This window comes from Narcine bancroftii, chromosome 3 (genome assembly GCF_036971445.1).
Source record: "Narcine bancroftii isolate sNarBan1 chromosome 3, sNarBan1.hap1, whole genome shotgun sequence".
In the NCBI taxonomy this organism is placed as follows: domain Eukaryota; kingdom Metazoa; phylum Chordata; class Chondrichthyes; order Torpediniformes; family Narcinidae; genus Narcine; species Narcine bancroftii.
Genome location: NC_091471.1, coordinates 372,971,608 through 373,041,638, shown reverse-complemented (window position 1 = coordinate 373,041,638; position 70,031 = coordinate 372,971,608).

Sequence of the window (70,031 nt, the reverse complement as noted above, 5' to 3'; positions counted from 1 at the left end):
GGAATCAGAGGCGGGGATTCAGAGGTGGTGATTCAGAGGCTGGGAATCAGAGGCGGGGAATCATAGGCGGGGATTCAGAGGCTGGGATTCAGAGGCGGGGAATAAGAGGCGGGGAATCAGAGGTGGGGAATCGGAGGCAGGGATCTGAGGCAGGGAATCTGAGGCAGGGAATCTGAGGCAGGGAATCTGAGGCAGGGAATCTGAGGCAGGGAATCAGAGCCGGGGAATCTGAGGCAGGGAATCAGAGGCGAGGAATCAGAGGCGGGAATCAGAGGCAGGGAATCAGAGGCGGGAATCAGAGGCGGGGAATCAGAGGCGGTGAATCAGATGCGGGGAATCAGAGGCAGGGAATCTGAGGCAGGGATCCTGAAGCAGGGAATCTGAGCCAGGGAATCTGAGGCAGGGAATCAGAGGTGGGGAATCAGAGGCAGGGAATCAGAGGCGGGGAATCAGAGGCGGGGAATCAGATGCAGGGAATCAAATGAAGGGAATCAGATGAAGGGAATCTGAGGCAGGGAATCTGAGGCACGGAATCTGAGGCAGGGAATCTGAGGCAGGGAATCTGAGGCGGGGAATCTGAGGCGGGGAATCTGAGTCAGGGAATCGAGGCGGGGAATCTGAGGCAGGGAATCACTGGCATGGAATCAGAGGCGGGTTATCAGAGGGGGGAAATGAGATGTGGGAAACAAGATGCAGAGAAAGATGCACGGAACTAGAGGCAGGGAATGAGAGGCAGGGTATCAGAGGCAGGGAATCAGAGACATGGAAAGAGAGGCGTGGAATCAGAGGCCCGGGATCAGAGGCAGGGAATCAGATACACGGAAAGAGAGGCGTGGAATCAGAGGCCCGGGATCAGAGGCAGGGAATCAGAGGCAGGGAATCAGAGGCAGGGAATCAGAGGCGGGGAATCAGAGGCAGGGAATCAGAGGCAGGGAATCAGAGGCAGGGAATCAGAGGAGGGGAATCAGAGGCATGGAATCAGAGGCGGGTAATCAGAGGGGGCAAATGAGATGTGGGAAACTAGATGCAGAGAAAGTGGCACCGAAATAGAGAAAGGCAAAGAGAGGCAGGGTATCATAGGCAGGGAATCAGAGGCGGGGAATCAGAGATACGGAAAGAGAGGCGTGGAATCAGAGGCTCGGAATCAGAGGCAGGGAATGAGAGGCAGGGAATGAGAGGCAGGGAATCAGAGGCAGGGAATCAGAGGCAGGCAATCAGAGGCAGGGAATCTGAGGCAGGGAATCTGAGGCAGGGAATCTGAGGCGGGGAATCTGAGGCGGGGAATCTGAGGCGGGGAATGTGAGGCGGGGAATCTGAGGCGGGGAATCTGAGGCGGGGAATCTGAGGAGGGGAATCTGAGGCGGGGAATCTGAGGCGGGGAATCTGAGGCTGGGAATCTGAGGCGGGGAATCTGAGGCGGGGAATCTGAGGCGGGGAATCTGAGGCGGGGTATCTGAGGCAGGGAATCTGAGGCAGGGAGTCAGAGCCGGGGAATGTGAGGCGGGGAATCAGAGGCGGGGAATCAGAGGCGGGGAAAGAGAGGCAGGGAATCAGAGGCGCGGAATCAGAGGCAGGGAATCTGAGGCAGGGAATCTGAGGCAGGGAAACTGAGGCAGGGAATCTGAGGCAGGGAATCAGAGGCGGGGAATCAGAGGCAGGCAATCAGAGGCGGGGAATCAGAGGCAGGGAATCTGAGGCAGGGAATCTGATGCAGGGAATCAGAGCCGGGGAATCTGAGGCAGGGAATCAGAGGTGGGGAATCAGAGGCGGGGAATCAGAGGCGGGGAATAAGAGGCGGGGAATCAGAGGCGGGGAATCAGAGGCAGGGAATCTGAGGCAGGGAATCTGAGGCAGGGAATCTGAGGCAGGGAATCAGAGGCGGGGAATCAGAGGCAGGGAATCAGAGGCGGGGAATCAGAGGCGGGAAATCAGGGGGAGGAAAAGAGATGTGGGGAAAGAGAGTCAGAGAAAGAGGTGCGGAAATAGAGGCAGGGAAAGAGAGGGGGGGAATGAAAGGTGGGGAATCAGAGGAGGGGAAACAGGCGGGTAAACAGAGGCAGGTAAACATAGGTGGATAAATTGAGGCGGGGAAAGAGGCGGGCAAAACATAGTGGTTGGAACTTGTGTGTTTAAAATGAGGTACACAAAACAGATCAAACAGTGTTGTTGAAATTGAGGGAGGGAAAGACAGGCACGGAAAGTGTGGAGGGGAAAGAGTGGAGGCGAAAGAGAGGCGTCGAGACAGAGGTGGGAAATCAGAGGCGGGGAATCAGAGGCCGGCAATCAGTGGCAGGGAATCAGAGGTGGGGAATCAGAGGCGGGGAATCAGAGGCATGGAATCAGAGGCAGGGAATCAGAGGCGGGGAATCAGAGGCGGGGAAACAGAGGCGGGGAATCAGAGGCGGGGATTCAGAGGCGGGGATTCAGAGGCTGGGAATCAGAGGCGGGGAATAAGAGGCGGGGAATCAGAGGCGGGGAATCGGAGGCAGGGATCTGAGGCAGGGAATCTGAGGCAGGGAATCTGAGGCAGGGAATCTGAGGCAGGGAATCTGAGGCAGGGATTCAGAGGCGGGGAATCAGAGGCGGGGAAACAGAGGCGGGGAATCAGAGGCGGGGATTCAGAGGTGGTGATTCAGAGGCTGGGAATCAGAGGCGGGGAATCATAGGCGGGGATTCAGAGGCTGGGAATCAGAGGCGGGGAATAAGAGGCGGGGAATCAGAGGTGGGGAATCGGAGGCATGGATCTGAGGCAGGGAATCTGAGGCAGGGAATCTGAGGCAGGGAATCTGAGGCAGGGAATCTGAGGCAGGGAATCTGAGGCAGGGATTCAGAGGCGGGGAATCAGAGGCGGGGAAACAGAGGCGGGGAATCAGAGGCGGGGATTCAGAGGTGGGGATTCAGAGGCTGGGAATCAGAGGCGGGGAATCATAGGTGGGGAATCAGAGGCGGGGAATCGGAGGCAGGGAATCTGAGGCAGGGAATCTGAGGCAGGGAATCAGAGCCGGGGAATCTGAGGCAGGGAATCAGAGGCGAGGAATCAGAGGCGGGGATTCAGAGGCGGGAATCAGAGGCAGGGAATCAGAGGCGGGAATCAGAGGCGGGGAATCAGAGGCGGTGAATCAGATGCGGGGAATCAGAGGCAGGGAATCTGAGGCAGGGAACCTGAAGCAGGGAATCTGAGCCAGGGAATCTGAGGCAGGGATTCAGAGGTGGGGAATCAGAGGCAGGGAATCAGAGGCGGGGAATCAGAGGCGGGGAATCAGATGCAGGGAATCAAATGAAGGGAATCAGATGAAGGGAATCTGAGGCAGGGAATCTGAGGCACGGAATCTGAGGCAGGGAATCTGAGGCAGGGAATCTGAGGCGGTGAATCTGAGGCGGGGAATCTGAGTCAGCGAATCGAGGCGGGGAATCTGAGGCAGGGAATCACTGGCATGGAATCTGAGGCGGGTTATCAGAGGGGGGAAATGAGATGTGGGAAACAAGATGCAGAGAAAGATACACGGAAATAGAGGCAGGGAATGAGAGGCAGGGTATCAGAGGCAGGGAATCAGAGACATGGAAAGAGAGGCGTGGAATCAGAGGCCCGGGATCAGAGGCAGGGAATCAGAGGCAGGGAATCAGAGGCAGGGAATCAGAGGCGTGGAATCAGAGGCAGGGAATCAGAGGCAGGGAATCAGAGGCAGGGAATCAGAGGAGGGGAATCAGAGGCGGGGAATCAGAGGCGGGGAATCAGAGGCGGGGTATCAGAGGCGGGGATTCAGAGGAGGGGAATCAGAGGCGGGGAATCAGTGGGAGGAAAAGAGATGTGGGGAAAGAGAGGCAGAGAAAGAGGCGCGGAAATAGGGGCAGGCAAAGAGAGGCGGGGAATGAAAGGTGGGGAATCAGAGGCGAGGAATCAGAGGCGTGGAATCTGAGGCGGTGAAAGAGAAGTGGGGAAACGGAGGCCGGGAAAGTTGCACGGAAAGGGAGGCGGGTAATCAGAGGCAGGGAATCAGAGGCGGGGAATCAGAGGTGGGGAATCCGAGGCGGGGAAACAGAGGCGGGGAATCAGAGGCGGGGATTCAGAGGCTGGGATTCAGGGGCGGGGAATCAGAGGCGGGGAATCAGAGGCGAGGAATCAGAGGCGGGGATCGGACGCAGGGAATCTGAGGCAGGGAATCTGAGGCAGGGAATCGGAGCTGGGGAATCTGAGGCGGGGAATCAGAGGCGGGGAATCAGAGGCGTGGAATCAGAGGTGGGGAATCAGAGGCGGGGAATCAGATGCGAGGAATCAGAGGCGGGGAATCAGAGGCGGGGAATCAGATGCGGGGAATCAGAGGCAGGGAATTTGAGGCAGGGAATCTGAGGCAGGGAATCAGAGCCGGGGAATCTGAGGCGGGGAATATGAGGTGGGGAATAAAAGGCGGGGAATCAGAGGCAGGGAATCTGAGGCAGGGAATCAGAGGCAGGGAATCAGAGGCGGGGAATCAGAGGCAGGGAATCTGAGGCGGGGAATCTGAGGCAGGGAATCTGAGGCAGGGCATCAGAGGCGGGGAATCAGAGGTGGGGAATCAGAGGCGGGGAATAAGAGGCGGGGAATCAGAGGCGGGGAATCAGAGGCAGGGAATCTGAGGCAGGGAATCTGAGGCAGGGAATCTGAGGCAGGGAATCAGAGGCGGGGAATTAGAGGCAGGGAATCAGAGGCGGGGAATCAGAGGCGGGGAATCAGAGGCGGGTTATCAGTGGGGGGAAATGAGATGTGGTAAACGAGATGCAGAGAAAGAGGCACGGATATAGAGGCAGGCAAAGAGATGCAGGGTATCAGAGGCAGGGAATCAGAGGCGCGGAATCAGAGACACGGAAAGAGAGGCGTGGAATCAGAAGCGCGGAATCAGAGGCAGGGAATCAGGGGCAGGGAATCAGAGGCAGGGAATCAGAGTCAGGGAATCAGAGGCAGGGAATCAGAGGCAGGGAATCATAGGCAAGGAATCTGAGGCGGGGAATCAGAGGCGGGGAATCTGAAGCGGGGAATCAGAGGCGGGGAATCAGAGGCAGGGAATCTGATGCAGGGAGTCAGAGGCAGGGAATCTGAGGCAGGGAATCTGATGCAGGGAATCAGAGCCTGGTAATCTGAGGCGGGGAATCAGAGGCGGGGAATCAGAGGCGGGCTATCAGAGACACGGAAAGAGAAGCGTGGAATCAGAGGCGCGGAATTAGAGGCAGGGAATCAGAGGCAGGGAATCATAGGCAGGGAATCTGAGGCGGGGAATCAGAGGCGGGGAATCAGAAGCGGGGAATCAGAGGCGGGGAATCAGAGGCAGGGAATCTGATGCAAGGAATCAGAGGCATGGAATCTGAGGCAGGGAATCTGATGCAGGGAATCAGAGCAGGGGAATCTGAGGTGGGAATCAGAGGCGGGGAATCAGAGGCGGGCTATCAGAGACACGGAACGAGAAGCGTGGAATCAGAGGCGCGGAATCAGAGCCGGCGAATCTGAGCCGGGAAATAAGAGGCAGTTAAACAGAGGCGGTGAAACATTGGTGTGGAATCGGAGGCGGGATATCAGTGGCAGGGAATCAGAGGCAGAGAATCAGAGGCAGGTAATCAGAGGCAGGGAATCAGAGGCGGGGAATCTGAGGCGGGGAATCTGAGGTGGGGAATGAGAGGCGGTGAAACAGGCGGGTAAACAGAGGTGGGTAAACATAGGCAGATAAATAGAGGCGGGGAAAGAGATGGGTGAAACATAGTGGTTGGAAATTGTGTGTTGAAAATGAGGTACACAGAACAGATCAAACAGAGTTGTTGAAATTGAGGGAGGGAAAGAAAGGCGCGGAAAGAGTGGAGGGGAAAGAGCAGAGGTGAAAGAGAGGCATAGAGACAGAGTTGGGGAATCAGAGGCGGGGAATCAGAGGCGGGGAATCAGAGGCCGGGAATCAGACGCAGGGAATCAAATGAAGGGAATCAGATGAAGGGAATCTGAGGCTGGGAATCTGAGGCAGGGAATCTGAGGCAGGGAATCTGAGGCAGGGAATCTGAGGCGGGAAATCTGAGGCGGGGAATCTGAGTAGGGGAATCTGAAGCGGGGAATCTGAGGCAGGGAATCACAGGCATGGAATCAGAGGCGGGTTATCAGAGGGGGGAAATGAGATGTGGGAAACAAGATGCAGAGAATGATGCACGGAAATAGAGGTAGGGAATGAGAGGCAGGGTATCAGAGGCAGGGAATCAGAGGCGGGGAATCAGAGACACGGAAAGAGAGGCTTGGAATCAGAGGACCGGAATCAGAGGCAGGGAATCAGAGGCAGGGAATCAGAGGCAGGGAATCAGAGGCGGGGAATCAGAGGCAGGGAATAAGAGGCAGGGAATCAGAGGCAGGGAATCAGAGGAGGGGAATCAGAGGTGGGGAATCAGAGGCGGGGAATCAGAGGCAGGCAATCAGAGGCGAGGAATCAGAGGCGGGGAATCGGACGCAGGGAATCTGAGGCAGGGAATCTGAGGCAGGGAATCAGAGCTGGGGAATCTGAGGCGGGGAATCAGAGGCGGGGAATCAGAGGCGTGGAATCAGAGGTGGGGAATCAGAGGCGGGGAATCAGATGCGAGGAATCAGAGGCGGGGAATCAGAGGCGGTGAATCAGATGCGGGGAATCAGAGGCAGGGAATTTGAGGCAGGGAATCTGAGGCAGGGAATCAGAGCCGGGGAATCTGAGGCGGGGAATATGAGGTGGGGAATAAGAGGCGGGGAATCAGAGGCAGGGAATCTGAGGCAGGGAATCAGAGGCAGGGATTCAGAGGCGGGGAATCAGAGGCAGGGAATCAGAGGCGGGGAATCAGAGGCAGGGAATATGAGGCAGGGAAGCTGATGCAGGGAATCAGAGCCGGGGAATCTGAGGCAGGGAATCAGAGGCGGGGAATCAGAGGCGGGGAATCAGAGGCAGGGAATCAGAGGCGGGGAATCAGAGGCAGGGAATATGAGGCAGGGAAGCTGATGCAGGGAATCAGAGCCGGGGAATCTGAGGCAGGGAATCAGAGGCGGGGAATCAGAGGCGGGGAATCAGAGGCGGGGAATAAGAGGCGGGGAATCAGAGGCGGGGAATCAGAGGCAGGGAATCTGAGGCAGGGAATCAGCGGGAGGAAAAGAGATGTGGGGAAAGAGAGGCAGAGAAAGAGGCGCGGAAATAGAGGCAGGGAAAGCGAGGCGGGGAATGAAAGGTGGGGAATCAGAGGCGGGGAAACAGGCGGGTAAACAGAGGCAGGTAAACATAGGTGGATAAATAGAGGCGGGGAAAGAGGCGGGCAAAACATAGTGGTTGGAACTTGTGTGTTTAAAATCCGGTACACAAAACAGATCAAACAGTGTTGTTGAAATTGAGGGAGGGAAAGACAGGCACGGAAAGAGTGGAGGGGAAAGAGTGGAGGCGAAAGAGAGGCGTAGAGACAGAGGTGGGGAATCATAGGCGGGGAATCAGAGGCGGTGAAACAGGTGGGTAAACAGAGGTGGGTAAACATAGGCAGAGAAATAGAGGCGGGGAAAGTGATGGGTGAAACATAGTGGTTGGAAATTGTGTGTTGAAAATGAGGTACACAGAACAGATCAAACAGAGTTGTTGAAATTGAGGGAGGGAAAGAGAGGCGCGGAAAAAGTGTAGGGGAAAAAGCGGAGGCGAAAGAGAGGCATACAGACAGAGGTGGGGAATCAGAGACGGGGAATCAGAGGCGGGGAATCAGAGGTGGGCAATCAGTGGCAGGCAATCAGAGGTGGGGAATCAGAGGCGGGGAATAAGAGGCCTGGAATCAGAGGCGGGGAATCAGAGGCGTGGAATCAGAGGCGGGGAATCAGAGGCGGGGATTCAGAGGTGGGGATTCAGAGGCTGGGCATCAGAGGCGGGGAATCATAGGCGGGGATTCAGAGGCGGGGAATCGGAGGCAGGGAATCTGAGTCAGGGAATCTGAGGCATGGAATCAGAGCCGGGGAATCTGAGGCAGGGAATCAGAGGCGAGGAATCAGAGGCGGGGATTCAGAGGCGGGGAATCAGAGGCAGGGAATCAGAGGCGGGGAATCAGAGGCGGGGAATCAGATGCGGGGAATCAGTGGCAGGGAATCTGAGGCAGGGAATCTGAAGCAGGGAATCTGAGCCAGGGAATCTGAGGCAGGGAATCAGAGGTGGGGAATCAGAGGCGGGGAATCAGAGGCGGGGAATCAGAGGCCGGGAATCAGACGCAGGGAATCAAATGAAGGGAATCAGATGAAGGGAATCTGAGGCTGGGAATATGAGGCAGGGAATCTGAGGCAGGGAATCTGAGGCAGGGAATCTGAGGCGGGAAATCTGAGGCGGGGAATCTGAGTAGGGGAATCTGAAGCGGGGAATCTGAGGCAGGGAATCACAGGCATGGAATCAGAGGCGGGTTATCAGAGGGGGGAAATGAGATGTGGGAAACAAGATGCAGAGAATGATGCACGGAAATAGAGGTAGGGAATGAGAGGCAGGGTATCAGAGGCAGGGAATCAGAGGCGGGGAATCAGAGACACGGAAAGAGAGGCTTGGAATCAGAGGACCGGAATCAGAGGAAGGGAATAAGAGGCAGGGAATCAGAGGCAGCGAATCAGAGGCGGGGAATCAGAGGCAGGGAATAAGAGGCAGGGAATCAGAGGCAGGGAATCAGAGGAGGGGAATCAGAGGTGGGGAATCAGAGGCGGGGAATCAGAGGCAGGCAATCAGAGGCGAGGAATCAGAGGCGGGGAATCGGACGCAGGGAATCTGAGGCAGGGAATCTGAGGCAGGGAATCAGAGCTGGGGAATCTGAGGCGGGGAATCAGAGGCGGGGAATCAGAGGCGTGGAATCAGAGGTGGGGAATCAGAGGCGGGGAATCAGATGCGAGGAATCAGAGGCGGGGAATCAGAGGCGGGGAATCAGATGCGGGGAATCAGAGGCAGGGAATTTGAGGCAGGGAATCTGAGGCAGGGAATCAGTGCCGGGGAATCTGAGGCGGGGAATATGAGGTGGGGAATAAGAGGCGGGGAATCAGAGGCAGGGAATCTGACGCAGGGAATCAGAGGCAGGGAATCAGAGGCGGGGAATCAGAGGCAGGGAATCTGAGGCAGGGAATCTGAGGCAGGGAATCTGAGGCAGGGAATCAGAGGCGGGGAATCAGAGGCAGGGAATCAGAGGCGGGGAATCAGAGGCAGGGAATATGAGGCAGGGAAGCTGATGCAGGGAATCAGAGCCGGGGAATCTGAGGCAGGGCATCAGAGGCGGGGAATCAGAGGCGGGGAATCAGAGGTGGGGAATAAGAGGCGGGGAATCAGAGGCGGGGAATCAGAGGCAGGGAATCTGAGGCAGGGAATCTGAGGCAGGGAATCTGAGGCAGGGAATCAGAGGCGGGGAATCAGAGGCAGGGAATCAGAGGTGGGGAATCAGAGGCGGGGAATCAGCGGGAGGAAAGGAGATGTGGGGAAAGAGAGGCAGTGAAAGAGGCGCGGAAATAGAGGCAGGGAAAGCGAGGCGGGGAATGAAAGGTGGGGAATCAGAGGAGGGGAAACAGGCGGGTAAACAGAGGCAGGTAAACATAGGTGGATAAATAGAGGCGGGGAAAGAGGCGGGCAAAACATAGTGGTTGGAACTTGTGTGTTTAAAATCAGGTACACAAAACAGATCAAACAGTGTTGTTGAAATTGAGGGAGGGAAAGACAGGCACGGAAAGAGTGGAGGGGAAAGAGTGGAGGCGAAAGAGAGGCGTAGAGACAGAGGTGGGGAATCATAGGCGGGGAATCAGAGGCGGTGAAACAGGTGGGTAAACAGAGGTGGGTAAACATATGCGGAGAAATAGAGGCGGGGAAAGTGATGGGTGAAACATAGTGGTTGGAAATTGTGTGTTGAAAATGAGGTACACAGAACAGATCAAACAGAGTTGTTGAAATTGAGGGAGGGAAAGAGAGGCGCAGAAAAAGTGTAGGGGAAAAAGCGGAGGCGAAAGAGAGGCATACAGACAGAGGTGGGGAATCAGAGGCGGGGAATCAGAGGCGGGGAATCAGAGGTGGGCAATCAGTGGCAGGCAATCAGAGGTGGGGAATCAGAGGCGGGGAATAAGAGGCCTGGAATCAGAGGCGGGGAATCAGAGGCGTGGAATCAGAGGCGGGGAATCAGAGGCGGGGATTCAGAGGTGGGGATTCAGAGGCTGGGCATCAGAGGCGGGGAATCATAGGCGGGGATTCAGAGGCGGGGAATCGGAGGCAGGGAATCTGAGTCAGGGAATCTGAGGCATGGAATCAGAGCCGGGGAATCTGAGGCAGGGAATCAGAGGCGAGGAATCAGAGGCGGGGATTCAGAGGCGGGGAATCAGAGGCAGGGAATCAGAGGCGGGGAATCAGAGGCGGGGAATCAGATGCGGGGAATCAGTGGCAGGGAATCTGAGGCAGGGAATCTGAAGCAGGGAATCTGAGCCAGGGAATCTGAGGCAGGGAATCAGCGGTGGGGAATCAGAGGCGGGGAATCAGAGGCGGGGAATCAGAGGCCGGGAATCAGACGCAGGGAATCAAATGAAGGGAATCAGATGAAGGGAATCTGAAGCTGGGAATATGAGGCAGGGAATCTGAGGCAGGGAATCTGAGGCAGGGAATCTGAGGCGGGAAATCTGAGGCGGGGAATCTGAGTAGGGGAATCTGAAGCGGGGAATCTGAGGCAGAGAATCACAGGCATGGAATCAGAGGCGGGTTATCAGAGGGGGGAAATGAGATGTGGGAAACAAGATGCAGAGAATGATGCAGGGAAATAGAGGTAGGGAATGAGAGGCAGGGTATCAGAGGCAGGGAATCAGAGGCGGGGAATCAGAGACACGGAAAGAGAGGCTTGGAATCAGAGGACCGGAATCAGAGGCAGGGAATCAGAGGCAAGGAATCAGAGGCAGGGAATCAGAGGCGGGGAATCAGAGGCAGGGAATAAGAGGCAGGGAATCAGAGGCAGGGAATCAGAGGAGGGGAATCAGAGGCGGGGAATCAGAGGCGGGGAATCAGAGGCAGGGAATCAGAGGCAGGTAATCAGAGGAGGGGAATCAGAGGCGGGGAATCAGAGGGAAGAAAAGAGATGTGGGGAAAGAGAGGCAGAGAAAGAGGCACGGAAATAGAGGCAGGGAAAGAGAGGCGGGGAATGAAATGTGGGGAATCAGAGGCGGGGAATCAGAGGCGTGGAATCTGAGGCGGGGAAAGAGATGTGGGGAAACGGAGGCAGGGAAAGTTGCGCGGAAAGGGAGGCGGGTAATCAGAGGCGGGGAATCCGAGGCGGGGAAACAGAGGCGGGGAATCAGAGGCGGGGATTCAGAGGCTGGGATTCAGATGCGGGGAATCAGAGGTGGGGTATCAGAGGCGGAGAATCAGAGGGGGGGAATCGGAGGCAGGGAATCTGAGGCAGGGAATCTGAGGCAGGGAATCAGAGCTGGGGAATCTGAGGCGGGGAATCAGAGGCGGGGAATCAGAGGCGTGGAATCAGAGGCGGGGAATCAGAGGCTGGGAATCAGATGCGAGGACTCAGAGGCGAGGAATCACAGGCGGGGAATCAGATGCGGGGAATCAGAGGCAGGGAATTTGAGGCAGGGAATCTGAGGCAGGGAATCAGAGCCGGGGAATCAGAGGCGGGGAATAAGAGGTGGGGAATAAGAGGCGGGGAATCAGAGGCAGGGAATCTGAGGCAGGGAATCTGTCGCAGGGAATCTGAGGCAGGGAATCAGAGCCGGGAAATCTGAGGTGGGGAATCAGAGGCGGGGAATCAGAGGCGGGGAATCAGAGGTGGGGAATCAGAGGTGGGGAATCAGAGGCGGGGAATTAGAGGCAGGGAATCAGAGGCGGGGAATCAGAGGCGGGGAATCAGAGGCGGGTTATCAGTGGGGGGAAATGAGATGTGGTAAACGAGATGCAGAGAAAGAGGCACGGATATAGAGGCAGGCAAAGAGAGGCAGGGTATCAGAGGCAGGGAATCAGAGGCGCGGAATTAGAGACACGGAAAGAGAGGCGTGGAATCAGAAGCGCGGAATCAGAGGCAGGGAATCAGGGGCAGGGAATCAGAGGCAGGGAATCAGAGTCAGGGAATCAGAGGCAGGGAATCAGAGGCAGGGAATCATAGGCATGGAATCTGAGGCGGGGAATCAGAGGCGGGGAATCAGAAGCGGGGAATCAGAGGCGGGGAATCAGAGGCAGGGAATCTGATGCAGGGAGTCAGAGGCAGGGAATCTGCGGCAGGGAATCTGATGCAGGGAATCAGAGCCGGGGAATCTGAGGCGGGGAATCAGAGGCGGGGAATCAGAGGCGGGCTATCAGAGACACGGAAAGAGAAGCGTGGAATCAGAGGCGCGGAATCAGAGGCAGGGAATCAGAGGCAGGGAATCATAGGCAGGGAATCTGAGGCGGGGAATCAGAGGCGGGGAATCAGAAGCGGGGAATCAGAGGCGGGGAATCAGAGGCAGGGAATCTGACGCAGGGAATCAGAGGCAGGGAATCTGAGGCAGGGAATCTGATGCAGGGAATCAGAGCAGGGGAATCTGAGGTGGGGAGTCAGAGGCGGGGAATCAGAGGCGGGCTATCAGAGACACGGAACGAGAAGCGTGGAATCAGAGGCGCGGAATCAGAGGCAGGGAATCAGAGGCAGGGAATCAGAGGCGGGGAATCTGAGGCGGGGAATCTGAGGTGGGGAATGAGAGGCGGTGAAACAGGCGGGTAAACAGAGGTGGGTAAACATAGGCAGATAAATAGAGGCGGGGAAAGAGATGGGTGAAACATAGTGGTTGGAAATTGTGTGTTGAAAATGAGGTACACAGAACAGATCAAACAGAGTTGTTGAAATTGAGGGAGGGAAAGAAAGGCGCGGAAAGAGTGGAGGGGAAAGAGCAGAGGTGAAAGAGAGGCATAGAGACAGAGTTGGGGAATCAGAGGCGGGGAATCAGAGACGGGGAATCAGAGGCGGGCAATCAGAGGTGGGAAATCAGAGACGGGGAATCTGAGGCAGGGAATCTGAGGCAGGGAATCAGAGGCAGGGAATCAGAGCCGGGGAATCTGAGGCGGGGAATTAGAGGCGGGGAAAGAGATGTTTGGAAACGGAGGCCGGGAAAGTTGTGCGAAAAGGGAGGCGGGGAATCAGAGGCGGGGAATCAGAGGCAGGGAATCAGAGGCCGGGAATCAGAGGCGGGGAATTAGAGGCAGGGAATCAGATGCGGGGAATCAGAGCCGGGGAATCTGAGGCGGGGAATCAGAGGTGGGGAATCAGAGGCGGGGAATCAGAGGAGGGGAATCAGAGGCGGGTAATCAGAAGTGGGAAATCAGAGGTAGGGAATCAGAGGCATGGAATCTGATGCAGGGAATCAGAGGCAGGGAATCTGATGCAGGGAATCTGATGCAGGGAATCAGAGCAGGGGAATCTGAGGTGGGGAATCGGAGGCGGGGAATCAGAGGCGGGCTATCAGAGACACGGAACTAGAAGCGTGGAATCAGAGGCGCGGAATCAGAGCCGGTGAATCTGAGCCGGGAAATAAGAGGCAGTTAAACAGAGGCGGTGAAACATTGGTGTGGAATCGGAGGCGGGATATCAGTGGCAGGGAATCAGAGGCAGAGAATCAGAGGCAGGGAATCAGAGGCAGGGAATCAGAGGCGGGGAATCTGAGGTGTGGAATCTGAGGTGGGGAATGAGAGGCGGTGAAACAGGCGGGTAAACAGAGGTGGGTAAACATAGGCAGATAAATAGAGGCGGGGAAAGAGATGGGTGAAACATAGTGGTTGGAAATTGTGTGTTGAAAATGAGGTACACAGAACAGATCAAACAGAGTTGTTGAAATTGAGGGAGGGAAAGAAAGGCGCGGAAAGAGTGGAGGGGAAAGAGCAGAGGTGAAAGAGAGGCATAGAGACAGAGTTGGGGAATCAGAGGCGGGGAATCAGAGACGGGGAATCAGAGGCGGGCAATCAGAGGTGGGAAATCAGAGACGGGGAATCAGAGACGGGGAATCTGAGGCAGGGAATCAGAGGCAGGGAATCAGAGCCGGGGAATCTGAGGCGGGGAATTAGAGGCGGGGAAAGGGATGTTTGGAAACGGAGGCCGGGAAAGTTGTGCGGAAAGGGAGGCGGGGAATCAGAGGCGGGGAATCAGAGGCAGGGAATCAGAGGCCGGGAATCAGAGGCGGGGAATTAGAGGCAGGGAATCAGATGCGGGGAATCAGAGCCGGGGAATCTGTGGCGGGGAATCAGAGGTGGGGAATCAGAGGCGGGGAATCAGAGGAGGGGAATCAGAGACACGGAAAGAGAAGCGTGGAATCAGAGGCGCGGAATCAGAGGCAGGGAATCAGAGGCAGGGAATCATAGGCAGGGAATCTGAGGCGGGGAATCAGAGGCGGGGAATCAGAAGCGGGGAATCAGAGGCGGGGAATCAGAGGCAGGGAATCTGATGCAGGGAATCAGAGGCAGGGAATCTGAGGCAGGGAATCTGATGCAGGGAATCAGAGCAGGGGAATCTGAGGTGGGGAATCAGAGGCGGGGAATCAGAGGCGGGCTATCAGAGACACGGAACGAGAAGCGTGGAATAAGAGGCAGGGAATCAGAGGCAGGGAATCAGACGAGGGGAATCAGAGGCGGGGAATCAGAGGCGGGGAATCAGAGGCAGGGAATCAGAGGCAGGGAATCAGAGGAGGGGAATCAGAGGCGGGGAATCAGAGGGAAGAAAAGAGATGTGGGGAAAGAGAGGCAGAGAAAGAGGCACGGAAATAGAGGCAGGGAAAGAGAGGCGGGGAATGAAAGGTGGGGAATCAGAGGCGGGGAATCAGAGGCGTGGAATCTGAGGCGGGGAAAGAGATGTGGGGAAACGGAGGCCGGGAAAGTTGCGCGGAAAGGGAGGCGGGTAATCAGAGGCGGGGAATCCGAGGCGGGGAAACAGAGGCGGGGAATCAGAGGCGGGGATTCAGAGGCTGGGATTCAGATGCGGGGAAACAGAGGAGGGGTATCAGAGGCGGGGAATCAGAGGCGGGGAATCGGAGGCAGGGAATCTGAGGCAGGGAATCTGAGGCAGGGAATCAGAGCTGGGGAATCTGAGGCGGGGAATCAGAGGTGGGGAATCAGAGGCGTGGAATCAGAGGCGGGGAATCAGAGGCTGGGAATCAGATGCGAGGAATCAGAGGCGGGGAATCACAGGCGGGGAATCAGATGCGGGGAATCAGAGGCAAGGAATTTGAGGCAGGGAATCTGAGGCAGGGAATCAGAGCCGGGGAATCTGAGGCGGGGAATAAGAGGTGGGGAATAAGAGGCGTGGAATCAGAGGCAGGGAATCTGAGGCAGGGAATCTGTCGCAGGGAATCTGAGGCAGGGAATCAGAGCCGGGAAATCTGAGGTGGGGAATCAGAGGCGGGGAATCAGAGGCGGGGAATCAGAGGTGGGGAATCAGAGGTGGGGAATCAGAGGCGGGGAATTAGAGGCAGGGAATCAGAGGCGGGGAATCAGAGGCGGGGAATCAGAGGCGGGTTATCAGTGGGGGGAAATGAGATGTGGTAAACGAGATGCAGAGAAAGAGGCACGGATATAGAGGCAGGCAAAGAGAGGCAGGGTATCAGAGGCAGGGAATCAGAGGCGCGGAATCAGAGACACGGAAAGAGAGGCGTGGAATCAGAAGCGTGGAATCAGAGGCAGGGAATCAGGGGCAGGGAATCAGAGGCAGGGAATCAGAGTCAGGGAATCAGAGGCAGGGAATCAGAGGCAGGGAATCATAGGCAAGGAATCTGAGGCGGGGTATCAGAGGCGGGGAATCAGAAGCGGGGAATCAGAGGCGGGGAATCAGAGGCAGGGAATCTGATGCAGGGAGTCAGAGGCAGGGAATCTGAGGCAGGGAATCTGATGCAGGGAATCAGAGCCGGGGAATCTGAGGCGGGGAATCAGAGGCGGGGAATCAGAGGCGGGCTATCAGAGACACGGAAAGAGAAGCGTGGAATCAGAGGCGCGGAATCAGAGGCAGGGAATCAGAGGCAGGGAATCATAGGCAGGGAATCTGAGGCGGGGAATCAGAGGCGGGGAATCAGAAGCGGGGAATCAGAGGCGGGGAATCAGAGGCAGGGAATCTGATGCAGGGAATCAGAGGCAGGGAATCTGAGGGAGGGAATCTGATGCAGGGAATCAGAGCAGGGGAATCTGAGGTGGGGAATCAGAGGCGGGGAATCAGAGGCGGGCTATCAGAGACACGGAACGAGAAGCGTGGAATCAGAGGCGCGGAATCAGAGCCGGCGAATCTGAGCCGGGAAATAAGAGGCAGTTAAACAGAGGCGGTGAAACATTGGTGTGGAATCGGAGGCGGGATATCAGTGGCAGGGAATCAGAGGCAGAGAATCAGAGGCAGGGAATCAGAGGCAGGGAATCAGAGGCGGGGAATCTGAGGCGGGGAATCTGAGGTGGGGAATGAGAGGCGGTGAAACAGGCGGGTAAACAGAGGTGGGTAAACATAGGCAGATAAATAGAGGCGGGGAAAGAGATGGGTGAAACATAGTGGTTGGAAATTGTGTGTTGAAAATGAGGTACACAGAACAGATCAAACAGAGTTGTTGAAATTGAGGGAGGGAAAGAAAGGCGTGGAAAGAGTGGAGGGGAAAGAGCAGAGGTGAAAGAGAGGCATAGAGACAGAGTTGGGGAATCAGAGGCGGGGAATCAGAGACGGGGAATCAGAGGCGGGCAATCAGAGGTGGGAAATCAGAGATGGGGAATCTGAGGCAGGGAATCTGAGGCAGGGAATCAGAGCCGGGGAATCTGAGGCGGGGAATTAGAGGCGGGGAAAGAGATGTTTGGAAACGGAGGCCGGGAAAGTTGTGCGGAAAGGGAGGCGGCGAATCAGAGGCGGGGAATCAGAGGCAGGGAATCAGAGGCCGGGAATCAGAGGCGGGGAATCAGAGGCGGGGAATCAGAGGCGGGGAATCAGAGGAGGGGAATCAGAGGCGGGTAATCAGAAGTGGGAAATCAGAGGTAGGGAATCTGAGGCATGAAATCTGATGCAGGGAATCTGAGGCAGGGAATCTGATGTGGGGAATCAGAGGCGGGGAATCGGAGGCAGGGAATCTGAGTCAGGGAATCTGAGGCATGGAATCAGAGCCGGGGAATCTGAGGCAGGGAATCAGAGGCGAGGAATCAGAGGCGGGGATTCAGAGGCGGGGAATCAGAGGCAGGGAATCAGAGGCGGGGAATCAGAGGCGGGGAATCAGATGCGGGGAATCAGTGGCAGGGAATCTGAGGCAGGGAATCTGAAGCAGGGAATCTGAGCCAGGGAATAGGAGGCAGGGAATCAGAGGTGGGGAATCAGAGGCGGGGAATCAGAGGCGGGGAATCAGAGGCCGGGAATCAGACGCAGGGAATCAAATGAAGGGAATCAGATGAAGGGAATCTGAGGCTGGGAATCTGAGGCAGGGAATCTGAGGCAGGGAATCTGAGGCAGGGAATCTGAGGCGGGAAATCTGAGGCGGGGAATCTGAGTAGGGGAATCTGAAGCGGGGAATCTGAGGCAGGGAATCACAGGCATGGAATCAGAGGCGGGTTATCAGAGGGGGGAAATGAGATGTGGGAAACAAGATGCAGAGAATGATGCACGGAAATAGAGGTAGGGAATGAGAGGCAGGGTATCAGAGGCAGGGAATCAGAGGCGGGGAATCAGAGACACGGAAAGAGAGGCTTGGAATCAGAGGACCGGAATCAGAGGCAGGGAATCAGAGGCAGGGAATCAGAGGCAGGGAATCAGAGGCGGGGAATCAGAGGCAGGGAATAAGAGGCAGGGAATCTGAGGCAGGGAATCAGAGGAGGGGAATCAGAGGCGGGGAATCAGAGGCGGGGAATCAGAGGCAGGGAATCAGAGGCAGGGAATCAGAGGAGGGGAATCAGAGGCGGGGAATCAGAGGGAAGAAAAGAGATGTGGGGAAAGAGAGGCAGAGAAAGAGGCGCGGAAATAGAGGCAGGGAAAGAGAGGCGGGGAATGAAAGGTGGGGAATCAGAGGCAGGGAATCAGAGGCGTGGAATCTGAGGCGGGGAAAGAGATGTGGGGAAACGGAGGCCGGGAAAGTTGCGCGGAAAGGGAGGCGGGTAATCAGAGGCGGGGAATCCGAGGCGGGGAAACAGAGGCGGGGAATCAGAGGCGGGGATTCAGAGGCTGGGATTCAGATGCGGGGAATCAGAGGCGGGGTATCAGAGGCGGGGAATCAGAGGCGGGGAATCGGAGGCAGGGAATCTGAGGCAGGGAATCTGAGGCAGGGAATCAGAGCTGGGGAATCTGAGGCGGGGAATCAGAGGCGGGGAATCAGAGGTGTGGAATCAGAGGCTGGGAATCAGATGCGAGGAATCAGAGGCGGGGAATCACAGGCGGGGAATCAGATGCGGGGAATCAGAGGCAGGGAATTAGAGGCAGGGAATCTGAGGCAGGGAATCAGAGCCGGGGAATCTGAGGCGGGGAATAAGAGGTGGGGAATAAGAGGCGGGGAATCAGAGGCAGGGAATCTGAGGCAGGGAATCTGTCGCAGGGAATCTGAGGCAGGGAATCAGAGCCGGGGAATCAGAGATGGGGAATCAGAGGTGGGGAATCAGAGGCGGGGAATTAGAGGCAGGGAATCAGAGGCGGGGAATCAGAGGCGGGGAATCAGAGGCGGGTTATCAGTGGGGGGAAATGAGATGTGGTAAACGAGATGCAGAGAAAGAGGCACGGATATAGAGGCAGGCAAAGAGAGGCAGGGTATCAGATGCAGGGAATCAGAGGCGCGGAATCAGAGACACGGAAAGAGAGGCGTGGAATCAGAAGCGCGGAATCAGAGGCAGGGAATCAGGGGCAGGGAATCAGAGGCAGGGAATCAGAGTCAGGGAATCAGAGGCAGGGAATCAGAGGCAGGGAATCATAGGCAAGGAATCTGAGGCGGGGAATCAGAGGCGGGGAATCAGAGGCGGGGAATCAGAGGCAGGGAATCTGATGCAGGGAGTCAGAGGCAGGGAATCTGAGGCAGGGAATCTGATGCATGGAATCAGAGCCGGGGAATCTGAGGCGGGGAATCAGAGGCGAGGAATCAGAGGCGGGCTATCAGAGACACGGAAAGAGAAGCGTGGAATCAGAGGCGCGGAATCAGAGGCAGGGAATCAGAGGCAGGGAATCATAGGCAGGGAATCTGAGGCGGGGAATCAGAGGCGGGGAATCAGAAGCGGGGAATCAGAGGCGGGGAATCAGAGGCAGGGAATCTGATGCAGGGAATCAGAGGCAGGGAATCTGAGGCAGGGAATCTGATGCAGGGAATCAGAGCAGGGGAATCTGAGGTGGGAAATCAGAGGCGGGGAATCAGAGGCGGGCTATCAGAGACACAGAACGAGAAGCGTGGGATCAGAGGCGCGGAATCAGAGCCGGCGAATCTGAGCCGGGAAGTAAGAGGAAGTTAAACAGAGGCGGTGAAACATTGGTGTGGAATCGGAGGCGGGATATCAGTGGCAGGGAATCAGAGGCAGAGAATCAGAGGCAGGGAATCAGAGGCAGGGAATCAGAGGCGGGGAATCTGAGGCGGGGAATCTGAGGTGGGGAATGAGAGGCGGTGAAACAGGCGGGTAAACAGAGGTGGGTAAACATAGGCAGTTAAATAGAGGCGGGGAAAGAGATGGGTGAAACATAGTGGTTGGAAATTGTGTGTTGAAAATGAGGTACACAGAACAGATCAAACAGAGTTGTTGAAATTGAGGGAGGGAAAGAAAGGCGCGGAAAGAGTGGAGGGGAAAGAGCAGAGGTGAAAGAGAGGCATAGAGACAGAGTTGGGGATTCAGAGGCGGGGAATCAGAGACGGGGAATCAAAGGCGGGCAATCAGAGGTGGGAAATCAGAGACGGGGATTTTGACGCAGGGAATCTGAGGCAGGGAATCAGAGCCGGGGAATCTGAGGCGGGGAATTAGAGGCGGGGAAAGAGATGTTTGGAAACGGAGGCCGGGAAAGTTGAGCGGAAAGGGAGGCGGGGAATCAGAGGCGGGGAATCAGAGGCAGGGAATCAGAGGCCGGGAATCAGAGGCGGGGAATTAGAGGCAGGGAATCAGATGCGGGGAATCAGAGCCGGGGAATCTGAGGCGGGGAATCAGAGGTGGGGAATCAGAGGCGGGGAATCAGAGGAGGGGAATCAGAGGCGGGTAATCAGAAGTGGGAAATCAGAGGTAGGGAATCTGAGGCAGGAAATCTAATGCAGGGAATCTGAGGCAGGGAATCTGAGGTGGGGAATCAGAAGTGGGGAATCAGAGGCGGGGAATTAGAGGCGGGGAATCAGAGGTGGGGAATCAGAGGCAGGGAATCAGATGAAGGGAATAAGATGAAGGGAATCTGAGGCAGGGAATCTGAGGCAGGGAATCTGAGGCAGGGAATCACAGGCATGGAATCAGAGGCGGTTTATCAGAGGGGGGGAATCAGAGGCGGGGAATCGGAGGCAGGGAATCTGAGGCAGGGAATCTGAGGCAGGCAATCAGATGCGGGGAATCAGAGGCGGGGTATCAGAGGCGGGGAATCAGAGGCGGGGAATCGGAGGCAGGGAATCTGAGGCAGGGAATCTGAGGCAGGGAATCAGAGCTGGGGAATCTGAGGCGGGGAATCAGAGGCGGGGAATCAGAGGTGTGGAATCAGAGGCTGGGAATCAGATGCGAGGAATCAGAGGCGGGGAATCACAGGCGGGGAATCAGATGCGGGGAATCAGAGGCAGGGAATTTGAGGCAGGGAATCTGAGGCAGGGAATCAGAGCCGGGGAATCTGAGGCGGGGAATAAGAGGTGGGGAATAAGAGGCGGGGAATCAGAGGCAGGGAATCTGAGGCAGGGAATCTGTCGCAGGGAATCTGAGGCAGGGAATCAGAGCCGGGAAATCTGAGGTGGGGAATCAGAGGCGGGGAATCAGAGGCGGGGTATCAGAGGTGGGGAATCAGAGGTGGGGAATCAGAGGCGGGGAATTAGAGGCAGGGAATCAGAGGCGGGGAATCAGAGGCGGGGAATCAGAGGTGGGTTATCAGTGGGGGGAAATGAGATGTGGTAAACGAGATGCAGAGAAAGAGGCACGGATATAGAGGCAGGCAAAGAGAGGCAGGGTATCAGATGCAGGGAATCAGAGGCGCGGAATCAGAGACACGGAAAGAGAGGCGTGGAATCAGAAGCGCGGAATCAGAGGCAGGGAATCAGGGGCAGGGAATCAGAGGCAGGGAATCAGAGTCAGGGAATCAGAGGCAGGGAATCAGAGGCAGGGAATCATAGGCAAGGAATCTGAGGCGGGGAATCAGAGGCGGGGAATCAGAGGCGGGGAATCAGAGGCAGGGAATCTGATGCAGGGAGTCAGAGGCAGGGAATCTGAGGCAGGGAATCTGATGCAGGGAATCAGAGCCGGGGAAACTGAGGCGGGGAATCAGAGGCGAGGAATCAGAGGCGGGCTATCAGAGACACGGAAAGAGAAGCGTGGAATCAGAGGCGCGGAATCAGAGGCAGGGAATCAGAGGCAGGGAATCATAGGCAGGGAATCTGAGGCGGGGAAACAGAGGCGGGGAATCAGAAGCGGGGAATCAGAGGCGGGTAATCAGAGGCAGGGAATCTGATGCAGGGAATCAGAGGCAGGGAATCTGAGGCAGGGAATCTGATGCAGGGAATCAGAGCAGGGGAATCTGAGGTGGGAAATCAGAGGCGGGGAATCAGAGGCGGGCTATCAGAGACACAGAACGAGAAGCGTGGGATCAGAGGCGCGGAATCAGAGCCGGCGAATGTGAGCCGGGAAATAAGAGGCAGTTAAACAGAGGCGGTGAAACATTGGTGTGGAATCGGAGGCGGGATATCAGTGGCAGGGAATCAGAGGCAGAGAATCAGAGGCAGGGAATCAGAGGCAGGGAATCAGAGGCGGGGAATCTGAGGCGGGGAATCTGAGGTGGGGAATGAGAGGCGGTGAAACAGGCGGGTAAACAGAGGTGGGTAAACATAGGCAGTTAAATAGAGGCGGGGAAAGAGATGGGTGAAACATAGTGGTTGGAAATTGTGTGTTGAAAATGAGGTACACAGAACAGATCAAACAGAGTTGTTGAAATTGAGGGAGGGAAAGAAAGGCGCGGAAAGAGTGGAGGGGAAAGAGCAGAGGTGAAAGAGAGGCATAGAGACAGAGTTGGGGAATCAGAGGCGGGGAATCAGAGACGGGGAATCAAAGGCGGGCAATCAGAGGTGGGAAATCAGAGACGGGGAATCTGAGGCAGGGAATCTGAGGCAGGGAATCAGAGCCGGGGAATCTGAGGCGGGGAATTAGAGGCGGGGAAAGAGATGTTTGGAAACGGAGGCCGGGAAAGTTGAGCGGAAAGGGAGGCGGGGAATCAGAGGCGGGGAATCAGAGGCAGGGAATCAGAGGCCGGGAATCAGAGGCGGGGAATTAGAGGCAGGGAATCAGATGCGGGGAATCAGAGCCGGGGAATCTGAGGCGGGGAATCAGAGGTGGGGAATCAGAGGCGGGGAATCAGAGGAGGGGAATCAGAGGTGGGTAATCAGAATTGGGAAATCAGAGGTAGGGAATCTGAGGCAGGAAATCTGATGCAGGGAATCTGAGGCAGGGAATCTGAGGTGGGGAATCAGAAGCGGGGAATCAGAGGCGGGGAATTAGAGGCGGGGAATCAGAGGTGGGGAATCAGAGGCAGGGAATCAGATGAAGGGAATAAGATGAAGGGAATCTGAGGCAGGGAATCTGAGGCAGGGAATCTGAGGCAGGGAATCACAGGCATGGAATCAGAGGCGGTTTATCAGAGGGGGGAAATGAGATGTGGGAAACAAGATGCAGAGAAAGATGCACGGAAATAGAGGCAGGGAATGAGAGGCAGGGTATCTGAGGCAGGGAATCAGAGGCGGGGAATCAGAGACACGGAAAGAGAGGCGTGGAATCAGAGGCGCGGAATCAGAGGCAGGGAATCAGAGGCAGGGAATCAGAGGCAGGGAATCAGAGGCGGGAATCAGAGGCAGGGAATCAGAGGCAGAGAATCAGAGGCAGGGAATCAGAGGAGGTGAATCAGAGGCGGGGAATCAGAGGCGGGGAATCAGAGGCAGGGAATTTGAGGCAGGGAATCAGAGGAGGGGAATCAGAGGTGGGGAATCAGAGGGAGGAAAAGAGATGTGGGGAAAGAGAGGCAGAGAAAGAGGCGTGGAAATAGAGGCAGGGAAAGAGAGGCGTGGAATGAAATGTGGGGAATCAGAGGCGGGGAATCAGAGGCGTGGAATCTGAGGCGGGGAAAGAGATGTGGGGAAACGGAGGCCGGGAAAGTTGCACGGAAATGGAGGCGGGTAATCAGAGGCAGGGAATCAGAGACGGGGAATCGGAGGCGGGGAATCCGAGGCGGGGAAACAGAGGCGGGGAATCAGAGGCGGGGATTCAGAGGCTGGGATTCAGAGGCGGGGAATCAGAGGCGGGGAATCAGAGGCGGGGAATCAGAGGCGGGGAATGGGAGGCAGGGAATCTGAGGCAGGGAATCTGAGGCAGGGAATCAGAGCTGGAGAATCTGATGCGGGGAATCAGAGGCGGGGAATCAGAGGCGTGGAATCAGAGGCGGGGAATCAGAGGCGGGGAATCAGATGCGAGGAATCAGAGGCGGGGAATCAGAGGCGGGGAATCAGATGCGGGGAATCAGAGGCAGGGAATTTGAGGCAGGGAATCTGAGGCAGGGAATCAGAGCCGTGGAATCTGAGGCAGGGAATAAGAGGCGGGGAATAAGAGGCGGGGAATCAGAGGCAGGGAATCTGAGGCACGGAATCTGTCGCAGTGAATCTGAGGCAGGGAATCAGAGCCAGGGAATCTGAGGCGGGGAATCAGATGCGGGGAATTAGAGGTGGGGAATCAGAGGTGGGGAATCAGAGGTGGGGAATCAGAGGCGGGGATTCAGAGGCGGGGAATCCGAGGCGGGGAATCTGAGGCAGGGAATCAGAGCCGGGGAATCTGAGGCAGGGAATCAGAGGCGGGGAATCAGAGGCGGGTTATCAGAGGGGGGAAATGAGATGTGGTAAACGAGATGCAGAGAAAGAGGCACGGAAATAGGGGCAGGCAAAGAGAGGCAGGGTATCAGAGGCAGGGAATCAGAGGCGTGGAATCAGAGACAAGGAAAGAGAGGCGTGGAATCAGAGGTGCGGAATCAGAGGCAGGGAATCAGAGGCAGGGAATCAGAGGCTGGAAATCAGAGGCAGGGAATCAGAGGCAGGGAATCAGAGGCAGGGAATCAGAGGCAGGCAATCAGAGGCAGGGAAGCTGATGAACGGAAGCTGAGGCAGGGAATCTGAGGCAGGGAATCTGAGGCAGGGAATCTGAGGCGGGGAATCTGAGGCGGAGAAACTGAGGAGGGGAATCTGAGGCGGGGAATCTGAGGCGGGGAATCTGAGGCGTGGAATCTGAGGCGGGGAATCTGAGGCAGGGAATCTGAGGCGGGGAATCTGAGGCATGGAATCTCAGGCAGGGAATCAGAGGCGGGGAATCTGAGGTGGGGAATCAGATGTGGGGAATCAGAGGCGGGGAAACAGAGGCAGGGAATCTGAGGAAAGGAATCAGAGCCGGGGAATCTGAGGCGGGGAATAAGAGGTGGGGAATAAGAGGCGGGGAATCAGAGGCAGGGAATCTGAGGCAGGGAATCTGTCGCAGGGAATCTGAGGCAGGGAATCAGAGCCGGGGAAACAGAGGCGGGGAATCAGAGGCGTGGATTCAGAGGCTGGGATTCAGATGCGGGGAATCAGAGGCGGGGTATCAGAGGCGGGGAATCAGAGGCGGGGAATCGGAGGCAGGGAATCTGAGGCATGGAATCTGAGGCAGGGAATCAGAGCTGGGGAATCTGAGGCGAGGAATCAGAGGCGGGGAATCAGAGGCGTGGAATCAGAGGCGGGGAATCAGAGGCTGGGAATCAGATGCGAGGAATCAGAGGCGGGGAATCACAGGCGGGGAATCAGATGCGGGGAATCAGAGGCAGGGAATTTGAGGCAGGGAATCTGAGGCAGGGAATCAGAGCCGGGGAATCTGAGGCGGGGAATAAGAGGTGGGGAATAAGAGGCGGGGAATCAGAGGCAGGGAATCTGAGGCAGGGAATCTGTCGCAGGGAATCTGAGGCAGGGAATCAGAGCCGGGAAATCTGAGGTGGGGAATCAGATGAAGGGAATAAGATGAAGGGAATCTGAGGCAGGGAATTAGAGGCATGGAATCTCAGGCAGGGAATCAGAGGCGGGGAATCTGAGGTGGGGAATCAGACGTGGGGAATCAGAGGCGGGGAATCAGAGGCAGGGAATCAGAGGAGGGGAATCAGAGGTGGGGAATCAGAGGCGGGGAATCAGAGGCAGGCAATCAGAGGCGAGGAATCAGAGGCGGGGAATCGGACGAGGGAATCTGAGGCAGGGAATCTGAGGCAGGGAATCAGAGCTGGGGAATCTGAGGTGGGGAATCAGAGGCGGGGAATCAGAGGCGTGGAATCAGAGGTGGGGAATCAGAGGCGGGGAATCAGATGCGAGGAATCAGAGGCGGGGAATCAGAGGCGGGGAATCAGATGCGGGGAATCAGAGGCAGGGAATTTGAGGCAGAGAATCTGAGGCAGGGTATCAGAGCCGGGGAATCTGAGGCGGGGAATATGAGGTGGGGAATAAGAGGCGGGGAATCAGAGGCAGGGAATCTGAGGCAGGGAATCAGAGGCAGGGAATCAGAGGCGGGGAATCAGAGGCAGGGAATCTGAGGCAGGGAATCTGAGGCAGGGAATCTGAGGCAGGGAATCAGAGGCGGGGAATCAGAGGCAGGGAATCAGAGGTGCGGAATCAGAGGCGGGGAATCAGCGGGAGGAAAAGAGATGTGGGGAAAGAGAGGCAGTGAAAGAGGCGCGGAAATAGAGGCAGGGAAAGCGAGGCGGGGAATGAAAGGTGGGGAATCAGAGGAGGGGAAACAGGCGGGTAAACAGAGGCAGGTAAACATAGGTGGATAAATAGAGGCGGGGAAAGAGGCGGGCAAAACATAGTGGTTGGAACTTGTGTGTTTAAAATCAGGTACACAAAACAGATCAAACAGTGTTGTTGAAATTGAGGGAGGGAAAGACAGGCACGGAAAGAGTGGAGGGGAAAGAGTGGAGGCGAAAGAGAGGCGTAGAGACAGAGGTGGGGAATCATAGGCGGGGAATCAGAGGCGGTGAAACAGGTGGGTAAACAGAGGTGGGTAAACATAGGCGGAGAAATAGAGGCGGGGAAAGTGATGGGTGAAACATAGTGGTTGGAAATTGTGTGTTGAAAATGAGGTACACAGAACAGATCAAACAGAGTTGTTGAAATTGAGGGAGGGAAAGAGAGGCGCAGAAAAAGTGTAGGGGAAAAAGCGGAGGCGAAAGAGAGGCATACAGACAGAGGTGGGGAATCAGAGGCGGGGAATCAGAGGCGGGGAATCAGAGGTGGGCAATCAGTGGCAGGCAATCAGAGGTGGGGAATCAGAGGCGGGGAATAAGAGGCCTGGAATCAGAGGCGGGGAATCAGAGGCGTGGAATCAGAGGCGGGGAATCAGAGGCGGGGATTCAGAGGTGGGGATTCAGAGGCTGGGCATCAGAGGCGGGGAATCATAGGCGGGGATTCAGAGGCGGGGAATCGGAGGCAGGGAATCTGAGTCAGGGAATCTGAGGCATGGAATCAGAGCCGGGGAATCTGAGGCAGGGAATCAGAGGCGAGGAATCAGAGGCGGGGATTCAGAGGCGGGGAATCAGAGGCAGGGAATCAGAGGCGGGGAATCAGAGGCGGGGAATCAGATGCGGGGAATCAGTGGCAGGGAATCTGAGGCAGGGAATCTGAAGCAGGGAATCTGAGCCAGGGAATCTGAGGCAGGGAATCAGCGGTGGGGAATCAGAGGCGGGGAATCAGAGGCGGGGAATCAGAGGCCGGGAATCAGACGCAGGGAATCAAATGAAGGGAATCAGATGAAGGGAATCTGAAGCTGGGAATATGAGGCAGGGAATCTGAGGCAGGGAATCTGAGGCAGGGAATCTGAGGCGGGAAATCTGAGGCGGGGAATCTGAGTAGGGGAATCTGAAGCGGGGAATCTGAGGCAGGGAATCACAGGCATGGAATCAGAGGCGGGTTATCAGAGGGGGGAAATGAGATGTGGGAAACAAGATGCAGAGAATGATGCAGGGAAATAGAGGTAGGGAATGAGAGGCAGGGTATCAGAGGCAGGGAATCAGAGGCGGGGAATCAGAGACACGGAAAGAGAGGCTTGGAATCAGAGGACCGGAATCAGAGGCAGGGAATCAGAGGCATGGAATCAGAGGCAGGGAATCAGAGGCGGGGAATCAGAGGCAGGGAATAAGAGGCAGGGAATCAGAGGCAGGGAATCAGAGGAGGGGAATCAGAGGCGGGGAATCAGAGGCGGGGAATCAGAGGCAGGGAATCAGAGGCAGGTAATCAGAGGAGGGGAATCAGAGGCGGGGAATCAGAGGGAAGAAAAGAGATGTGGGGAAAGAGAGGCAGAGAAAGAGGCACGGAAATAGAGGCAGGGAAAGAGAGGCGGGGAATGAAAGGTGGGGAATCAGAGGCGGGGAATCAGAGGCGTGGAATCTGAGGCGGGGAAAGAGATGTGGGGAAACGGAGGCAGGGAAAGTTGCGCGGAAAGGGAGGCGGGTAATCAGAGGCGGGGAATCCGAGGCGGGGAAACAGAGGCGGGGAATCAGAGGCGGGGATTCAGAGGCTGGGATTCAGATGCGGGGAATCAGAGGTGGGGTATCAGAGGCGGAGAATCAGAGGGGGGGAATCGGAGGCAGGGAATCTGAGGCAGGGAATCTGAGGCAGGGAATCAGAGCTGGGGAATCTGAGGCGGGGAATCAGAGGCGGGGAATCAGAGGCGTGGAATCAGAGGCGGGGAATCAGAGGCTGGGAATCAGATGCGAGGACTCAGAGGCGGGGAATCACAGGCGGGGAATCAGATGCGGGGAATCAGAGGCAGGGAATTTGAGGCAGGGAATCTGAGGCAGGGAATCAGAGCCGGGGAATCTGAGGCGGGGAATAAGAGGTGGGGAATAAGAGGCGGGGAATCAGAGGCAGGGAATCTGAGGCAGGGAATCTGTCGCAGGGAATCTGAGGCAGGGAATCAGAGCCGGGAAATCTGAGGTGGGGAATCAGAGGCGGGGAATCAGAGGCGGGGAATCAGAGGTGGGGAATCAGAGGTGGGGAATCAGAGGCGGGGAATTAGAGGCAGGGAATCAGAGGCGGGGAATCAGAGGCGGGGAATCAGAGGCGGGTTATCAGTGGGGGGAAATGAGATGTGGTAAACGAGATGCAGAGAAAGAGGCACGGATATAGAGGCAGGCAAAGAGAGGCAGGGTATCAGAGGCAGGGAATCAGAGGCGCGGAATCAGAGACACGGAAAGAGAGGCGTGGAATCAGAAGCGCGGAATCAGAGGCAGGGAATCAGGGGCAGGGAATCAGAGGCAGGGAATCAGAGTCAGGGAATCAGAGGCAGGGAATCAGAGGCAGGGAATCATAGGCATGGAATCTGAGGTGGGGAATCAGAGGCGGGGAATCAGAAGCGGGGAATCAGAGGCGGGGAATCAGAGGCAGGGAATCTGATGCAGGGAGTCAGAGGCAGGGAATCTGCGGCAGGGAATCTGATGCAGGGAATCAGAGCCGGGGAATCTGAGGCGGGGAATCAGAGGCGGGGAATCAGAGGCGGGCTATCAGAGACACGGAAAGAGAAGCGTGGAATCAGAGGCGCGGAATCAGAGGCAGGGAATCAGAGGCAGGGAATCATAGGCAGGGAATCTGAGGCGGGGAATCAGAGGCGGGGAATCAGAAGCGGGGAATCAGAGGCGGGGAATCAGAGGCAGGGAATCTGACGCAGGGAATCAGAGGCAGGGAATCTGAGGCAGGGAATCTGATGCAGGGAATCAGAGCAGGGGAATCTGAGGTGGGGAGTCAGAGGCGGGGAATCAGAGGCGGGCTATCAGAGACACGGAACGAGAAGCGTGGAATCAGAGGCGCGGAATCAGAGGCAGGGAATCAGAGGCAGGGAATCAGAGGCGGGGAATCTGAGGCGGGGAATCTGAGGTGGGGAATGAGAGGCGGTGAAACAGGCGGGTAAACAGAGGTGGGTAAACATAGGCAGATAAATAGAGGCGGGGAAAGAGATGGGTGAAACATAGTGGTTGGAAATTGTGTGTTGAAAATGAGGTACACAGAACAGATCAAACAGAGTTGTTGAAATTGAGGGAGGGAAAGAAAGGCGCGGAAAGAGTGGAGGGGAAAGAGCAGAGGTGAAAGAGAGGCATAGAGACAGAGTTGGGGAATCAGAGGCGGGGAATCAGAGACGGGGAATCAGAGGCGGGCAATCAGAGGTGGGAAATCAGAGACGGGGAATCTGAGGCAGGGAATCTGAGGCAGGGAATCAGAGGCAGGGAATCAGAGCCGGGGAATCTGAGGCGGGGAATTAGAGGCGGGGAAAGAGATGTTTGGAAACGGAGGCCGGGATAGTTGTGCGGAAAGGGAGGCGGGGAATCAGAGGCGGGGAATCAGAGGCAGGGAATCAGAGGCCGGGAATCAGAGGCGGGGAATTAGAGGCAGGGAATCAGATGCGGGGAATCAGAGCCGGGGAATCTGAGGCGGGGAATCAGAGGTGGGGAATCAGAGGCGGGGAATCAGAGGAGGGGAATCAGAGGCGGGTAATCAGAAGTGGGAAATCAGAGGTAGGGAATCAGAGGCAGGGAATTTGAGGCAGGGAATCTGAGGCAGGGAATCAGAGCCGGGGAATCTGAGGCGGGGAATAAGAGGTGGGGAATAAGAGGCGGGGAATCAGAGGCAGGGAATCTGAGGCAGGGAATCTGTCGCAGGGAATCTGAGGCAGGGAATCAGAGCCGGGAAATCTGAGGTGGGGAATCAGAGGCGGGGAATCAGAGGCGGGGAATCAGAGGTGGGGAATCAGAGGTGGGGAATCAGAGGCGGGGAATTAGAGGCAGGGAATCAGAGGCGGGGAATCAGAGGCGGGGAATCAGAGGCGGGTTATCAGTGGGGGGAAATGAGATGTGGTAAACGAGATGCAGAGAAAGAGGCACGGATATAGAGGCAGGCAAAGAGAGGCAGGGTATCAGAGGCAGGGAATCAGAGGCGCGGAATCAGAGACACGGAAAGAGAGGCGTGGAATCAGAAGCGCGGAATCAGAGGCAGGGAATCAGGGGCAGGGAATCAGAGGCAGGGAATCAGAGTCAGGGAATCAGAGGCAGGGAATCAGAGGCAGGGAATCATAGGCATGGAATCTGAGGCGGGGAATCAGAGGCGGGGAATCAGAAGCGGGGAATCAGAGGCGGGGAATCAGAGGCAGGGAATCTGATGCAGGGAGTCAGAGGCAGGGAATCTGCGGCAGGGAATCTGATGCAGGGAATCAGAGCCGGGGAACCTGAGGCGGGGAATCAGAGGCGGGGAATCAGAGGCGGGCTATCAGAGACACGGAAAGAGAAGCGTGGAATCAGAGGCGCGGAATCAGAGGCAGGGAATCAGAGGCAGGGAATCATAGGCAGGGAATCTGAGGCGGGGAATCAGAGGCGGGGAATCAGAAGCGGGGAATCAGAGGCGGGGAATCAGAGGCAGGGAATCTGACGCAGGGAATCTGAGGCAGGGAATCTGAGGCAGGGAATCTGATGCAGGGAATCAGAGCAGGGGAATCTGAGGTGGGGAGTCAGAGGCGGGGAATCAGAGGCGGGCTATCAGAGACACGGAACGAGAAGCGTGGAATCAGAGGCGCGGAATCAGAGGCAGGGAATCAGAGGCAGGGAATCAGAGGCGGGGAATCTGAGGCGGGGAATCTGAGGTGGGGAATGAGAGGCGGTGAAACAGGCGGGTAAACAGAGGTGGGTAAACATAGGCAGATAAATAGAGGCGGGGAAAGAGATGGGTGAAACATAGTGGTTGGAAATTGTGTGTTGAAAATGAGGTACACAGAACAGATCAAACAGAGTTGTTGAAATTGAGGGAGGGAAAGAAAGGCGCGGAAAGAGTGGAGGGGAAAGAGCAGAGGTGAAAGAGAGGCATAGAGACAGAGTTGGGGAATCAGAGGCGGGGAATCAGAGACGGGGAATCAGAGGCGGGCAATCAGAGGTGGGAAATCAGAGACGGGGAATCTGAGGCAGGGAATCTGAGGCAGGGAATCAGAGGCAGGGAATCAGAGCCGGGGAATCTGAGGCGGGGAATTAGAGGCGGGGAAAGAGATGTTTGGAAACGGAGGCCGGGAAAGTTGTGCGGAAAGGGAGGCGGGGAATCAGAGGCGGGGAATCAGAGGCAGGGAATCAGAGGCCGGGAATCAGAGGCGGGGAATTAGAGGCAGGGAATCAGATGCGGGGAATCAGAGCCGGGGAATCTGAGGCGGGGAATCAGAGGTGGGGAATCAGAGGCGGGGAATCAGAGGAGGGGAATCAGAGGCGGGTAATCAGAAGTGGGAAATCAGAGGTAGGGAATCAGAGGCAGGGAATCTGATGCAGGGAATCAGAGGCAGGGAATCTGATGCAGGGAATCTGATGCAGGGAATCAGAGCAGGGGAATCTGAGGTGGGGAATCAGAGGCGGGGAATCAGAGGCGGGCTATCAGAGACACGGAACTAGAAGCGTGGAATCAGAGGCGCGGAATCAGAGCCGGTGAATCTGAGCCGGGAAATAAGAGGCAGTTAAACAGAGGCGGTGAAACATTGGTGTGGAATCGGAGGCGGGATATCAGTGGCAGGGAATCAGAGGCAGAGAATCAGAGGCAGGGAATCAGAGGCAGGGAATCAGAGGCGGGGAATCTGAGGCGGGGAATCTGAGGTGGGGAATGAGAGGCGGAGAAACAGGCGGGTAAACAGAGGTGGGTAAACATAGGCAGATAAATAGAGGCGGGGAAAGAGATGGGTGAAACATAGTGGTTGGAAATTGTGTGTTGAAAATGAGGTACACAGAACAGATCAAACAGAGTTGTTGAAATTGAGGGAGGGAAAGAAAGGCGCGGAAAGAGTGGAGGGGAAAGAGCAGAGGTGAAAGAGAGGCATAGAGACAGAGTTGGGGAATCAGAGGCGGGGAATCAGAGACGGGGAATCAGAGGCGGGCAATCAGAGGTGGGAAATCAGAGACGGGGAATCAGAGACGGGGAATCTGAGGCAGGGAATCAGAGGCAGGGAATCAGAGCCGGGGAATCTGAGGCGGGGAATTAGAGGCGGGGAAAGGGATGTTTGGAAACGGAGGCCGGGAAAGTTGTGCGGAAAGGGAGGCGGGGAATCAGAGGCGGGGAATCAGAGGCAGGGAATCAGAGGCCGGGAATCAGAGGAGGGGAATTAGAGGCAGGGAATCAGATGCGGGGAATCAGAGCCGGGGAATCTGTGGCGGGGAATCAGAGGTGGGGAATCAGAGGCGGGGAATCAGAGGAGGGGAATCAGAGACACGGAAAGAGAAGCGTGGAATCAGAGGCGCGGAATCAGAGGCAGGGAATCAGAGGCAGGGAATCATAGGCAGGGAATCTGAGGCGGGGAATCAGAGGCGGGGAATCAGAAGCGGGGAATCAGAGGCGGGGAATCAGAGGCAGGGAATCTGATGCAGGGAATCAGAGGCAGGGAATCTGAGGCAGGGAATCTGATGCAGGGAATCAGAGCAGGGGAATCTGAGGTGGGGAATCAGAGGCGGGGAATCAGAGGCGGGCTATCAGAGACACGGAACGAGAAGCGTGGAATAAGAGGCAGGGAATCAGAGGCAGGGAATCAGACGAGGGGAATCAGAGGCGGGGAATCAGAGGCGGGGAATCAGAGGCAGGGAATCAGAGGCAGGGAATCAGAGGAGGGGAATCAGAGGCGGGGAATCAGAGGGAAGAAAAGAGATGTGGGGAAAGAGAGGCAGAGAAAGAGGCACGGAAATAGAGGCAGGGAAAGAGAGGCGGGGAATGAAAGGTGGGGAATCAGAGGCGGGGAATCAGAGGCGTGGAATCTGAGGCGGGGAAAGAGATGTGGGGAAACGGAGGCCGGGAAAGTTGCGCGGAAAGGGAGGCGGGTAATCAGAGGCGGGGAATCCGAGGCGGGGAAACAGAGGCGGGGAATCAGAGGCGGGGATTCAGAGGCTGGGATTCAGATGCGGGGAAACAGAGGCGGGGTATCAGAGGCGGGGAATCAGAGGCGGGGAATCGGAGGCAGGGAATCTGAGGCAGGGAATCTGAGGCAGGGAATCAGAGCTGGGGAATCTGAGGCGGGGAATCAGAGGTGGGGAATCAGAGGCGTGGAATCAGAGGTGGGGAATCAGAGGCTGGGAATCAGATGCGAGGAATCAGAGGCGGGGAATCACAGGCGGGGAATCAGATGCGGGGAATCAGAGGCAGGGAATTTGAGGCAGGGAATCTGAGGCAGGGAATCAGAACCGGGGAATCTGAGGCGGGGAATAAGAGGTGGGGAATAAGAGGCGTGGAATCAGAGGCAGGGAATCTGAGGCAGGGAATCTGTCGCAGGGAATCTGAGGCAGGGAATCGGAGCCGGGAAATCTGAGGTGGGGAATCAGAGGCGGGGAATCAGAGGCGGGGAATCAGAGGTGGGGAATCAGAGGTGGGGAATCAGAGGCGGGGAATTAGAGGCAGGGAATCAGAGGCGGGGAATCAGAGGCGGGGAATCAGAGGCGGGTTATCAGTGGGGGGAAATGAGATGTGGTAAACGAGATGCAGAGAAAGAGGCACGGATATAGAGGCAGGCAAAGAGAGGCAGGGTATCAGAGGCAGGGAATCAGAGGCGCGGAATCAGAGACACGGAAAGAGAGGCGTGGAATCAGAAGCACGGAATCAGAGGCAGGGAATCAGGGGCAGGGAATCAGAGGCAGGGAATCAGAGTCAGGGAATCAGAGGCAGGGAATCAGAGGCAGGGAATCATAGGCAAGGAATCTGAGGCGGGGAATCAGAGGCGGGGAATCAGAAGCGGGGAATCAGAGGCGGGGAATCAGAGGCAGGGAATCTGATGCAGGGAGTCAGAGGCAGGGAATCTGAGGCAGGGAATCTGATGCAGGGAATCAGAGCCGGGGAATCTGAGGCGGGGAATCAGAGGCGGGGAATCAGAAGCGGGGAATCAGAGGCGGGGAATCAGAGGCAGGGAATCTGATGCAGGGAATCAGAGGCAGGGAATCTGAGGGAGGGAATCTGATGCAGGGAATCAGAGCAGGGGAATCTGAGGTGGGGAATCAGAGGCGGGGAATCAGAGGCGGGCTATCAGAGACACGGAACGAGAAGCGTGGAATCAGAGGCGCGGAATCAGAGCCGGCGAATCTGAGCCGGGAAATAAGAGGCAGTTAAACAGAGGCGGTGAAACATTGGTGTGGAATCGGAGGCGGGATATCAGTGGCAGGGAATCAGAGGCAGAGTATCAGAGGCAGGGAATCAGAGGCAGGGAATCAGAGGCGGGGAATCTGAGGCGGGGAATCTGAGGTGGGGAATGAGAGGCGGTGAAACAGGCGGGTAAACAGAGGTGGGTAAACATAGGCAGATAAATAGAGGCGGGGAAAGAGATGGGTGAAACATAGTGGTTGGAAATTGTGTGTTGAAAATGAGGTACACAGAACAGATCAAACAGAGTTGTTGAAATTGAGGGAGGGAAAGAAAGGCGTGGAAAGAGTGGAGGGGAAAGAGCAGAGGTGAAAGAGAGGCATAGAGACAGAGTTGGGGAATCAGAGGCGGGGAATCAGAGACGGGGAATCAGAGGCGGGCAATCAGAGGTGGGAAATCAGAGATGGGGAATCTGAGGCAGGGAATCTGAGGCAGGGAATCAGAGCCGGGGAATCTGAGGCGGGGAATTAGAGGCGGGGAAAGAGATGTTTGGAAACGGAGGCCGGGAAAGTTGTGCGGAAAGGGAGGCGGCGAATCAGAGGCGGGGAATCAGAGGCAGGGAATCAGAGGCCGGGAATCAGAGGCGGGGAATTAGAGGCAGGGAATGAGATGCGGGGAATCAGAGCTGGGGAATCTGAGGCGGGGAATCAGAGGTGGGGAATCAGAGGCGGGGAATCAGAGGAGGGGAATCAGAGGCGGGTAATCAGAAGTGGGAAATCAGAGGTAGGGAATCTGAGGCAGGAAATCTGATGCAGGGAATCTGAGGCAGGGAATCTGATGTGGGGAATCAGAGGCGGGGAATCGGAGGCAGGGAATCTGAGTCAGGGAATCTGAGGCATGGAATCAGAGCCGGGGAATCTGAGGCAGGGAATCAGAGGCGAGGAATCAGAGGCGGGGATTCAGAGGCGGGGAATCAGAGGCAGGGAATCAGAGGCGGGGAATCAGAGGCGGGGAATCAGATGCGGGGAATCAGTGGCAGGGAATCTGAGGCAGGGAATCTGAAGCAGGGAATCTGAGCCAGGGAATCTGAGGCAGGGAATCAGAGGTGGGGAATCAGAGGCGGGGAATCAGAGGCGGGGAATCAGAGGCCGGGAATCAGACGCAGGGAATCAAATGAAGGGAATCAGATGAAGGGAATCTGAGGCTGGGAATCTGAGGCAGGGAATCTGAGGCAGGGAATCTGAGGCAGGGAATCTGAGGCGGGAAATCTGAGGCGGGGAATCTGAGTAGGGGAATCTGAAGCGGGGAATCTGAGGCAGGGAATCACAGGCATGGAATCAGAGGCGGGTTATCAGAGGGGGGAAATGAGATGTGGGAAACAAGATGCAGAGAATGATGCACGGAAATAGAGGTAGGGAATGAGAGGCAGGGTATCAGAGGCAGGGAATCAGAGGCGGGGAATCAGAGACACGGAAAGAGAGGCTTGGAATCAGAGGACCGGAATCAGAGGCAGGGAATCAGAGGCAGGGAATCAGAGGCAGGGAATCAGAGGCGGGGAATCAGAGGCAGGGAATAAGAGGCAGGGAATCTGAGGCAGGGAATCAGAGGAGGGGAATCAGAGGCGGGGAATCAGAGGCGGGGAATCAGAGGCAGGGAATCAGAGGCAGGGAATCAGAGGAGGGGAATCAGAGGCGGGGAATCAGAGGGAAGAAAAGAGATGTGGGGAAAGAGAGGCAGAGAAAGAGGCGCGGAAATAGAGGCAGGGAAAGAGAGGCGGGGAATGAAAGGTGGGGAATCAGAGGCGGGGAATCAGAGGCGTGGAATCTGAGGCGGGGAAAGAGATGTGGGGAAACGGAGGCCGGGAAAGTTGCGCGGAAAGGGAGGCGGGTAATCAGAGGCGGGGAATCCGAGGCGGGGAAACAGAGGCGGGGAATCAGAGGCGGGGATTCAGAGGCTGGGATTCAGATGCGGGGAATCAGAGGCGGGGTATCAGAGGCGGGGAATCAGAGGCGGGGAATCGGAGGCAGGGAATCTGAGGCAGGGAATCTGAGGCAGGGAATCAGAGCTGGGGAATCTGAGGCGGGGAATCAGAGGCGGGGAATCAGAGGTGTGGAATCAGAGGCTGGGAATCAGATGCGAGGAATCAGAGGCGGGGAATCACAGGCGGGGAATCAGATGCGGGGAATCAGAGGCAGGGAATTTGAGGCAGGGAATCTGAGGCAGGGAATCAGAGCCGGGGAATCTGAGGCGGGGAATAAGAGGTGGGGAATAAGAGGCGGGGAATCAGAGGCAGGGAATCTGAGGCAGGGAATCTGTCGCAGGGAATCTGAGGCAGGGAATCAGAGCCGGGAAATCTGAGGTGGGGAATCAGAGGCGGGGAATCAGAGGCGGGGAATCAGAGGTGGGGAATCAGAGGTGGGGAATCAGAGGCGGGGAATTAGAGGCAGGGAATCAGAGGCGGGGAATCAGAGGCGGGGAATCAGAGGCGGGTTATCAGTGGGGGGAAATGAGATGTGGTAAACGAGATGCAGAGAAAGAGGCACGGATATAGAGGCAGGCAAAGAGAGGCAGGGTATCAGATGCAGGGAATCAGAGGCGTGGAATCAGAGACACGGAAAGAGAGGCGTGGAATCAGAAGCGCGGAATCAGAGGCAGGGAATCAGGGGCAGGGAATCAGAGGCAGGGAATCAGAGTCAGGGAATCAGAGGCAGGGAATCAGAGGCAGGGAATCATAGGCAAGGAATCTGAGGCGGGGAATCAGAGGCGGGGAATCAGAGGCGGGGAATCAGAGGCAGGGAATCTGATGCAGGGAGTCAGAGGCAGGGAATCTGAGGCAGGGAATCTGATGCAGGGAATCAGAGCCGGGGAATCTGAGGCGGGGAATCAGAGGCGAGGAATCAGAGGCGGGCTATCAGAGACACGGAAAGAGAAGCGTGGAATCAGAGGCGCGGAATCAGAGGCAGGGAATCAGAGGCAGGGAATCATAGGCAGGGAATCTGAGGCGGGGAATCAGAGGCGGGGAATCAGAAGCGGGGAATCAGAGGCGGGGAATCAGAGGCAGGGAATCTGATGCAGGGAATCAGAGGCAGGGAATCTGAGGCAGGGAATCTGATGCAGGGAATCAGAGAAGGGGAATCTGAGGTGGGAAATCAGAGGCGGGGAATCAGAGGCGGGCTATCAGAGACACAGAACGAGAAGCGTGGGATCAGAGGCGCGGAATCAGAGCCGGCGAATCTGAGCCGGGAAGTAAGAGGAAGTTAAAAAGAGGCGGTGAAACATTGGTGTGGAATCGGAGGCGGGATATCAGTGGCAGGGAATCAGAGGCAGAGAATCAGAGGCAGGGAATCAGAGGCAGGGAATCAGAGGCGGGGAATCTGAGGCGGGGAATCTGAGGTGGGGAATGAGAGGCGGTGAAACATAGTGGTTGGAAATTGTGTGTTGAAAATGAGGTACACAGAACAGATCAAACAGAGTTGTTGAAATTGAGGGAGGGAAAGAAAGGCGCGGAAAGAGTGGAGGGGAAAGAGCAGAGGTGAAAGAGAGGCATAGAGACAGAGTTGGGGAATCAGAGGCGGGGAATCAGAGACGGGGAATCAAAGGCGGGCAATCAGAGGTGGGAAATCAGAGACGGGGATTTTGACGCAGGGAATCTGAGGCAGGGAATCAGAGCCGGGGAATCTGAGGCGGGGAATTAGAGGCGGGGAAAGAGATGTTTGGAAACGGAGGCCGGGAAAGTTGAGCGGAAAGGGAGGCGGGGAATCAGAGGCGGGGAATCAGAGGCAGGGAATCAGAGGCCGGGAATCAGAGGCGGGGAATTAGAGGCAGGGAATCAGATGCGGGGAATCAGAGCCGGGGAATCTGAGGCGGGGAATCAGAGGTGCGGAATCAGAGGCGGGGAATCAGAGGAGGGGAATCAGAGGCGGGTAATCAGAAGTGGGAAATCAGAGGTAGGGAATCTGAGGCAGGAAATCTGATGCAGGGAATCTGAGGCAGGGAATCTGAGGTGGGGAATCAGAAGCGGGGAATCAGAGGCGGGGAATTAGAGGCGGGGAATCAGAGGTGGGGAATCAGAGGCAGGGAATCAGATGAAGGGAATAAGATGAAGGGAATCTGAGGCAGGGAATCTGAGGCAGGGAATCTGAGGCAGGGAATCACAGGCATGGAATCAGAGGCGGTTTATCAGAGGGGGGGAATCAGAGGCGGGGAATCGGAGGCAGGGAATCTGAGGCAGGGAATCTGAAGCAGGCAATCAGATGCGGGGAATCAGAGGCGGGGTATCAGAGGCGGGGAATCAGAGGCGGGGAATCGGAGGCAGGGAATCTGAGGCAGGGAATCTGAGGCAGGGAATCAGAGCTGGGGAATCTGAGGCGGGGAATCAGAGGCGGGGAATCAGAGGTGTGGAATCAGAGGCTGGGAATCAGATGCGAGGAATCAGAGGCGGGGAATCACAGGCGGGGAATCAGATGCGGGGAATCAGAGGCAGGGAATTTGAGGCAGGGAATCTGAGGCAGGGAATCAGAGCCGGGGAATCTGAGGCGGGGAATAAGAGGTGGGGAATAAGAGGCGGGGAATCAGAGGCAGGGAATCTGAGGCAGGGAATCTGTCGCAGGGAATCTGAGGCAGGGAATCAGAGCCGGGAAATCTGAGGTGGGGAATCAGAGGCGGGGAATCAGAGGCGGGGTATCAGAGGTGGGGAATCAGAGGTGGGGAATCAGAGGCGGGGAATTAGAGGCAGGGAATCAGAGGCGGGGAATCAGAGGCGGGGAATCAGAGGCGGGTTATCAGTGGGGGGAAATGAGATGTGGTAAACGAGATGCAGAGAAAGAGGCACGGATATAGAGGCAGGCAAAGAGAGGCAGGGTATCAGATGCAGGGAATCAGAGGCGCGGAATCAGAGACACGGAAAGAGAGGCGTGGAATCAGAAGCGCGGAATCAGAGGCAGGGAATCAGGGGCAGGGAATCAGAGGCAGGGAATCAGAGTCAGGGAATCAGAGGCAGGGAATCAGAGGCAGGGAATCATAGGCAAGGAATCTGAGGCGGGGAATCAGAGGCGGGGAATCAGAGGCGGGGAATCAGAGGCAGGGAATCTGATGCAGGGAGTCAGAGGCAGGGAATCTGAGGCAGGGAATCTGATGCAGGGAATCAGAGCCGGGGAATCTGAGGCGGGGAATCAGAGGCGAGGAATCAGAGGCGGGCTATCAGAGACACGGAAAGAGAAGCGTGGAATCAGAGGCGCGGAATCAGAGGCAGGGAATCAGAGGCAGGGAATCATAGGCAGGGAATCTGAGGCGGGGAATCAGAGGCGGGGAATCAGAAGCGGGGAATCAGAGGCGGGGAATCAGAGGCAGGGAATCTGATGCAGGGAATCAGAGGCAGGGAATCTGAGGCAGGGAATCTGATGCAGGGAATCAGAGCAGGGGAATCTGAGGTGGGAAATCAGAGGCGGGGAATCAGAGGCGGGCTATCAGAGACACAGAACGAGAAGCGTGGGATCAGAGGCGCGGAATCAGAGCCGGCGAATGTGAGCCGGGAAATAAGAGGCAGTTAAACAGAGGCGGTGAAACATTGGTGTGGAATCGGAGGCGGGATATCAGTGGCAGGGAATCAGAGGCAGAGAATCAGAGGCAGGGAATCAGAGGCAGGGAATCAGAGGCGGGGAATCTGAGGCGGGGAATCTGAGGTGGGGAATGAGAGGCGGTGAAACAGGCGGGTAAACAGAGGTGGGTAAACATAGGCAGTTAAATAGAGGCGGGGAAAGAGATGGGTGAAACATAGTGGTTGGAAATTGTGTGTTGAAAATGAGGTACACAGAACAGATCAAACAGAGTTGTTGAAATTGAGGGAGGGAAAGAAAGGCGCGGAAAGAGTGGAGGGGAAAGAGCAGAGGTGAAAGAGAGGCATAGAGACAGAGTTGGGGAATCAGAGGCGGGGAATCAGAGACGGGGAATCAAAGGCGGGCAATCAGAGGTGGGAAATCAGAGACGGGGAATCTGAGGCAGGGAATCTGAGGCAGGGAATCAGAGCCGGGGAATCTGAGGCGGGGAATTAGAGGCGGGGAAAGAGATGTTTGGAAACGGAGGCCGGGAAAGTTGAGCGGAAAGGGAGGCGGGGAATCAGAGGCGGGGAATCAGAGGCAGGGAATCAGAGGCCGGGAATCAGAGGCGGGGAATTAGAGGCAGGGAATCAGATGCGGGGAATCAGAGCCGGGGAATCTGAGGCGGGGAATCAGAGGTGGGGAATCAGAGGCGGGGAATCAGAGGAGGGGAATCAGAGGCGGGTAATCAGAAGTGGGAAATCAGAGGTAGGGAATCTGAGGCAGGAAATCTGATGCAGGGAATCTGAGGCAGGGAATCTGAGGTGGGGAATCAGAAGCGGGGAATCAGAGGTGGGGAATTAGAGGCGGGGAATCAGAGGTGGGGAATCAGAGGCAGGGAATCAGATGAAGGGAATAAGATGAAGGGAATCTGAGGCAGGGAATCTGAGGCAGGGAATCTGAGGCAGGGAATCACAGGCATGGAATCAGAGGCGGTTTATCAGAGGGGGGAAATGAGATGTGGGAAACAAGATGCAGAGAAAGATGCACGGAAATAGAGGCAGGGAATGAGAGGCAGGGTATCTGAGGCAGGGAATCAGAGGCGGGGAATCAGAGACACGGAAAGAGAGGCGTGGAATCAGAGGCGCGGAATCAGAGGCAGGGAATCAGAGGCAGGGAATCAGAGGCAGGGAATCAGAGGTGGGAATCAGAGGCAGGGAATCAGAGGCAGAGAATCAGAGGCAGGGAATCAGAGGAGGTGAATCAGAGGCGGGGAATCAGAGGCGGGGAATCAGAGGCAGGGAATTTGAGGCAGGGAATCAGAGGAGGGGAATCAGAGGTGGGGAATCAGAGGGAGGAAAAGAGATGTGGGGAAAGAGAGGCAGAGAAAGAGGCGTGGAAATAGAGGCAGGGAAAGAGAGGCGTGGAATGAAATGTGGGGAATCAGAGGCGGGGAATCAGAGGCGTGGAATCTGAGGCGGGGAAAGAGATGTGGGGAAACGGAGGCCGGGAATGTTGCACGGAAATGGAGGCGGGTAATCAGAGGCAGGGAATCAGAGACGGGGAATCGGAGGCGGGGAATCCGAGGCGGGGAAACAGAGGCGGGGAATCAGAGGCGGGGATTCAGAGGCTGGGATTCAGAGGCGGGGAATCAGAGGCGGGGAATCAGAGGCGGGGAATCAGAGGCGGGGAATGGGAGGCAGGGAATCTGAGGCAGGGAATCTGAGGCAGGGAATCAGAGCTGGAGAATCTGATGCGGGGAATCAGAGGCGGGGAATCAGAGGCGTGGAATCAGAGGCGGGGAATCAGAGGCGGGGAATCAGATGCGAGGAATCAGAGGCGGGGAATCAGAGGCGGGGAATCAGATGCGGGGAATCAGAGGCAGGGAATTTGAGGCACGGAATCTGAGGCAGGGAATCAGAGCCGGGGAATCTGAGGCAGGGAATAAGAGGCGGGGAATAAGAGGCGGGGAATCAGAGGCAGGGAATCTGAGGCACGGAATCTGTCGCAGTGAATCTGAGGCAGGGAATCAGAGCCAGGGAATCTGAGGCGGGGAATCAGAGGCGGGGAATTAGAGGTGGGGAATCAGAGGTGGGGAATCAGAGGTGGGGAATCAGAGGCGGGGATTCAGAGGCGGGGAATCCGAGGCGGGGAATCTGAGGCAGGGAATCAGAGCCGGGGAATCTGAGGCAGGGAATCAGAGGCGGGGAATCAGAGGCGGGTTATCAGAGGGGGGAAATGAGATGTGGTAAACGAGATGCAGAGAAAGAGGCACGGAAATAGAGGCAGGCAAAGAGAGGCAGGGTATCAGAGGCAGGGAATCAGAGGCGTGGAATCAGAGACAAGGAAAGAGAGGCGTGGAATCAAAGGTGCGGAATCAGAGGCAGGGAATCAGAGGCAGGGAATCAGAGGCTGGAAATCAGAGGCAGGGAATCAGAGGCAGGGAATCAGAGGCAGGGAATCAGAGGCAGGCAATCAGAGGCAGGGAAGCTGATGAACGGAAGCTGAGGCAGGGAATCTGAGGCAGGGAATCTGAGGCAGGGAATCTGAGGCGGGGAATCTGAGGCGGAGAAACTGAGGAGGGGAATCTGAGGCGGGGAATCTGAGGCGGGGAATCTGAGGCGTGGAATCTGAGGCGCGGAATCTGAGGCAGGGAATCTGAGGCGGGGAATCTGAGGCATGGAATCTCAGGCAGGGAATCAGAGGCGGGGAATCTGAGGTGGGGAATCAGATGTGGGGAATCAGAGGCGGGGAAACTGAGGCAGGGAATCTGAGGAAAGGAATCAGAGCCGGGGAATCTGAGGCGGGGAATAAGAGGTGGGGAATAAGAGGCGGGGAATCAGAGGCAGGGAATCTGAGGCAGGGAATCTGTCGCAGGGAATCTGAGGCAGGGAATCAGAGCCGGGGAAACAGAGGCGGAGAATCAGAGGCGTGGATTCAGAGGCTGGGATTCAGATGCGGGGAATCAGAGGCGGGGTATCAGAGGCGGGGAATCAGAGGCGGGGAATCGGAGGCAGGGAATCTGAGGCATGGAATCTGAGGCAGGGAATCAGAGCTGGGGAATCTGAGGCGAAGAATCAGAGGCGGTGAATCAGAGGCGTGGAATCAGAGGCGGGGAATCAGAGGCTGGGAATCAGATGCGAGGAATCAGAGGCGGGGAATCACAGGCGGGGAATCAGATGCGGGGAATCAGAGGCAGGGAATTTGAGGCAGGGAATCTGTGGCAGGGAATCAGAGCCGGGGAATCTGAGGCGGGGAATAAGAGGTGGGGAATAAGAGGCGGGGAATCAGAGACAGGGAATCTGAGGCAGGGAATCTGTCGCAGGGAATCTGAGGCAGGGAATCAGAGCCGGGAAATCTGAGGTGGGGAATCAGAGGCGGGGAATCAGAGGCAGGGAATCAGATGAAGGGAATAAGATGAAGGGAATCTGAGGCAGGGAATTAGAGGCATGGAATCTCAGGCAGGGAATCAGAGGCGGGGAATCTGAGGTGGGGAATCAGACGTGGGGAATCAGAGGCGGGGAAACAGAGGCAGGGAATCTGAGGAAAGGAATCTGAGGCAGGGAATCTGAGGCAGGGAATCAGAGGTGGGGAATCAGAGGCGGGGAATCAGAGGCGGGGAATCAGAGGCATGGAATCAGAGGCGGGTAATCAGAGGGGGCAAATCAGATGTGGGAATCTAGATGCAGAGAAAGAGGCACGGAAATATAGGCAGGCAAAGAGAGGCAGGGTATCTGAGGCAGGGAATCTGAGGCGGGGAATCAGAGACACGGAAAGAGAGGTGGGGAATCAGAGGCGCGGAATCAGAGGCAAGGAATCAGAGGCAGGGATTTAGAGGCAGGGAATCAGAGGCAGGGAATCAGAGGCAGGGAATCAGAGGCAGGGAATCAGAGTCAGGGAATCAGAGGCAGGGAATCAGAGGCATGGAATCAGAGGCAGGCAATCAGAGGCAGGGAATCTGAGGCAGGGAATCTGAGGCGGGGAATCTGAGGCGGGGAATCTGAGGCGGGGAATCTGAGGCGGGGAATCTGAGGCGGGGAATCTGAGGCGGGGAATCTGAGGCGGGGAATCTGAGGTGGGGAATCTGAGACGGGGAATCTGAGGCGGGGAATCTGAGGCGGGGTATCTGAGGCAGGGAATCTCAGGCAGGGAATCAGAGCCGGGGAATCTGAGGCGGGGAATCAGAGGCGGGGATTCAGAGGCGGGGAATCAGAGGCAGGGAATCAGAGGCGGGGAATCAGAGGCAGGGAATCTGAGGCAGGGAATCTGAGGCAGGGAATCAGAGGCGGAGAATCAGAGGCAGGGAATCAGAGGCGGGGAATCAGAGGCGGGGAATCTGCGGGAGGAAAAGAGATGTGGGGAAAGAGAGGCAGAGAAAGAGTCGCGGAAATAGAGGCAGGGAAAGAGTGGCGGGGAATGAAAGGTGGGGAATAAGAGGCGGGGAATCAGAGGCGGGCTATCATAGACACGGAAAGAGAAGCGTGGTATCAGAGGCGCCGAATCAGAGCCGGCGAATCTGAGCCGGGACATAAGAGGCAGAGAAACAGAGGCTGTGAAACATTGGTGTGGAATCGGAGGCGGGGTATCAGTGGCAGGGAATCAGAGGCGGGGAATCAGAGGCGGGGAATCGGAGACAGGGAATCTGAGGCAGGGAATCTGAGGCAGGGAATCTGAGGCAGGGAATCTGAGGCAGGGAATCTGAGGCGGGGAATCTGAGGCGGTAAATCTGAGTCGGGGAATCTGAGGCACAGAATCTGAGGCAGTGAATCAGAGGCATGGAATCAGAGGCGGGTTATCAGAGGGGGCAAATGAGATGTGGGAAACTAGATGCAGAGAAAGAGGCACGGAAATAGAGGCAGGCAAAGAGAGGCAGGGTATCAGAGGCAGGGAATCAGAGGCGTGGAATCAGAGACAAGGAAAGAGAGGCGTGGAATCAGAGGTGCGGAATCAGAGGCAGGGAATCAGAGGCAGGGAATCAGAGGCAGGGAATCAGAGGCAGGGAATCAGAGGCAGGGAATCAGAGGCAGGGAATCAGAGGCAGGCAATCAGAGGCAGGGAATCTGAGGCAGGAAATCTGAGGCAGGGAATCTGAGGCAGGGAATCTGAGGCAGGGAATCTGAGGCGGGGAATCAGAGGCGGGGAATCAGAGGCAGGGAATCAGAGGAAGGGAATCAGAGGCAGGGAATCAGATGAAGGGAATCAGATGAAGGGAAGCTGAGGCAGGGAATCTGAGGCAGGGAATCTGAGGCAGGGAATCTGAGGCGGGGAATCTAAGGCGGAGAAACTGAGGCGGGGAATCTGAGGCGGGGAATCTGAGGCGGGGAATCTGAGGCGGGGCATCTGAGGCGGGGTATCTGAGGCGGCTAATCTGAGGCAGGGAATCTGAGGCGGGGAATCTGAGGCATGGAATCTCAGGCAGGGAATCAGAGCCGGGGAATCTGAGGTGGGGAATCAGATGTGGGGAATCAGAGGCAGGGAAACAGAGGCAGGGAATCTGAGGAAAGGAATCTGAGGCAGGGAATCTGAGGCAGGGAATCAGAGGCGGGGAATCAGAGGCGGGGAATCAGAGGCGGGGAATCAGAGGCATGGAATCAGAGGTGGGTAATCAGAGGGGGCAAATGAGATGTGGGAAACTAGATGCAGAGGAAGAGGCACGGAAATAGAGGCAGGCAAAGAGAGGCAGGGTATCTGAGGCGGAGAAACTGAGGAGGGGAATCTGAGGCGGGGAATCTGAGGCGGGGAATCTGAGGCGTGGAATCTGAGGCGGGGAATCTGAGGCAGGGAATCTGAGGCGGGGAATCTGAGGCATGGAATCTCAGGCAGGGAATCAGAGGCGGGGAATCTGAGGTGGGGAATCAGATGTGGGGAATCAGAGGCGGGGAAACAGAGGCAGGGAATCTGAGGAAAGGAATCAGAGCCGGGGAATCTGAGGCGGGGAATAAGAGGTGGGGAATAAGAGGCGGGGAATCAGAGGCAGGGAATCTGAGGCAGGGAATCTGTCGCAGGGAATCTGAGGCAGGGAATCAGAGCCGGGGAAACAGAGGCGGAGAATCAGAGGCGTGGATTCAGAGGCTGGGATTCAGATGCGGGGAATCAGAGGCGGGGTATCAGAGGCGGGGAATCAGAGGCGGGGAATCGGAGGCAGGGAATCTGAGGCATGGAATCTGAGGCAGGGAATCAGAGCTGGGGAATCTGAGGCGAAGAATCAGAGGCGGTGAATCAGAGGCGTGGAATCAGAGGCGGGGAATCAGAGGCTGGGAATCAGATGCGAGGAATCAGAGGCGGGGAATCACAGGCGGGGAATCAGATGCGGGGAATCAGAGGCAGGGAATTTGAGGCAGGGAATCTGTGGCAGGGAATCAGAGCCGGGGAATCTGAGGCGGGGAATAAGAGGTGGGGAATAAGAGGCGGGGAATCAGAGACAGGGAATCTGAGGCAGGGAATCTGTCGCAGGGAATCTGAGGCAGGGAATCAGAGCCGGGAAATCTGAGGTGGGGAATCAGAGGCGGGGAATCAGAGGCAGGGAATCAGATGAAGGGAATAAGATGAAGGGAATCTGAGGCAGGGAATTAGAGGCATGGAATCTCAGGCAGGGAATCAGAGGCGGGGAATCTGAGGTGGGGAATCAGACGTGGGGAATCAGAGGCGGGGAAACAGAGGCAGGGAATCTGAGGAAAGGAATCTGAGGCAGGGAATCTGAGGCAGGGAATCAGAGGTGGGGAATCAGAGGCGGGGAATCAGAGGCGGGGAATCAGAGGCATGGAATCAGAGGCGGGTAATCAGAGGGGGCAAATCAGATGTGGGAATCTAGATGCAGAGAAAGAGGCACGGAAATAGAGGCAGGCAAAGAGAGGCAGGGTATCTGAGGCAGGGAATCTGAGGCGGGGAATCAGAGACACGGAAAGAGAGGTGGGGAATCAGAGGCGCGGAATCAGAGGCAAGGAATCAGAGGCAGGGATTTAGAGGCAGGGAATCAGAGGCAGGGAATCAGAGGCAGGGAATCAGAGGCAGGGAATCAGAGTCAGGGAATCAGAGGCAGGGAATCAGAGGCATGGAATCAGAGGCAGGCAATCAGAGGCAGGGAATCTGAGGCAGGGAATCTGAGGCGGGGAATCTGAGGCGGGGAATCTGAGGCGGGGAATCTGAGGCGGGGAATCTGAGGCGGGGAATCTGAGGCGGGGAATCTGAGGCGGGGAATCTGAGGTGGGGAATCTGAGACGGGGAATCTGAGGCGGGGAATCTGAGGCGGGGTATCTGAGGCAGGGAATCTCAGGCAGGGAATCAGAGCCGGGGAATCTGAGGCGGGGAATCAGAGGCGGGGATTCAGAGGCGGGGAATCAGAGGCAGGGAATCAGAGGCGGGGAATCAGAGGCAGGGAATCTGAGGCAGGGAATCTGAGGCAGGGAATCAGAGGCGGAGAATCAGAGGCAGGGAATCTGAGGCGGGGATTCAGAGGCGGGGAATCAGAGGCAGGGAATCAGAGGCGGGGAATCAGAGGCAGGGAATCTGAGGCAGGGAATCTGAGGCAGGGAATCAGAGGCGGAGAATCAGAGGCAGGGAATCAGAGGCGGGGAATCAGAGGCGGGGAATCTGCGGGAGGAAAAGAGATGTGGGGAAAGAGAGGCAGAGAAAGAGGCGCGGAAATAGAGGCAGGGAAAGAGTGGCGGGGAATGAAAGGTGGGGAATAAGAGGCGGGGAATCAGAGGCGGGCTATCATAGACACGGAAAGAGAAGCGTGGTATCAGAGGCGCCGAATCAGAGCCGGCGAATCTGAGCCGGGACATAAGAGGCAGAGAAACAGAGGCTGTGAAACATTGGTGTGGAATCGGAGGCGGGGTATCAGTGGCAGGGAATCAGAGGCGGGGAATCAGAGGCGGGGAATCGGAGACAGGGAATCTGAGGCAGGGAATCTGAGGCAGGGAATCTGAGGCAGGGAATCTGAGGCAGGGAATCTGAGGCGGGGAATCTGAGGCGGTAAATCTGAGTCGGGGAATCTGAGGCACAGAATCTGAGGCAGTGAATCAGAGGCATGGAATCAGAGGCGGGTTATCAGAGGGGGCAAATGAGATGTGGGAAACTAGATGCAGAGAAAGAGGCACGGAAATAGAGGCAGGCAAAGAGAGGCAGGGTATCAGAGGCAGGGAATCAGAGGCGTGGAATCAGAGACAAGGAAAGAGAGGCGTGGAATCAGAGGTGCGGAATCAGAGGCAGGGAATCAGAGGCAGGGAATCAGAGGCAGGGAATCAGAGGCAGGGAATCAGAGGCAGGGAATCAGAGGCAGGGAATCAGAGGCAGGCAATCAGAGGCAGGGAATCTGAGGCAGGAAATCTGAGGCAGGGAATCTGAGGCAGGGAATCTGAGGCAGGGAATCTGAGGCGGGGAATCAGAGGCGGGGAATCAGAGGCAGGGAATCAGAGGAAGGGAATCAGAGGCAGGGAATCAGATGAAGGGAATCAGATGAAGGGAAGCTGAGGCAGGGAATCTGAGGCAGGGAATCTGAGGCAGGGAATCTGAGGCGGGGAATCTAAGGCGGAGAAACTGAGGCGGGGAATCTGAGGCGGGGAATCTGAGGCGGGGAATCTGAGGCGGGGCATCTGAGGCGGGGTATCTGAGGCGGCTAATCTGAGGCAGGGAATCTGAGGCGGGGAATCTGAGGCATGGAATCTCAGGCAGGGAATCAGAGCCGAGGAATCTGAGGTGGGGAATCAGATGTGGGGAATCAGAGGCAGGGAAACAGAGGCAGGGAATCTGAGGAAAGGAATCTGAGGCAGGGAATCTGAGGCAGGGAATCAGAGGCGGGGAATCAGAGGCGGGGAATCAGAGGCGGGGAATCAGAGGCATGGAATCAGAGGTGGGTAATCAGAGGGGGCAAATGAGATGTGGGAAACTAGATGCAGAGAAAGAGGCACGGAAATAGAGGCAGGCAAAGAGAGGCAGGGTATCTGAGGCAGGGAATCTGAGGCGGGGAATCAGAGACACGGAAAGAGAGGCGGGGAATCAGAGGCGCGGAATCAGAGGCAGGAAATCAGAGGCAGCGAATCAGAGGCAGGGATTTAGAGGCAGGGAATCAGAGGCAGGGAATCATAGGCAGGGAATCAGAGGCAGGGAATCAGAGGCAGGGAATCAGAGGCAGGGAATCAGAGGCAGGGAATCAGAGGCAGGCAATCAGAGGCAGGGAATCTGAGGCAGGGAATCTGAGGCGGGGAATCTGAGGCGGGGAATATGAGGCGGGGAATCTGAGGCGGGGAATCTGAGGCGGGGAATCTGAGGCGGGGAATCTGAGGCGAGGAATCTGAGGCGGGGAATCTGAGACGGGGAATCTGAAGCGGGGAATCTGAGGCGGGGATTCTGAGGCGGGGTATCTGAGGCGGGGAATCTGAGGCGCGGAATCTGAGGTGGGGTATCTGAGGCAGGGAATCTCAGGCAGGGAATCAAAGCCGGGGAATCTGAGGCGGGGAATCAGAGGCGGGGATTCAGAGGCGGGGAAACAGAGGCAGGGAATCAGAGGCGGGGAATCAGAGGCGGGGAATCAGAGGCGGGGAATAAGAGGCGGGGAATCAAAGGGGGGGAATCAGAGGCAGGGAATCTGAGGCAGGGTATCTGAGGCAGGGAATCTGAGGCAGGGAATCAGAGGCGGGGAATCAGAGGCAGGGAATCAGAGGCGGGGAATCAGAGGCAGGGAATCTGAGGCAGGGAATCTGATGCAGGGAATCAGAGCCGGGGAATCTGAGGCAGGGAATCAGAGGCGGGGAATCAGAGGCGGGGAATCAGAGGCGGGGAATAAGTGGCGGGGAATCAGAGGCGGGGAATCAGAGGCCGGGAATCTGAGGCAGGGAATCTGAGGCAGGGAATCTCTGGCAGGGTATCAGAGGCAGGGAATCAGAGGCAGGGAATCAGAGGCGGGGAATCAGAGGCGGGGAATCAGTGGGAGGAAAAGAGATGTGGAGAAAGAGAGGCAGAGAAAGAGGCGCGGAAATAGAGGCAGGGAAAGAGAGGTGGGGAATGGAAGGTGGGGAATCAGAGGCGGGGAATCAGAGGCGGGCTATCAGAGACACGGAAAGAGAAGCGTGGAATCAGAGGCGCGGAATCAGAGCCGGCGAATCTGAGCCGGGAAATAAGAGGCAGAGAAACAGAGGCGGTGAAACATTGGTGTGGAATCGGAGGCGGGGTATCAGTGGCAGGGAATCAGAGGCAGGGAATAAGAGGCAGGGAATCAGAGGCAGGGAATCAGAGGCAGGGAATCAGAGGCAGGGAATCAGAGGCGGGCAATCAGATGCGGGGAATCAGAGGCGGGGAATAAGAGGCAGGGAATCAAAGGCGGGGTATCAGAAGCAGGAAATCTGAGGCAGGGAATCTGAGGCAGGGAATCTGAGGCAGGAATCAGAGGCGGGGAATCAGAGGCAGGGAATCAGAGGCGGGGAATCAGAGGCAGGGAATCTGAGGCAGGGAATCTGATGCAGGGAATCAGAGCCGGGGAATCTGAGGCAGGGAATCAGAAACGAGGAATCAGAGGCGGGGAATCAGAGGCGGGGAATAAGAGGCGGGGAATCAGAGGCGGGGAATCAGAGGCAGGGAATCTGAGGCAGGGAATCTGAGGCAGGGAATCTGAGGCAGGGAATCAGAGGCGGGGAATCAGAGGCAGGGAATCAGAGGCGGGGAATCAGAGGCGGGGAATCAGCGGGAGGAAAAGCGTTGTGGGGAAATAGAGGCAGAGAAAGAGGCGCGGAAATAGAGGCAGGGAAAGAGAGGCGGGGAATGAAAGGTGGGGAATCAGAGGTGGGGAAACAGGCGGGTAAACAGAGGCAGGTAAACATAGGTGGTTAAATAGCGGCGGGGAAATAGGCGGGCAAAACATAGTGGTTGGAACTTGTGTGTTTAAAATCAGGTACACAAAACAGATCAAACAGTGTTGTTGAAATTGAGGGAGGGAAAGACAGGCACGGAAAGAGTGGAGTGGAAAGAGTGGAGGCGAAAGAGAGGCGTCGAGACAGAGGTGGGGAATCAGAGGCGGGGAATCAGAGGCGGTGAAACAGGTGGGTGAACAGAGGCGGGTAAACATAGGCGGAAAAATAGAGGCGGGGAAAGTGATGGGTGAAACATAGTGGTTGGAACTTGTGTGTTGAAAATGAGGTACACAGAACAGATCAAACAGAGTTGTTGAAATTGAGGGAGGGAAAGAGAGGCGCGGAAAGAGTGTAGGGGAAAAAGCGGAGGCGAAAGAGAGGCATACAGACAGAGGTGAGGAATCAGAGGCGGGGAATCAGTGGCGGGGAATCAGAGGCGGGGAATCAGAGGCGTGGAATCAGAGGCGGGGAATCAGTGGAGGGGAATCAGAGGCGGGGAAACAGAGGCGGGGAATCAGAGGCGGGGATTCAGAGGCGGGGATTCAGAGGCTGGGAATCAGAGGCGGGGAATCAGAGGCGGGGAATCAGAGGCGGGGAATCGGAGACAGGGAATCTGAGGCAGGGAATCTGAGGCAGGGAATCTGAGGCAGGGAATCTGAGGCAGGGAATCTGAGGCGGGGAATCTGAGGCGGGGAATCTGAGGCGGGGAATCTGAGGCAGGGAATCAGAGGCAGGGAATCAGAGGCAGGGAATCAGAGGCAGGCAATCAGAGGCAGGGAATCTGAGGCAGGAAATCTGAGGCAGGGAATCTGAGGCAGGGAATCTGAGGCAGGGAATCTGAGGCGGGGAATCAGAGGCGGGGAATCAGAGGCAGGGAATCAGAGGAAGGGAATCAGAGGCAGGGAATCAGATGAAGGGAATCAGATGAAGGGAAGCTGAGGCAGGGAATCTGAGGCAGGGAATCTGAGGCAGGGAATCTGAGGCGGGGAATCTGAGGTGGAGAAACTGAGGCGGGGAATCTGAGGCGGGGAATCTGAGGCGGGGAATCTGAGGCGGGGCATCTGAGGCGGGGAATCTGAGACGGCTAATCTGAGGCAGGGAATCTGAGGCGGGGAATCTGAGGCATGGAATCTCAGGCAGGGAATCAGAGCCGGGGAATCTGAGGCGGGGAATCTGAGACGGGGAAACTGAGGCGGGGAATCTGAGGCGGGGATTCTGAGGCGGGGTATCTGAGGCGGGGAATCTGAGGCGCGGAATCTGAGGCGGGGTATCTGAGGCAGGGAATCTCAGGCAGGGAATCAGAGCCGGGGAATCTGAGGCGGGGAATCAGAGGCGGGGATTCAGAGGCGGGGAAACAGAGGCAGGGAATCAGAGGCGGGGAATCAGAGGCGGGGAATCAGAGGCGGGGAATAAGAGGCGGGGAATCAAAGGGGGGGAATCAGAGGCAGGGAATCTGAGGCAGGGTATCTGAGGCAGGGAATCTGAGGCAGGGAATCAGAGGCGGGGAATCAGAGGCAGGGAATCAGAGGCGGGGAATCAGAGGCAGGGAATCTGAGGCAGGGAATCTGATGCAGGGAATCAGAGCCGGGGTATCTGAGGCAGGGAATCAGAGGCGGGGAATCAGAGGCGGGGAATCAGAGGCGGGGAATAAGTGGCGGGGAATCAGCGGCGGGGAATCAGAGGCCGGGAATCTGAGGCAGGGAATCTGAGGCAGGGAATCTGAGGCAGGGTATCAGAGGCAGGGAATCAGAGGCAGGGAATCAGAGGCGGGGAATCAGAGGCGGGGAATCAGTGGGAGGAAAAGAGATGTGGAGAAAGAGAGGCAGAGAAAGAGGCGCGGAAATAGAGGCAGGGAAAGAGAGGCGGGGAATGGAAGGTGGGGAATCAGAGGCGGGGAATCAGAGGCGGGCTATCAGAGACACGGAAAGAGAAGCGTGGAATCAGAGGCGCGGAATCAGAGCCGGCGAATCTGAGCCGGGAAATAAGAGGCAGAGAAACAGAGGCGGTGAAACATTGGTGTGGAATCGGAGGCAGGGAATCTCAGGCAGGGAATCAGAGCCGGGGAATCTGAGGCGGGGAATCAGAGGCGGGGAATCAAAGGCGGGGAAACAGAGGCAGGGAATCAGAGGCGGGGAATCTGAGGCAGGGAATCTGAGGCAGGGAATCAGAGGCGGGGAATCAGAGGCAGGGAATCAGAGGCGGGGAATCAGAGGAAGGGAATCAGAGGCAGGGAATCTGATGCAGGGAATCAGATGAAGGGAAGCTGAGGCAGGGAATCTGAGGCGGGGAATCAGAGGCGGGGAATCAGAGGCGGGAAATAAGAGGCGGGGAATCAGAGGCGGGGAATCAGAGGCCGGGAATCTGAGGCAGTGAATCTGAGGCAGGGAATCTGAGGCAGGGAATCAGAGGCGGGGTATCAGAGGCAGGGAATCAGAGGCGGGGAATCAGAGGCGGGGAATCAGCGGGAGGAAAAGAGATGTGGGGAAAGAGAGGCAGAGAAAGAGGCGCGGAAATAGAGGCAGGGAAAGAGAGGCGGGGAATGAAAGGTGGGGAATCAGAGGCGGGGAAACAGGCGGGTAAACAGAGGCAGGTAAAAATAGGTGGATAAATAGAGGCGGGGAAAGAGGCGGGCAAAACATAGTGGTTGGAAGTTGTGTGTTTAAAATGAGGTACACAAAACAGATCAAACAGTGTTGTTGAAATTGAGGGAGGGAAAGACAGGCACGGAAAGAGTGGAGGGGAAAGAGTGGAGGCGAAAGAGAGGCGTCGAGACAGAGGTGGGGAATCAGAGGCGGGGAATCAGAGGCGGTGAAACAGGTGGGTAAACAGAGGCGGGTAAACATAGGCGGAAAAATAGAGGCGGGGAAAGTGATTGGTGAAACATAGTGGTTGGAACTTGTGTGTTGAAAATGACGTACACAGAACAGATCAAACAAAGTTGTTCAAATTGAGGGAGGGAAAGAGAGGCGCGGAAAGAGTGTAGGGGAAAAAGCGGAGGCGAAAGAGAGGCATACAGACAGAGGTGGGGAATCAGAGGCGGGGAATCAGAGGCGGGGAATCAGAGGCAGGCAATCAGTGGCAGGCAATCAGAGGTGGGGAATCAGAGGCGGGGAATAAGAGGCCTGGAATCAGAGGCGGGGAATCAGAGGCGTGGAATCAGAGGCGGGGAATCAGGTGCGGGGAATCAGAGGCGGGGAAACAGAGGTGGGGAATCAGAGGCGGGGATTCAGAGGCGGGGATTCAGAGGCTGGGAATCAGAGGCGGGGAATCAGAGGCGGGGAATCAGAGGCGGGGAATCGGAGGCAGGGAATCTGAGGCAGGGAATCTGAGGCAGGGAATCTGAGGCAGGAAATCTGAGACAGGGAATCTGAGGCGGGGAATCTGAGGCGGTAAATCTGAGTCGGGGTATCTGAGGCAGGGAATCTGAGGCAGTGAATCAGAGGCATGGAATCAGAGGCGGGTTATCAGAGGGGGAAAATGAGATTTGGGAACCTAGATGCAGAGAAAGAGGCACGGAAATAGAGGCAGGCAAAGAGAGGCAGGGTATCAGAGGCAGGGAATCAGAGGCGGGGAATCAGAGACAAGGAAAGAGAGTCGTGGAATCAGAGGTGCGGAATCAGAGGCAGGGAATCAGAGGCAGGGAATCAGAGGCAGGGAATCAGAGGCAGGCAATCAGAGGCAGGGAATCAGAGGCAGGGAATCAGAGGCGGGGAATCAGAGGCAGGGAATCAGAGGCAGGGTAACAGAGGCAGGGAATCAGATGAAGGGAATCAGATGAAGGGAATCTGAGGCAGGGAATCTGAGGCAGGGAATCTGAGGCAGGGAATCTGAGGCGAGGAATCTGAGGCGGGGAATCTGAGGCAGGGAATCTGAGGCGGGGAATCTGCGGCGGGGAATCTGAGGCAGGGAATCTGAGGCGGGGATTCTGAGGCATGGAATCTCAGGCAGGGAATCAGAGCCGGGGAATCTGAGGCGGGGAATCAGACGCGGGGAACCAGAGGCGGGGAAACAGAGGCAGGGAATCAGAGGTGGGGAATCAGAGGCGGGGAATCAGAGGTGGGGAATAAGAGGCGGGGAATCAGAAGCGGGGAATCAGAGGCAGGGAATCTGAGGCAAGGAATCTGATGCAGGGAATCTGAGGCAGGGAATCAGAGGTTGGGAATCAGAGGCGGGGAATCAGAGGCGTGGAATCAGAGGTGCGGAATCAGAGGCAAGGAATCAGAGGCAGGGAATCAGAGGCAGGGAATCAGAGGCAGGGAATCAGAGGCAGGGAATCAGAGGCAGGGAATCAGAGGAAGGCAATCAGAGGCAGGGAATCTGAGGCAGGGAATATGAGGCGGGGAATCTGAGGCGGGGAATCTGAGGCGGGGAATCTGAGACGGGGAATCAGAGGCGGGGAATCAGAGGCGGGGAATCAGAGGCGGGGAATCAGAGGCATGGAATCAGAGGCGGGTAATCAGAGGGGGCAAATGAGATGTGGGAAACTAGATGCAGAGAAAGAGGCACGGAAATAGAGGCAGGCAAAGAGAGGCAGGGTATCTGAGGCAGGGAATCTGAGGCGGGGAATCAGAGACACGGAAAGAGAGGCGGGGAATCAGAGGCGCGGAATCAGAGGCAGGAAATCAGAGGCAGCGAATCAGAGGCAGGGATTTAGAGGCAGGGAATCAGAGGCAGGGAATCAGAGGCAGGGAATCAGAGGCAGGGAATCAGAGGCAGGGAATCAGAGGCAGGGAATCTGAGGCGGGGAATCTGAGGCGGGGAATCTGAGGCGGGGAATCTGAGGCGGGGAATCTGAGGCGGGGAATCTGAGGCTGGGAATCTGAGGCGAGGAATCTGAGGCGGGGAATCTGAGACGGGGAATCTGAGGCAGGGAATCTGAGGCAGGGATTCTGAGGCAGGGTATCTGAGGCGGGGAATCTGAGGCGCGGAATCTGAGGCGGGGTATCTGAGGCAGGGAATCTCAGGCAGGGAATCAGAGCCGGGGAATCTGAGGCGGGGAATCAGAGGCGGGGATTCAGAGGCGGGGAAACAGAGGCAGGGAATCAGAGGCGGGGAATCAGAGGCGGGGAATCAGAGGCGGGGAGTAAGAGGCGGGGAATCAAAGGTGGGGAATAAGAGGCAGGGAATCTGAGGCAGGGAATCTGAGGCAGGGAATCTGAGGCAGGGAATCAGAGGCGGGGAATCAGAGGCAGGGAATCAGAGGCGGGGAATCAGAGGCAGGGAATCTGAGGCAGGGAATCTGATGCAGGAAATCAGAGCCGGGGAATCTGAGGCAGGGAATCAGAGGCGGGGAATCAGAGGCGGGGAATCAGAGGCGGGGAATAAGTGGCGGGGAATCAGAGGCGGGGAATCAGAGGCCGGGAATCTGAGGCAGGGAATCTGAGGCAGGGAATCTGAGGCAGGGTATCAGAGGCGGGGAATCAGAGGCAGGGAATCAGAGGCGGGGAATCAGAGGCGGGGAATCAGTGGGAGGAAAAGAGATGTGGAGAAAGAGAGGCAGAGAAAGAGGCGCGGAAATAGAGGCAGGGAAAGAGAGGCGGGGAATGGAAGGTGGGGAATCAGAGGCGGGGAATCAGAGGCGGGGAATCAGTGACACGGAGAGAGAGGCTTGGAATCAGAGGACCGGAATCAGAGGCAGGGAATCAGAGGCAGGGAATCAGAGGCGGTGAATCAGAGGCGGGGAATCAGCGGGAGGAAAAGAGATGTGGGGAAAGAGAGGCAGAGAAAGAGGTGCGGAAATAGAGGCAGGGAAAGAGAGGCGGGGAATGAAAGGTGGGGAATCAGAGGCGGGGAAACAGGCGGGTAAACAGAGGCAGGTAAAAATAGGTGGATAAATAGAGGCGGGGAAAGAGGCGGGCAAAACATAGTGGTTGGAAGTTGTGTGTTTAAAATGAGGTACACAAAACAGATCAAACAGTGTTGTTGAAATTGAGGGAGGGAAAGAGAGGCGCGGAAAGAGTGTAGGGGAAAAAGCGGAGGCGAAAGAGAGGCATACAGACAGAGGTGGGGAATCAGAGGCGGGGAATCAGAGGCGGTGAAACAGGTGGGTAAACAGAGGCGGGTAAACATAGGCGGAAAAATAGAGGCGGGGAAAGTGATGGGTGAAACATAGTGGTTGGAACTTGTGTGTTGAAAATGAGGTACACAGAACAGATCAAACAGAGTTGTTCAAATTGAGGGAGGGAAAGAGAGGCGCGGAAAGAGTGTAGGGGAAAAAGCGGAGGCGAAAGAGAGGCATACAGACAGAGGTGGGGAATCAGAGGTGGGGAATCAGAGTCGGGGAATCAGAGGCGGGCAATCAGTGGCAGGCAATCAGAGGTGGGGAATCAGAGGCGGGGAATAAGAGGCCTGGAATCAGAGGTGGGGAATCAGAGGCGTGGAATCAGAGGCGGGGAATCAGGTGCGGGGAATCAGAGGCGGGGAAACAGAGGCGGGGAATCAGAGGCGGGGATTCAGAGCCGGGGATTCAGAGGCTGGGAATCAGAGGCGGGGAGTCAGAGGCGGGGAATCGGAGGCAGGGAATCTGAGGCAGGGAATCTGAGGCAGGGAATCTGAGGCAGGAAATCTGAGACAGGGAATCTGAGGCGGGGAATCTGAGGCGGTAAATGTGAGTCGGGGTATCTGAGGTAGGGAATCTGAGGCAGTGAATCAGAGGCATGGAATCAGAGGCGGGTTATCAGAGGGGGCAAATGAGATTTGGGAACCTAGATGCAGAGAAAGAGGCACGGAAATAGAGGCAGGCAAAGAGAGGCAGGGTATCAGAGGCAGGGAATCAGAGGCGGGGAATCAGAGACAAGGAAAGAGAGTCGTGGAATCAGAGGTGCAGAATCAGAGGCAGGGAATCAGAGGCAGGGAATCAGAGGCAGGGAATCAGAGGCAGGCAATCAGAGGCAGGGAATCAGAGGCAGGGAATCAGAGGCGGGGAATCAGAGGCAGGGAATCAGAGGCAGGGTAACAGAGGCAGGGAATCAGATGAAGGGAATCAGATGAAGGGAATCTGAGGCAGGGAATCTGAGGCAGGGAATCTGAGGCAGGGAATCTGAGGCGAGGAATCTGAGGCAGGGAATCTGAGGCGGGGAATCTGAGGCGGGGAATCTGAGGCAGGGAATCTGAGGAGGGTTATCTGAGGCGGGGAATCTGCGGCGGGGAATCTGAGGCAGGGAATCTGAGGCGGGGATTCTGAGGCATGGAATCTCAGGCAGGGAATCAGAGCCGGGGAATCTGAGGCGGGGTATCAGACGCGGGGAATCAGAGGCGGGGAATCAGCGGGAGGAAAAGCGTTGTGGGGAAATAGAGGCAGAGAAAGAGGCGCGGAAATAGAGGCAGGGAAAGAGAGGCGGGGAATGAAAGGTGGGGAATCAGAGGTGGGGAAACAGGTGGGTAAACAGAGGCAGGTAAACATAGGTGGATAAATAGAGGCGGGGAAAGAGGCGGGCAAAACATAGTGGTTGGAACTTGTGTGTTTAAAATCAGGTACACAAAACAGATCAAACAGTGTTTTTGAAATTGAGGGAGGGAAAGACAGGCACGGAAAGAGTGGAGTGGAAAGAGTGGAGGCGAAAGAGAGGCGTCGAGACAGAGGTGGGGAATCAGAGGTGGGGAATCAGAGGCGGTGAAACAGGTGGGTAAACAGAGGCGGGTAAACATAGGCGGAAAAATAGAGGCGGGGAAAGTGATGGGTGAAACATAGTGGTTGGAACTTGTGTGTTGAAAATGAGGTACACAGAACAGATCAAACAGAGTTGTTGAAATTGAGGGAGGGAAAGAGAGGCGCGGAAAGAGTGTAGGGGAAAAAGCGGAGGCGAAAGAGAGGCATACAGACAGAGGTGGGGAATCAGAGGCGGGGAAACAGAGGCGGGGAATCAGAGGCGGGCAATCAGTGGCAGGCAATCAGAGGTGGGGAATCAGAGGCGGGGAATAAGAGGCCTGGAATCAGAGGCGGGGAATCAGAGGCGTGGAATCAGAGGCGGGGAATCAGTGGCGGGGAATCAGAGGCGGGGAAACAGAGGTGGGGAATCAGAGGCGGGGATTCAGAGGCGGGGATTCAGAGGCTGGGAATCAGAGGCGGGGAATCAGAGGTGGGGAATCACAGGCGGGGAATCGGAGACAGGGAATCTGAGGCAGCGAATCTGAGGCAGGGAATCTGAGGCAGGGAATCTGAGGCAGGGAATCTGAGGCGGGGAATCTGAGGCGGTAAATCTGAGTCGGGGAATCTGAGGCACGGAATCTGAGGCAGTGAATCAGAGGCATGGAATCAGAGGCGGGTTATCAGAGGGGGCAAATGAGATGTGGGAAACTAGATGCAGAGAATGAGTCACGGAAATAGAGGCAGGCAAAGAGAGGCAGGGTATCAGAGGCAGGGAATCAGAGGCGTGGAATCAGAGACAAGGAAAGAGAGGCGTGGAATCAGAGGTGCGGAATCAGAGGCAGGGAATCAGAGGCAGGGAATCAGAGGCAGGGAATCAGAGGCAGCGAATCAGAGGCAGGGATACAGAGGCAGGGAATCAGAGGCAGGCAATCAGAGGCAGGGAATCTGAGGCAGGAAATCTGAGGCAGGGAATCTGAGGCAGGGAATCTGAGGCAGGGAATCTGAGGCGGGGAATCAGAGGCGGGGAATCAGAGGCAGGGAATCAGAGGCAGGGAATCAGAGGGAGGGAATCAGATGAAGGGAATCAGATGAAGGGAAGCTGAGGCAGGGAATCTGAGGCAGGGAATCTGAGGCAGGGAATCTGAGGCGGGGAACCTGAGGCGGAGAAACTGAGGAGGGGAATCTGAGGCGGGGAATCTGAGGCGGGGAATCTGAGGCGGGGAATCTGAGGCGGGGAATCTGAGGCGGGGAATCTGAGGCAGGGAATCTGAGGCGGGGAATCTGAGGCATGGAATCTCAGGCAGGGAATCAGAGGCAGGGAATCTGAGGTGGGGAATCAGACGTGGGGAATCAGAGGCGGGGAAACAGAGGCAGGGAATCTGAGGAAAGGAATTTGAGGCAGGGAATCTGAGGCAGGGAATCAGAGGCGGGGAATCAGAGGCGGGGAATCAGAGGCGGGGAATCAGAGGCATGGAATCAGAGGCGGGTAATCAGAGGGGGCAAATCAGATGTGGGAATCTAGATGCAGAGAAAGAGGCACGGAAATAGAGGCAGGCAAAGAGAGGCAGGGTATCTGAGGCAGGGAATCTGAGGCGGGGAATCAGAGACACGGAAAGAGAGGCGGGGAATCAGAGGCGCGGAATCAGAGGCAGGGAATCAGAGGCAGGGATTTAGAGGCAGGGAATCAGAGGCAGGGAATCAGAGGCAGGGAATCAGAGGCAGGGAATCAGAGGCAGGCATCAGAGGGAGGGAATCAGAGGCAGGGAATCAGAGGCAGGCAATCAGAGGCAGGGAATCTGAGGCGGGGAATCTGAGGCGGGGAATCTGAGGCGGGGAGTCTGAGGTGGGGAATCTGAGGCGGGGAATCTGAGGCGGGGAATCTGAGGCGTGGAATCTGAGGCGGGGAATCTGAGACGGGGAATCTGAGGCGGGGAATCTGAGGCAGGGTATCTGAGGCAGGGAATCTCAGGCAGGGAATCAGAGCCGGGGAATCTGAGGCGGGGAATCAGAGGCGGGGATTCAGAGGCGGAGAAACAGAGGCAGGGAATCAGAGGCGGGGAATCAGAGGCGGGGAATCAGAGGTGGGGAATAAGAGGCGGGGAATCAAAGGTGGGGAATCAGAGGCAGGGAATCTGAGGCAGGGAATCTGAGGCAGGGAATCTGAGGCAGGGAATCAGAGGCGGGGAATCAGAGGCAGGGAATCAGAGGCGGGGAATCAGAGGCAGGGAATCTGAGGCAGGGAATCTGATGCAGGGAATCAGAGCCGGGGAATCTGAGGCAGGGAATCAGAGGCGGGGAATCAGAGGCGGGGAATCAGAGGTGGGAAATAAGAGGCGGGGAATCAGAGGCGGGGAATCAGAGGCCGGGAATCTGAGGCAGTGAATCTGAGGCAGGGAATCTGAGGCAGGGAATCAGAGGCGGGAATCAGAGGCAGGGAATCAGAGGCGGTGAATCAGAGGCGGGGAATCAGCGGGAGGAAAAGAGATGTGGGGAAAGAGAGGCAGAGAAAGAGGTGCGGAAATAGAGGCAGGGAAAGAGAGGCGGGGAATGAAAGGTGGGGAATCAGAGGCGGGGAAACAGGCGGGTAAACAGAGGCAGGTAAAAATAGGTGGATAAATAGAGGCGGGGAAAGAGGCGGGCAAAACATAGTGGTTGGAAGTTGTGTGTTTAAAATGAGGTACACAAAACAGATCAAACAGTGTTGTTGAAATTGAGGGAGGGAAAAGAGGCGCGGAAAGAGTGTAGGGGAAAAAGAGGAGGCGAAAGAGAGGCATACAGACAGAGGTGGGGAATCAGAGGCGGGGAATAAGAGGCGGTGAAACAGGTGGGTAAACAGAGGCGGGTAAACATAGGCGGAAAAATAGAGGCGGGGAAAGTGATGGGTGAAACATAGTGGTTGGAACTTGTGTGTTGAAAATGAGGTACACAGAACAGATCAAACAGAGTTGTTCAAATTGAGGGAGGGAAAGAGAGGCGCGGAAAGAGTGTAGGGGAAAAAGCGGAGGCGAAAGAGAGGCATACAGACAGAGGTGGGGAATCAGAGGCGGGGAATCAGAGGCGGGGAATCAGAGGCGGGCAATCTGTGGCAGGCAATCAGAGGTGGGGAATCAGAGGCGGGGAATAAGAGGCCTGGAATCAGAGGTGGGGAATCAGAGGCGTGGAATCAGAGGCGGGGAATCAGGTGCGGGGAATCAGAGGCGGGGAAACAGAGGCGGGGAATCAGAGGCGGGGATTCAGAGCCGGGGATTCAGAGGCTGGGAATCAGAGGCGGGGAGTCAGAGGCGGGGAATCGGAGGCAGGGAATCTGAGGCAGGGAATCTGAGGCAGGGAATCTGAGGCAGGAAATCTGAGACAGGGAATCTGAGGCGGGGAATCTGAGGCGGTAAATCTGAGTCGGGGTATCTGAGGTACGGAATCTGAGGCAGTGAATCAGAGGCATGGAATCAGAGGCGGGTTATCAGAGGGGGCAAATGAGATTTGGGAACCTAGATGCAGAGAAAGAGGCACGGAAATAGAGGCAGGCAAAGAGAGGCAGGGTATCAGAGGCAGGGAATCAGAGGCGGGGAATCAGAGACAAGGAAAGAGAGTCGTGGAATCAGAGGTGCGGAATCAGAGGCAGGGAATCAGAGGCAGGGAATCAGAGGCAGGGAATCAGAGGCAGGCAATCAGAGGCAGGGAATCAGAGGCAGGGAATCAGAGGCGGGGAATCAGAGGCAGGGAATCAGAGGCAGTGTAACAGAGGCAGGGAATCAAATGAAGGGAATCAGATGAAGGGAATCTGAGGCAGGGAATCTGAGGCAGGGAATCTGAGGCAGGGAATCTGAGGCGAGGAATCTGAGGCAGGGAATCTGAGGCGGGGAATCTGAGGCGGGGAATCTGAGGCAGGGAATCTGAGGCGGGGAATCTGAGGCGGGGAATCTGCGGCGGGGAATCTGAGGCAGGGAATCTGAGGCGGGGATTCTGAGGCATGGAATCTCAGGCAGGGAATCAGAGCCGGGGAATCTGAGGCGGGGTATCAGACGCGGGGAATCAGAGGCGGGGAATCAGCGGGAGGAAAAGCGTTGTGGGGAAATAGAGGCAGAGAAAGAGGCGCGGAAATAGAGGCAGGGAAAGAGAGGCGGGGAATGAAAGGTGGGGAATCAGAGGTGGGGAAACAGGCGGGTAAACAGAGGCAGGTAAACATAGGTGGATAAATAGCGGCGGGGAAAGAGACGGGCAAAACATAGTGGTTGGAACTTGTGTGTTTAAAATCAGGTACACAAAACAGATCAAACAGTGTTGTTGAAATTGAGGGAGGGAAAGACAGGCACGGAAAGAGTGGAGTGGAAAGAGTGGAGGCGAAAGTGAGGCGTCGAGACAGAGGTGGTGAATCAGAGGTGGGGAATCAGAGGCGGTGAAACAGGTGGGTAAACAGAGGCGGGTAAACATAGGCGGAAAAATAGAGGCGGGGAAAGTGATGGGTGAAACATAGTGGTTGGAACTTGTGTGTTGAAAATGAGGTACACAGAACAGATCAAACAGAGTTGTTGAAATTGAGGGAGGGAAAGAGAGGCGCGGAAAGAGTGTAGGGGAAAAAGCGGAGGCGAAAGAGAGGCATACAGACAGAGGTGGGGAATCAGAGGCGGGGAAACAGAGGCGGGGAATCAGAGGCGGGCAATCAGTGGCAGGCAATCAGAGGTGGGGAATCAGAGGCGGGGAATAAGAGGCCTGGAATCAGAGGCGGGGAATCAGAGGCGTGGAATCAGAGGCGGGGAATCAGTGGCGGGGAATCAGAGGCGGGGAAACAGAGGCGGGGAATCAGAGGCGGGGATTCAGAGGCGGGGATTCAGAGGCTGGGAATCAGAGGCGGGGAATCAGAGGCGGGGAATCACAGGCGGGGAATCGGAGACAGGGAATCTGAGGCAGGGAATCTGAGGCAGGGAATCTGAGGCAGGGAATCTGAGGCAGGGAATCTGAGGCTGGGAATCTGAGGCGGTAAATCTGAGTCGGGGAATCTGAGGCACGGAATCTGAGGCAGTGAATCAGAGGCATGGAATCAGAGGCGGGTTATCAGAGGGGGCAAATGAGATGTGGGAAACTAGATGCAGAGAATGAGTCACGGAAATAGAGGCAGGCAAAGAGAGGCAGGGTATCAGAGGCAGGGAATCAGAGGCGTGGAATCAGAGACAAGGAAAGAGAGGCGTGGAATCAGAGGTGCGGAATCAGAGGCAGGGAATCAGAGGCAGGGAATCAGAGGCAGGGAATCAGAGGCAGGCAATCAGAGGCAGGGAATCTGAGGCAGGAAATCTGAGGCAGGGAATCTGAGTCAGGGAATCTGAGGCAGGGAATCTGAGGCGGGGAATCAGAGGCGGGGAATCAGAGGCAGGGAATCAGAGGCAGGGAATCAGAGGGAGGGAATCAGATGAAGGGAATCAGATGAAGGGAAGCTGAGGCATGGAATCTGAGGCAGGGAATCTGAGGCAGGGAATCTGAGGCGGGGAATCTGAGGCAGAGAAACTGAGGAGGGGAATCTGAGGCGGGGAATCTGAGGTGGGGAATCTGAGGCGGGGAATCTGAGGCGGGGAATCTGAGGCAGGGAATCAGAGGCAGGCAATCAGAGTCAGGGAATCTGAGGCAGGAAATCTGAGGCAGGGAATCTGAGGCAGGGAATCTGAGGCAGGGAATCTGAGGCGGGGAATCAGAGGCGGGGAATCAGAGGCAGGGAATCAGAGGCAGGGAATCAGAGGGAGGGAATCAGATGAAGGGAATCAGATGAAGGGAAGCTGAGGCAGGGAATCTGAGGCAGGGAATCTGAGGCAGGGAATCTGAGGCAGGGAATCTGAGGCGGAGAAACTGAGGAGGGGAATCTGAGGCGGGGAATCTGAGGCGGGGAATCTGAGGCGGGGAATCTGAGGCGGGGAATCTGAGGCAGGGAATCTGAGGTGGGGAATCTGAGGCATGGAATCTCAGGCAGGGAATCAGAGGCGGGGAATCTGAGGTGGGGAATCAGACGTGGGGAATCAGAGGCGGGGAAACAGAGGCAGGGAATCTGAGGAAAGGAATCTGAGGCAGGGAATCTGAGGCAGGGAATCAGAGGCGGGGAATCAGAGGCGCGGAATCAGAGGCGGGGAATCAGAGGCATGGAATCAGAGGCGGGTAATCAGAGGGGGAAAATCAGATGTGGGAATCTAGATGCAGAGAAAGAGGCACGGAAATAGAGGCAGGCAAAGAGAGGCAGGGTATCTGAGGCAGGGAATCTGAGGCGGGGAATCAGAGACACGGAAAGAGAGGCGGGGAATCAGAGGCGCGGAATCAGAGGCAGGGAATCAGAGGCAGGGATTTAGAGGCAGGGAATCAGAGGCAGGGAATCAGAGGCAGGGAATCAGAGGCAGGGAATCAGAGGCAGGCAATCAGAGGGAGGGAATCAGAGGCAGGGAATCAGAGGCAGGCAATCAGAGGCAGGGAATCTGAGGCGGGGAATCTGAGGCGGGGAATCTGAGGCGGGGAGTCTGAGGCGGGGAATCTGAGGCGGGGAATCTGAGGCGGGGAGTCTGAGGCGGGGAATCTGAGGCGGGGAATCTGAGGCGGGGTATCTGAGGCAGGGAATCTCAGGCAGGGAATCAGAGCCGGGGAATCTGAGGCGGGGAATCAGAGGTGGGGATTCAGAGGCGGAGAAACAGAGGCAGGGAATCAGAGGCGGGGAATCAGAGGCGGGGATTCAGAGGTGGGGAATAAGAGGCGGGGAATCAAAGGCGGGGAATCAGAGGCAGGGAATCTGAGGCAGGGAATCTGAGGCAGGGTATCTGAGGCAGGGAATCAGAGGCGGGGAATCAGAGGCAGGGAATCAGAGGCGGGGAATCAGAGGCAGGGAATCTGAGGCAGGGAATCTGATGCAGGGAATCAGAGCCGGGGAATCTGAGGCAGGGAATCAGAGGCGGGGAATCAGAGGCGGGGAATCAGAGGCGGGAAATAAGAGGCGGGGAATCAGAGGCGGGGAATCAGAGGCCGGGAATCTGAGGCAGTGAATCTGAGGCAGGGAATCTGAGGCAGGGAATCAGAGGCGGGGAATCAGAGGCAGGGAATCAGAGGCGGTGAATCAGAGGCGGGGAATCAGCGGGAGGAAAAGAGATGTGGGGAAAGAGAGGCAGAGATAGAGGCGCGGAAATAGAGGCAGGGAAAGAGAGGCGGGGAATGAAAGGTGGGGAATCAGAGGCGGCGAAACAGGCGGGTAAACAGAGGCAGGTAAAAATAGGTGGATAAATAGAGGCGGGGAAAGAGGCGGGCAAAACATAGTGGTTGGAAGTTGTGTGTTTAAAATGAGGTACACAAAACAGATCAAACAGTGTTGTTGAAATTGAGGGAGGGAAAGACAGGCACGGAAAGAGTGGAGGGGAAAGAGTGGAGGCGAAAGAGAGGCGTCGAGACAGAGGTGGGGAATCAGAGGCGGGGAATCAGAGGCGGTGAAACAGGTGGGTAAACAGAGGCGGGTAAACATAGGCGGAAAAATAGAGGCGGGGAGAGTGATGGGTGAAACATAGTGGTTGGAACTTGTGTGTTGAAAATGAGGTGCACAGAACAGATCAAACAGAGTTGTTCAAATTGAGGGAGGGAAAGAGAGGCGCGGAAAGAGTGTAGGGGAAAAAGCGGAGGCGAAAGAGAGGCATACAGACAGAGGTGGGGAATCAGAGGCGGGGAATCAGAGGCGGGCAATCAGTGGCAGGCAATCAGAGGTGGGGAATCAGAGGCGGGGAATAAGAGGCCTGGAATCAGAGGTGGGGAATCAGAGGCGTGGAATCAGAGGCGGGGAATCAGGTGCAGGGAATCAGAGGCGGGGAAACAGAGGCCGGGAATCAGAGGCGGGGATTCAGAGGCGGGGATTCAGAGGCAGGGAATCTGAGGCAGGGAATCTGATGCAGGGAATCAGAGCCGGGGAATCTGAGGCAGGGAATCAGAGGCGGGGAATCAGAGGCGGGGAATCAGAGGCGGGAAATAAGAGGCGGGGAATCAGAGGCGGGGAATCAGAGGCCGGGAATCTGAGGCAGTGAATCTGAGGCAGGGAATCTGAGGCAGGGAATCAGAGGCGGGAATCAGAGGCAGGGAATCAGAGGCGGTGAATCAGAGGCGGGGAATCAGCGGGAGGAAAAGAGATGTGGGGAAAGAGAGGCAGAGAAAGAGGTGCGGAAATAGAGGCAGGGAAAGAGAGGCGGGGAATGAAAGGTGGGGAATCAGAGGCGGGGAAACAGGCGGGTAAACAGAGGCAGGTAAAAATAGGTGGATAAATAGAGGCGGGGAAAGAGGCGGGCAAAACATAGTGGTTGGAAGTTGTGTGTTTAAAATGAGGTACACAAAACAGATCAAACAGTGTTGTTGAAATTGAGGGAGGGAAAAGAGGCGCGGAAAGAGTGTAGGGGAAAAAGAGGAGGCGAAAGAGAGGCATACAGACAGAGGTGGGGAATCAGAGGCGGGGAATAAGAGGCGGTGAAACAGGTGGGTAAACAGAGGCGGGTAAACATAGGCGGAAAAATAGAGGCGGGGAAAGTGATGGGTGAAACATAGTGGTTGGAACTTGTGTGTTGAAAATGAGGTACACAGAACAGATCAAACAGAGTTGTTCAAATTGAGGGAGGGAAAGAGAGGCGCGGAAAGAGTGTAGGGGAAAAAGCGGAGGCGAAAGAGAGGCATACAGACAGAGGTGGGGAATCAGAGGCGGGGAATCAGAGGCGGGGAATCAGAGGCGGGCAATCTGTGGCAGGCAATCAGAGGTGGGGAATCAGAGGCGGGGAATAAGAGGCCTGGAATCAGAGGTGGGGAATCAGAGGCGTGGAATCAGAGGCGGGGAATCAGGTGCGGGGAATCAGAGGCGGGGAAACAGAGGCGGGGAATCAGAGGCGGGGATTCAGAGCCGGGGATTCAGAGGCTGGGAATCAGAGGCGGGGAGTCAGAGGCGGGGAATCGGAGGCAGGGAATCTGAGGCAGGGAATCTGAGGCAGGGAATCTGAGGCAGGAAATCTGAGACAGGGAATCTGAGGCGGGGAATCTGAGGCGGTAAATCTGAGTCGGGGTATCTGAGGTACGGAATCTGAGGCAGTGAATCAGAGGCATGGAATCAGAGGCGGGTTATCAGAGGGGGCAAATGAGATTTGGGAACCTAGATGCAGAGAAAGAGGCACGGAAATAGAGGCAGGCAAAGAGAGGCAGGGTATCAGAGGCAGGGAATCAGAGGCGGGGAATCAGAGACAAGGAAAGAGAGTCGTGGAATCAGAGGTGCGGAATCAGAGGCAGGGAATCAGAGGCAGGGAATCAGAGGCAGGGAATCAGAGGCAGGCAATCAGAGGCAGGGAATCAGAGGCAGGGAATCAGAGGCGGGGAATCAGAGGCAGGGAATCAGAGGCAGTGTAACAGAGGCAGGGAATCAAATGAAGGGAATCAGATGAAGGGAATCTGAGGCAGGGAATCTGAGGCAGGGAATCTGAGGCAGGGAATCTGAGGCGAGGAATCTGAGGCAGGGAATCTGAGGCGGGGAATCTGAGGCGGGGAATCTGAGGCAGGGAATCTGAGGCGGGGAATCTGAGGCGGGGAATCTGCGGCGGGGAATCTGAGGCAGGGAATCTGAGGCGGGGATTCTGAGGCATGGAATCTCAGGCAGGGAATCAGAGCCGGGGAATCTGAGGCGGGGTATCAGACGCGGGGAATCAGAGGCGGGGAATCAGCGGGAGGAAAAGCGTTGTGGGGAAATAGAGGCAGAGAAAGAGGCGCGGAAATAGAGGCAGGGAAAGAGAGGCGGGGAATGAAAGGTGGGGAATCAGAGGTGGGGAAACAGGCGGGTAAACAGAGGCAGGTAAACATAGGTGGATAAATAGCGGCGGGGAAAGAGACGGGCAAAACATAGTGGTTGGAACTTGTGTGTTTAAAATCAGGTACACAAAACAGATCAAACAGTGTTGTTGAAATTGAGGGAGGGAAAGACAGGCACGGAAAGAGTGGAGTGGAAAGAGTGGAGGCGAAAGTGAGGCGTCGAGACAGAGGTGGTGAATCAGAGGTGGGGAATCAGAGGCGGTGAAACAGGTGGGTAAACAGAGGCGGGTAAACATAGGCGGAAAAATAGAGGCGGGGAAAGTGATGGGTGAAACATAGTGGTTGGAACTTGTGTGTTGAAAATGAGGTACACAGAACAGATCAAACAGAGTTGTTGAAATTGAGGGAGGGAAAGAGAGGCGCGGAAAGAGTGTAGGGGAAAAAGCGGAGGCGAAAGAGAGGCATACAGACAGAGGTGGGGAATCAGAGGCGGGGAAACAGAGGCGGGGAATCAGAGGCGGGCAATCAGTGGCAGGCAATCAGAGGTGGGGAATCAGAGGCGGGGAATAAGAGGCCTGGAATCAGAGGCGGGGAATCAGAGGCGTGGAATCAGAGGCGGGGAATCAGTGGCGGGGAATCAGAGGCGGGGAAACAGAGGCGGGGAATCAGAGGCGGGGATTCAGAGGCGGGGATTCAGAGGCTGGGAATCAGAGGCGGGGAATCAGAGGCGGGGAATCACAGGCGGGGAATCGGAGACAGGGAATCTGAGGCAGGGAATCTGAGGCAGGGAATCTGAGGCAGGGAATCTGAGGCAGGGAATCTGAGGCTGGGAATCTGAGGCGGTAAATCTGAGTCGGGGAATCTGAGGCACGGAATCTGAGGCAGTGAATCAGAGGCATGGAATCAGAGGCGGGTTATCAGAGGGGGCAAATGAGATGTGGGAAACTAGATGCAGAGAATGAGTCACGGAAATAGAGGCAGGCAAAGAGAGGCAGGGTATCAGAGGCAGGGAATCAGAGGCGTGGAATCAGAGACAAGGAAAGAGAGGCGTGGAATCAGAGGTGCGGAATCAGAGGCAGGGAATCAGAGGCAGGGAATCAGAGGCAGGGAATCAGAGGCAGGCAATCAGAGGCAGGGAATCTGAGGCAGGAAATCTGAGGCAGGGAATCTGAGTCAGGGAATCTGAGGCAGGGAATCTGAGGCGGGGAATCAGAGGCGGGGAATCAGAGGCAGGGAATCAGAGGCAGGGAATCAGAGGGAGGGAATCAGATGAAGGGAATCAGATGAAGGGAAGCTGAGGCATGGAATCTGAGGCAGGGAATCTGAGGCAGGGAATCTGAGGCGGGGAATCTGAGGCAGAGAAACTGAGGAGGGGAATCTGAGGCGGGGAATCTGAGGTGGGGAATCTGAGGCGGGGAATCTGAGGCGGGGAATCTGAGGCAGGGAATCAGAGGCAGGCAATCAGAGTCAGGGAATCTGAGGCAGGAAATCTGAGGCAGGGAATCTGAGGCAGGGAATCTGAGGCAGGGAATCTGAGGCGGGGAATCAGAGGCGGGGAATCAGAGGCAGGGAATCAGAGGCAGGGAATCAGAGGGAGGGAATCAGATGAAGGGAATCAGATGAAGGGAAGCTGAGGCAGGGAATCTGAGGCAGGGAATCTGAGGCAGGGAATCTGAGGCAGGGAATCTGAGGCGGAGAAACTGAGGAGGGGAATCTGAGGCGGGGAATCTGAGGCGGGGAATCTGAGGCGGGGAATCTGAGGCGGGGAATCTGAGGCAGGGAATCTGAGGTGGGGAATCTGAGGCATGGAATCTCAGGCAGGGAATCAGAGGCGGGGAATCTGAGGTGGGGAATCAGACGTGGGGAATCAGAGGCGGGGAAACAGAGGCAGGGAATCTGAGGAAAGGAATCTGAGGCAGGGAATCTGAGGCAGGGAATCAGAGGCGGGGAATCAGAGGCGCGGAATCAGAGGCGGGGAATCAGAGGCATGGAATCAGAGGCGGGTAATCAGAGGGGGAAAATCAGATGTGGGAATCTAGATGCAGAGAAAGAGGCACGGAAATAGAGGCAGGCAAAGAGAGGCAGGGTAT